Raw genomic sequence first — 72,089 nt, 5'->3', positions numbered from 1 at the left:
TCACTTTCGCCTGCTCCCTGCATTGTGTCTGATTTCCTACCTTGTAGTACCATTAATGGTTCCAAATAGTCCTATGCATAAAAATGTAAAAGTCATTATGTCGTAAATAATGACATCTCCCTCCATGGGAAAACTTTGTTGATAATTGAGGCATTGAGATCGGAGACGGGACTTGTCATCATTTTTGAGGTGTACGAGTTATTACTGTAGTTGGTATTTTCACGAGATTCCGGATCTGTTTGTTCTAAAATGGGACTTGTTCAATGTTTTTCTCCCTGTCGAAACCACTGTTGTCAAAATGGCTTCAGTGATGGAACTGTCAGACGAGTCCGAAGACGATTTACATTAATTTAGAAGGAAGAAAAGACGCCCCAAATTGTGGAAGAGGAATGTGATTAAACAAAAAGAGATCAAATGTTTGGAGCATACCAACTGGAAAGGAAACATTGTTCCTAGGAGGGATACAGGTATAGATTGCAGGTAAATAGCCATACAATGTTCATTGTTTGAATTCTATGTATTTAATGTAATATTCTGTACAGAGGCAAGTTGTGTAGAAACATTGTACTAAATATGAATATAAATTCCTTCCATGGACGGAAAGTTTCAATTTGTGTTTTAGTTGTAATACAGGAAATCGGTAAAAATATGTTATTCGCCGAGTATATAGGTTAATAATACACTAGTATCTGTTTACAGATGCTAACATAAATGGTTTGAGAAGTTCTCATTTGCTGGGAAGGAACTATTGTTGACAGGATTCAACAATATGCCCAACAAAGATGGACAGGATGGGTACTTGAGTGCTCACATTCTTCCCTTCATTCCAAAACCAAGGAGACGGCACCCAAATTCCATTACCTATCGTGGAAGGACAGCAAACTATTGTAATAAGGTAACTGGCACGACAACTATAATATTATTTTATTAACCTTTTCGTTCCCGGATTATGTACATCTTTGATCCACGTTTTGTAAAATCTTTAAGACAAATAGTTAAGGCATATATTTAATAGGGTTACAGTATTATGATTATGTAGATTTTTGTTTTATGATACTAATTCAGTTGTACCTGCAGGTTAAAGTTGGCTTCAAGGAAACTATAATATGCAAGAAAGCTTTTATTGTACTCCATGGCATAAAAAAACGCCAAGTGGAGAGACTGTGCCACTTAAGTCAAGGAAGAGTGACTTCGCCACATGATGGTCGTGGTAGACACCAAAACCAATATTCCGTTCTAGAAAATACCAGTGTCATGATAGCGGAATTCAATGAGTCGTTTACAGTAAGGTTAGCACATTATGGACATTGTGGCAGGAAGAAGATATACCCCTCAAGTTCTTTATCTGTGAAACCACGTGGGAAACGTGTTTTGAAAAATATGCCCCTGAAATGTACCTAATTTATAGGTCTCAAAGTAACGCTACTGACCGAGGATTGTTCAAACTACAGGTACGATACCGTTATTTTTATGATTATTTCAAGAATCATTACAACTATGGCTTTGTTCGTCCTTGAATGGATGTCTGTGGTGAATGTCAAAGGCTTACATGTACAATTGAAGAAGAGAACAACCCTGCTATAAAGATTGCAGCGCAAAATGAGTTCAAACTCCATAAGCTTTGGGTCTGGCAGTTCTATGATAACATGGCATGTTGTAAAAAACTTGTACAAGGGGAAGAGGTGGGAAAATCAGAAATGATCACATTCGATTTCATGCAGAATGTGCGTGTTCCACACGTACCAGTACCTAATTTGTTCTATATGTGGCAGCTGAGGGAATTTGTATTTGGTATTCATAGATTTTCTGATAAGATTTATATGTCTGATGAAGTAACCGCTAAGGAGGATCCTAATGCAGTGGTTTCTCTCCTTATGAATTTCATAACTATACATGTGGCCTCTAGTGTGGAAACGCTGTATGCATTTTCAGATGCCAGAACAGAACAGGAATTGCACAATGGTTCAATTTTGGTACACTTTAGTTCATAGTGGTAGATTTTCCAACGTTTTCCACATGTTCCCAACCTGTGAGCATTAGTACAATGCCTGTGATAGGGACTTTACAAGTGTAGAATTACAGAAAAGGAAACAGGACACAGTGTATACTCCCCACCAGCAGTTCACAGTACTACAGAAAGCAAGGAAACGCATGCATATTGAACTATGCACACAAGACGCATTTCTTGACTATCAGAAAGATCTAGATTCATTTTTTAAGAAGTCTGTAACTGTGAAAGGAGAAAAATGAGCTGTTAAACGTTACAAACTAATTGAGTACATTGACCAGTTAATATGTGTCTCTGGTTTACCCAGTAGCAGTGGAATTGTGAAATATGATTTTCGTCTGGTTAAGGCTGGGACAGTCCCTCGTTTACATAATATGCCGAGAGCATTCATAGATTTCATTCCACTGAAACCTGGGAAACTGAAGGATATTGCATGCATAATTGACATTATCCCTTTGCAGTTTCATGAGTATTTTGATAGCCTTCTAAAGCAATGCGACATTAATAAACTGACTGGTGGAGAGGACGCCAATGAATCTGGAATTGAAGTTTGGGACAGTGATCAAGAGTGACAAATTTATGAACAAATATCTCTGTCAATATAAGAAGGGTTGTTTAATAAGTAAAACATGTAGAATTAACTCTCCCATGTTACATGTGTATGATCATGTTGAAATGATTAAAAATAATGTTTTGCTTGTAGATGTGGTATTTTGTTTTGTTATACAATATTTCAGTACAATGACTGTTGTTTAAATCAAAATAGAATTAATATGTTTACCACTGTCACAAAGACTATACACCTTCGTTAAGTAATTATTCAGAAGTTTTCCTTTGGATTTTATTGTTGTTGAGAATAATAACCCTCCACATTCAAAACGTAAACTGTCACCTGTAGTCACTGGTACGATTTCAAGTAAAATCCCTCTTTCAGTGTTATTAACAAACCTTTTATTTTCATGTTGGCTGCTCGTGCTCACACAGCCAGCCTCTTCGTTTGTATCTTTAATTTTCATTTGTCTGCAAGTGCTGCCAACGGTAGGCTACTCGTAGACGCGAAGTACAACTGAACAAATGGTCACGGTTAATGATGCCAGCACTGCAGGAAGCAGCTGACGCTGCCTTCCCCTCGCCCCTCACCTCCCCAACCACTCCTAAACCTATCGTTCCCCACATACACTGCGCGATTCGTCGACAGGCAGTAGAGGGAGGACTGAAGTGAAGGGAGAATGAGTGACGTAGCGCCGATGTAGTGGGTGAGGTAGAGGGGAAGAGAGTGAGTGAACTAGAAAAAAGTGTGGAGTGTGCTATCTCTGAAGAGTCTGAAGTACCAGTTCATTGAAATTGAATGGTTAGTTCACACTTCACTGGAGTGAAGCGTTTATTTGAACGACTCATTCACGAGCTCCCCATCACTACTCTTGTGCCCAGTGGCAGTACTGTACACGACGTTCAAAGTCGTCACCAACCAAATCCTGGTGCAGAGAAATATGGTACTAGTGCAGTCGATGTTGATGTAGCATTCTCAACACCGACGTTTTTGAAATTCCCAATTCTCGCGTGATTTGTCTGCTACTGATGTGCGGATTAGCCGCGACAGCAGCTAAAACACCTACTTGGGTATCATCATTTGTTGCAGGTCGTGGTTGACGTTTCACATGTGGCTGAACACTTCCTGTTTCCTTAAATAACGTAACTATCCGGCGAGCGGTCCGGGCCCTTGGATGATGTCGTCCAGGATACCGAGCAGCATATATAGCACATGCCTGTTGGGCATTTTGATCACAATAGCCTTACATCAACACGATATCGACTCTTTCCGCAACTGGTAAACGGTTCACTTTAACATGTTTAATGTATCAGGAAGCAAATACCGTCCGCGCTGGTGGAATGTTACGTGATACGACGTACTTATACGTTTATGACTATTACATCGCTGTCCATCACAAAGCGAAAAATGTGGTCCAACTAAACATTCGTATTTCATTACGTACTACACGAATGTGTAACAAAAAATGAGGATTCCTATTTTTAAAAAAAACGCAGTTGATATCCGTTTGACCTATGGCAGCGCCATCTAGCAGGCCAACCATAGCGCCATCTGGTTTCCTCCTTCAAGCTAGACGAGTTTCCTTCTTTGTAGTTTTTTCGTTTGATGCTTATTTCGTGATATATTTGGCCCGGTCACTGTCAATGGACCACCCTGTATACAAATAGATACATATGCATAGCAGCATCATAGTAACACATTGATTCATTTTTCATGAAGACATACTTTACATGGAATATAAATTTAAATCATCGAATAATTAACTTTTCCTTCTTTTTTCTTTACATTACGCCTACAAATACAGAACAAAATGAAATAAATTTCTCTCTCTTTTGTTTTTAACATTACATATGCACATCCATATTTACTCATTGTTCTTCACATCACTTACACATAAACATATCAATACCACATCATCATTGCAACAACAAATCTGCAATAAAACACACAATCCCATAAAATTCTTTTTTACATTCTACTGATGTGATTCACAACAGTAATTTCTTATGTACTAGGGGAGTTTTGCAATACCCTGCATTATCTTTGATCTCTGTATAGTGATAGTATGGGTAATGCAGCTCTTTCCTCATCATGTTCAAACATAATGAAGCCTTTATTACGCTTTTCACCATTTCCTCTGCTTGAGTGAAGAGGCCATCTATTATGTATGAGTGTCATTTCTGAGCCTTGACATATGTTTACTACGGTCGTCCTCACACACACTTTGCTACAACAATCATCGCCCATGCCTTTCCTCAACTACTTAAAGCAATTTCTAAAACATTTGCAGTATGTGCACAAACAACATAAACATAATGGTATGTATTACAACTTCTATGTAAGACCAAAACGAATAATTATGCCAAGGTATTTCTGAGAAACTATGCCGCTCTTGGAAGGCTATCTCCTCTTCTATTTCTGTTATTTTATGATCTGCTACTTTAAGGTCATCTAAATGTTGTATGGTATTACGTATTCCAAAGGCATGTCTAACTGTAGCTCAGAAATGTTCCTCTTTTCCTTATTGGTAATACAGAAACAAATCTCCATATTTAAAGGTGGCACTATGTCCCCATTTGTTCACATTAATTATTATTTGTTCACACTGTGTGAACACATGAGCTCCAAACTCTTTACATTTTCCTTTAAAAGTTAGTTTTCCTGTACCTTTAACCAGCACATCTATTGGCTTGCGGTCATTACACATTGTTAAGCTTTCCTCTTTTGATGCAATGAATAGCATCAGGTCCTGACTCAATGGAGTCCAAATACTGTCATTTAGTTTCGCAAATTTCTTGACACAAACTTTGAGAACCTCACTTACGGGTTGCAGCATCCTTGCTTCATATGTTTCGCGATCATATGTAGACATTAAAACAAAATTCTGTTCTCAAATTTTGCGAACGCGATCTATCTCTTTACACAACAGTTCTTTGATACTCAGTTTTGCATAGTGCAACTTGGATTCATCAAGTAACAATCTTTTACTGGCTGTAAATACATAAATGAACCTCACAGGGTAGGGGTAATACTTTGTACAGATTAAACAGCTCGTTTTCTACTAATGGCACTTTCAATGCATACCTTAGTATATGGCCATATATAAATGCATCAACAACAATTATGCGTTATAACTGGCACCAACTCTGTTCCGTGAGAGCAACTGGGAACTTCTTGTTTTTAAAATCGTCCTGATGATATGTAGGTACCTCATTATCTGCACTGGATTATTTATATGAGGTTCCAGCATTCCTTTCTGAGCATTTGCTATGGCATCTCATATTCTCTTTCTAACTCAGTGTAAACTGATACTGTATTAACTGTATACCAATACTGTATTAATTGTTCATTAACAGTAGTGATCACAGATAAGTACTGTACTTGTTTTATCAGTGCTATTGACATGTTCATTCATGTACCTCTGAAATTTTTCCATGTTTTTTAACAATCATTTCCTCGTTACATACAAGGTCAGCTGCTGTACAACTGAAACTCGTCGAAGTTGCTTTTATTACCATTACTTACTCTTTCGTCAGCTTAAGCAATTGCCTCTGTTCATTTTCAATTAAATCAATCTTTGATTTGAAATAGTAGGCATACTGTTCATCTAATGTCCCAAACAATGTTTTCCTAATTTCACTAACAAAATTTAAGACTCCTCGTTTCTTATGTGCCTCATGTCTAGTTAATCGTCCAGTTACACCTTGCGATTTTGGTTCTTTTTGACATGCAATTTAAGGCTTTCTCTACAGTGGTACATTCTTGATCACTTATTCCCAAACTTGTTAACTTCTCTTTAATATCCGATCGATAAATGTGCCAGTCTCTCTGTCTCATCAGCTTTTGCCTGAAGTTCTTCCAGATTAATATAACTGACACTTTTCCATGTCACACTGTCGATTAGTATCCTGCCTTTACTGCCATAATATAAGCCCAGCGATGAAGGAAACGTCTGTATGGTGAAATCTTGAAACTGCCCAAGTGGACACACTTCGGAAATATGGTTCTCCAGGTGCAACACTACCGCCAGTTTCCTCATCTGAAATTCAAGAAAAAGTTCTGTTTCAGTGGAACTCCTTTAATGTATCGGCATGCACCGTTAAAAATTGTTTCACTTTACGTGAATGACCACATTTGATCCTTTGTCCTTACTACAGGTATGGGCCAGGCCACTGCGTGTTTGCCTTACGGCTTCTGCCCCTTTTAACACTTTCATCGTGCAATATGACTTGATCACCTATTTTAAAATCTTTCAGTTTCTGGTCTCTATCGTAGTATTCTTTGTTGTTCTCCTTACACAGCTCATTATATTCTTGGGCACATTGTTGCATCTGTCTCATTTTCTCTTTTAATTCGAATACATGGTCTTCATAATTATAAGTAACACCTGTGGGATCTCTCTGCAATATACCCGGTATGTTACATGCTCTGGCGAAAAATAACTCATGTGGTGTATAATTCGTAGCTCTATGTGGCGTGGTATCGTACACGAATACCACGAATGATAGCCATTTGTCCCAGTTTGATTGAGCCCTATTGATACATTGTCTCAAGAATTCTGTTATAGTTTGGTGTGATATTTTCAGTACTCTGTTCGATTGGGGATGGTAACAGGAGGTCTGTACCCCACTAATCCTTAACAATCTGCACACTCTTTTTATTGTATCACTCAAAAAATTGCTACCATTGTCACCGAGTATTACTGAGGGTATTCCAAGTCTCAGAATTATTCTTCCCATCAGGACACAAGCTATTGTATGTGTGTCCTGCTTTTATATTGGCTCTAAAACAATGAACTCTGTTAGAGCATCCTGGAATGTTAGTATGTATCTATTGTTTCTGTCTGTTATCGTCAGTGAACCGACGATAATCAACTGCATTTTAATCTTATTTTGCGTTATTTTGATTTTTTGACAGCAAGCATATTTGCGGATGTAGTCCTCAGTGTCTTATTTCATACCAGACCACGTTCGGTATTTCCTAATTCGATCGTAAGTTCTTACGACCCCTTGATGTACAACTGATGACCATAGATGTTAAGTCCCATAGTGCTCAGAGCCATTTGAACCTTGATGTACAGCTATAGGTGCGTCACGGAATTCCCGCAAAATTTCCGCCTTTTCTTCAGCAGTTATGTCCTGCTGTTCGTCATCCTCGACTACCGGCACTTCCTCGTATCCATTTGCTCGTCTTTCGGTATCAGCTGACTGTACTTCCCTCGTCCTTGACAATGCATCTACTAACAGCTGTTCTTGCCTTTTTTTGTATACAGTTTCAGAATCATATTCCTCCAGTTTCAATCTGAACTCCATCAAGAGTGAGGAAGGATCGCTAACGTTTCCGATCCACTGCAATGGTTTATGATCTGTACAGATGGTAAACTTATGACCAAAAACATATGGTCTAAAATGTTCGACAGCCCAAACTATGGCCAATAACTCTCTTACAATTATGCTGTAATTTCACTATTGTTCAAAGTTCTGGACGCATATGCTACTGGAAGGTCTTCATCTAACTCCCCTTGGCTAAGATCTGAGCCAATTGCGTCTTGACTTGAGTCCAAGGTGATTATAAACTTTTTTGAAAAATCTGGGTACTGTAATTTAAGGGGAGGGGGGGTTGAGTAGCTTCTGTTTTAGCATTTGGAACGCCTCTTTTTGTTTGGCGCCCCATTCATACTTAATATCCTTTTTTAACAACTCATGCAGTGGTCTTACCATTTTACTAAAATCGCTAAGGAAGCGTCTATAGTCCCCAGTTAATGCGAGGAAACTTGTTACTGCTTTGGCTGTGCTGGGCTGGGGATATTCCGCCATTGCTTATAGTCTGTTTGAGTCTGGTTTGAACCCATCTTTGGTTAAGACATGTTCCAAATGTGTGACCGCCTTCCTTAAAAATTCACATTTATCAACCTGCAACTTCAAGTTATGTTACCTTAAGCCCGGTTCACACGCAACGATCCGTCTGCGCAGACATCGGCGCAGATGTCTGTACATGCAAAAGATCGCTGCAAATGTGGTGTGTTCACATGACACAAACCTCAATCTACTACTCGCCCACCATCTGTTGGTGTAGAAAAGAAATGTCAGTGGCAAGCGACTACGCTCCCCATAAACATCAAAAATTTAATTAAGTTATTTTGAAATATAGAAATGGACGAAGTTCTGTTGTGGTCTGTGTTCGCAACTTGTGTTGCAAAAAAGCATTCAGACCGACCGCAGGAAACAGAGAAATCGGTCAAAATGGTGTAGACAGTGGCTGCTAAAGCGAAAGTAGTTTTCTCACGTAAATTACTGCAAGAGTTGCAGGGCGAACCTAACGACTGGTGAAATTATTTGCGGATGGATGTCGAAACTTATAATTATCTCTTAAAGCTTGTAATCCCTCACCTTATGAGAAAAAATACTTGTATGAGAAGGGCAATTTCTCCTCATGAACGGCTGGCGGTAACATTAAGATTCCTAGCAACAGGATGGAGCTACAAGGATTTGGAATTTACAACTGCAATATCGAAACAAGCGTTGAGTGAAATAATACCCAACACATGTTAAGCTATTTACGCTGTCTTGAAGGATGGGTTCTTTTTATAACAGTTGTTAATTTTCTATTATGTTTTCACACAAATATATTCATTTGAATAAACTGTTGATAAAAGTATGTGAAATATATTGTTTTACATTATCTCGTGTTCCATTTCCTCGCACATTGACACTCCAATTTCATCTTCAATAGTACTCCTGCTTCGTCTTGACGTTTCTTGATCACTAAGAACGCCAAGCACATCAAAATACCATAACGTTGGCTGGTATACTTGATCTACTCCTACACCAGATCTTCTAGATTTCTGAACTTTGGATAACTCTTTTCGGTAAACAGTTCGCAACCAATTTTGTTTTCTTATTACTGTTTCTCTGTTTGCCGAGGCGTCAACTGCCCGCAATTTTTCAATTAGAGCATTGTATGGTGCTGTCTTTTTGTCTCGGTCACTATATTCTTTACTTTTAACCTTCCACAAACATGGGTGGTTTTATATATTTCAATGAATTCACTTACAAACTCTCGAGAACACTGACGAGTATCAGCCATTGTAATACCCTGTGCGTACAAATCTTCGACCACAAATACAATAGACTGGCCCTGATGTCATTTTCGTGGCTCCAACATCTCTGGGCTGAAGCCACGTGAATGTTGGCAAAACATGGTTGTTTCGTGTTGCGCTTATAGCTGTATTCAGCGTTTTGTCAGGGGAAGTGGCATTACATTTCACGTGTGTTTCTATGATAGTGCAAATGCGTTTATTGAAATCTGCTGAAGTGACTTTTATATGTTTTTTTTTTACACTTGAAATAGAGTATCACGTAAATTAAAGTGTTGAAAGTGATGCCTGTAATGTCAAACTCTTATTACATTTTGGAAAGTATCTGTGATATTCGGTTACAGAAGTAAGTATAATTGTTTCTCGTTTCTACTCATAGGTTCCCTAAGGATGAAAACCGAAGACAGCTTTGGATACAGGCCCTGAAACGGAAAAACCTTAACCCATCTGCACATACGCGCCTTTGCTCGAAGCACTTCGTGGAGAAGTGTTTTGATAAGTTAGTTATTATTTATAATGTATATTTATAATTTATATTTACAGTGTCTGTCATTTTTAAACCTAGGCTCCAAAATTATTTTCTGAAACTTCAAAGTCTCACCTTTCATCTAAAATATCATTTTTTTTAGACTGATAGTTTAAACTTTTGTAAAAGTAGTGGGAACTGAACCTTTGAAGTGCACCTGAAATTGATACTCTAAAATGGACCTGCTCCTAAAGTCGACAATTTTGGCACCTATAGTTGACATAATTCCCTTATCCCACTTTCTTTTATAAGTGACTAGAGCTCAAAACGTGGCGAATTAAATGTTTAGAGTTTTGACACGAGCCCACTCTTACCGTTTAAAAGAATTTTAACAACATTTTACTTTAATTGATAGTTTATAGTAATTTCGTCTCGCTGCCCACCAGAGTGGCGTTAGATGTATTTGTTAGATTTTATAAATGGTACTGTGAACAAATCCAGGTCAAATGTAGTTCTGGCATAATTTTTTCGCAAATAAAAAAGTAATTTTTGTTGGAAGCGTTAGGCAGTCAATTGAGAAATGGGGGGAAAATACGATACAAACATAGGATGGCAGACCGCTGATTTGAAATCCCGCCACGTTTTACCAACAGTCACGTGGTTTATGTTGGAGGCACACCAGCCCTATAGCTTCTGCACAGCAAGGCCAGTCTACTAGTATCTATGGTCGAAGGCACAAATACAAACACTAGACTGAGCAAACAGCTGTTTCGCGCCAGATTTGCGGCGATCTCCTGTCCATGCGCTGCAACTTGTCTGCGCAGATGTGGTTTGAACCCACAGATTTGAGAGGTTTCGCTCAAACCTCTAACTCCAACTTCCAGGTTTGCACACACCTCAGGTTGGTGCAAATTTTCTGTCCACACGCAACGATCTGTCTGCGCAGATGTGATGTGCGCAGACAATTGCGCAGACAGATCGTTGCGTGTGGACGGGCCTTTAGCCTCTTGAAAGCTTTGCCCAATCGGGCCAAAAATTACTATGTCATCTAAATAAATAAACATCTTTCATCCTGTAAACCCATGAGAACCGAATTCATCTATTTTTGGAATGTGGAGGGTGCAGAACAGAGTTCCATTTGCATTCATTTGTGCATATAATGAGTGTATGGTGCGCTGAAAGCTGTAAGCTATAGGTCTTTTTCATCCAGTAACACCTGATAATATCCCTTAGCCAAATCAAGCGTTGAAAAATATTTTGCCTTATCCAGTCCACCTAAAATTTCATCTATACGTGGAAGTGGGAAGACTGTGTCGACAGTAATGTCATACAGTTTTCTGTAATCAGCTACCACCCTCTATTTCCTTATACCAAATGCACCTATCTTTTTGAGAATCATGAGTAATGGGGAATTATAGGCGCTTGCTGAAGGTACTATTACATCGTCCTCCAACATCTGATTTTTCTCCTGTTGTAACACCTCTTTCTGCGCTTCCGTTATCCTGTAAGGGCAAGAGGGAATTACTTGCCCCTCTAGTTCGGGAAACAGTTTTATTTGGTGCCGGATTGTATCTGCATATGTCAATTTATCCCCCGGCAAATGGATGATATCATCATAGGCAGAATACACTTCTATTATGGATTGTTTTTCTACGGTATTTAAATTATCTAACTGCAAGCTTTCTTTTAATAAACTGATACTCGACCTTTTTTCTCACTTGAGACCTTGTCTGCCTTGTGCACAATCTGATTCGGACATGGGCTAAGCGGCGTAACTTATTCAACCTCAGTGCGAGGCATCTCCATAGATACCTCCCCTTCTCGTGTATTTAACACGCTAATTAAACAAGAGTCTTTCTGTAGGCTCACCAGCGCCTCTGGTTGGTACACGCATTCCAGGAACTCTTGTTTCTTCATAATGCCTTCTCTAAGGGTAGTATCGTCAACCTTTATTCTCAAAATCCTTTCCTTGCGAGGACCCAACTTTATTTTAGCCACCTGGGTTGGCTTATGCTCTGTAGCGTTCTTTTCCCATCGGTAAGACGTCTGTCCACCAGTACCTTGTTTACTTCACCATTTCTTCAGTGTACTGTTGTTTAAGGGGCCCTCTGAACAGCTCAGGGATCCTTGAACTACATTGTATTCAAACCTTGCAGTTTCAAATTCTGTTCGTGGCTTTCTAAGACTCTGCCTCTGTGTACTTGTGCATTGCGCCTCTGTCTCCATACAGAATTTAACGGGCCTACCCCCGATCCACAGGGCTCCCTGGCGTAATCAATTACTACACCATGCTTCGAATGGAAGTATCTACCAATTAAACCGGCATAGGGAATATCCAGCACACTACTACCAGATGAAATTTACGTTTCACTCTTAATTTTCGATCCATTCCTAGATCTAAAACTGCTGTCCCACATGTACGTATGACTGGACTTGTGATACCTTTAATATTCATACTTCCTTCAGGTCTATGCCCAACCTGGCTTCGCAGATACTTCATACTGAACAAGCTAATTTGTGGTCCATTATATAGAAGCAATTTTAATGGACTTTCTGTACTCTATGGGTAATTCAGTTCTACGAACATATTTTTATTTTCACAATTGACTTTGAATACATTTTCCAGTTCATCATAAGGCGACTGTAATCTTATGTGTTCTTTTTGTTTCCCTGCTTCTCATTTTTCACCGAATTCCCTACATTCGAACCACACAACAAATTTTTATTGTTGCATTGTTAGATGAGGCCATGACTTACTTTTATCTGCTGATGCGTTGTGCAGAGGCTAAACGAGACAGCATCATTGCTGAAAGCGGAACACTGTGCTGAGGTGAGGTGAGCTGAGCTGAGCCGATCAGGACGTGACGTGCGACGCCCATGGAGTCACGTTGCCCTCAATTGTGCAGCTCAGGGCCGTTGCCGGCTGTCGTTGCCCTGGCGGTCCTCCCTTGATCGCACTCGCAGCTCCGTCTCGTTGTGCTTGGCCGTTTCCGCGACCCCCGCACTGTCGTGAAGTCGCATAGACAAGGCTGGATTGGCCGCATCTTCCCTCGTCAGGCATCGATCTCCGGACCTCAGTGTATTTCTTCTGCTCTTCAAGCTGCACCTGTTTTCACTACAGTGCAACTGCTGCTTCTCAAATGAGTCTCAAAGCCGTCAGCCAGGCATGACGTCGGGATGAGTATGTGGAAATCTCCCATCTATATCAAAAATCGTTAAGAAAATCATCCCACACCTGGCACCACAAATATTTACCTATGTGGTGTCCTGACACAGGATAGAGGGAAGACAGTGTGTCAAAGGTCAGTGTGCAACTTACGAGCGGTGAGGAGCAAATGCAGAAAGACATATTCCCAGTGAAGGTAGGATGATGACTTGGATCAGCGTCAAACACTACCACAGGGCATCTACATGAGATGCAGATTCTGGAACTCGACAGGACGCTTCCAGCAGGAGACTCATGAAATTCAAGGGTATTTGCGACCAGGCTATCTACTACACTGAAGGCTAATTATAAAAATCAGAAAAAGCCAAGGAGGCAACTGGTTGCACAACACAAGTCAGTGTCTGGAGCCATGGGGGCAGGTGCTAACAGAAGTGGCGAAGTACAGACTTAAGTACAGACTTAAGAGCAGCACTCCAAGTGAGAAAAACAGACATGTCGGGGCTTATCGAGGCTGGCCACGTGCGACACGGAGTCGGCGCCTCAGCGATCTGACTGAGAACTCCCTCTTAATTCAAAAACATGGGTTTTTAAAGAATTGTGGCGACGCACCATTTCTCCCTTCCTACAGACGACCCACTAATCCTTCGGCTCCCATCTATATCAAAAATCGTTACCGAAATCACCCCACACCTGACACTAGAGATATTTACCTATTAGCTATTGCCTATCTGGTGAGTCGTTCTGCATCTCCAGGCGCCTCTGGCCAACCACATTTAGATTCCTCCCCTATGTCTACTCGGTAGGTAGGGATGCTTCTTGATTTTACATTAACAGACTCCAAGTTTGGTATCAACAGCGTTCAGTTGAAAGCTAAACGTCACTGCCACTCCAATTGTGGCCAGCAACAACAGTGATTTACGTCACGTGGCCGCGCCCTCCGTTCTTCTGTGAGTGGGGGCTGCTGTAGTAGCACTCTAACCCGTGCAAACCCACTGATGTTGCAGTTCTCAACAGCAAGCATCAAGCTTGCTACCTCTGCTAAGACGTGCCTTTTCATGTCCATCTTCTACAGTGCCGCCATACAACAGCGTCTACGCGGTGGATGGAATTACAAGTTAATTCTCTGAGGTGAAACTTCTCTCCCCCGGCAGCTGCACAAAGCGTCTCCAATTTGCGCAGATCTAGTGTTACTATTTATCAGCTGTAACCTAAACACTTGCACTATCACCTGCTCTCAGCATTGTGTCTCTGATTTCCTACGTTGGAGTGCCTTTGATAGCTCCAAATAGCCCTAACCATAACAATGTACAAATCATTATGTCGTCAATATATGAGAACAGGTTTAACTAATTCTTTGTGACACTTCTTAACTAGGGCACTAGATATCTCATCCCAGCCAGCTGAGTGCTTGGTCTTTAACATGCTGATTAATCGACTCAATTCATGTTCACTTTTAGCTCTGAATTCAAAGTTTACAGCTAGGGGTGAACAAATGAAACATCTGACTATTTTGATCAACAGGTTGAGCTGGGATACCATGTGGTGTGACGAAATATTTATTGAAAATGTTGCGGATTGTTCTTGGATCTTCTCTTGATTTTCCCCCATGCAATGTGCTTATTTCTTCCATATTCACTTTTGATGGTGCTTTCCAGTATTGATTAATGAGCTTCCAAGATGCTTTACTCACATTGTCAGGTTTAATGACTGAATCAATGTGAACCGTTTTCCTGAAATCCGAAAGCTCTGTCTTAAACATTTTCATAGCTTTGCAATGCTTTTCCTTGAGTATGATGTCCTTTTTAGATGTTTAACATAAGAAGAGGTCATGAACATTCTGCGTGAGTTTAATCAGACTAGTGAATAGTTTCAGCTTTGGATTCTTTCTATGTATTAGGGTCCTTTTAACATCTTTAACTGGGTAACAATGGTTATAATGTCACAAAATTGTTTCATAGAATTCATCTCATTTATTATTTGAGCCTTGACTGAGTGAGGTGGCCCATTGCTTAGCACACTGGACTCGCATTTGGGAGGACGACAGCTCAAACCTGCATCCAGCCATCCTGATTTAGGTTTTCTGTGATTTTCCTAATTAGCTTCACACAAATGCCAGGATGGTTCCTTAGAAAGGTCATGGCCGACTTCCTTCCCCATCCATCCCAAATCCGATGGGGCTGACGAACTCACTGTTTGGCCCCCTCCCCGAATCTGCCAACCAACCAACTTTATAAGCACTGTTTCATTCCTCCTGGGCTAATTTATGTTTGAGGCGGTTTGTATTATTATCATTCAAGATTCTTTTCTGTTCAGTAACATTTGTTGCTTCTGCTGTGTTTATACCCATGCACTTGACAGACTATCACAGTGTCCAAGTAATGAAATTCTGTATCATACTGTTTAACACTATTTGTAGCATGTTTATGAGTTATGACACAATTTATCCTGCTGGAGGTGTAATCTGTCACTCTTGTATCAGTGCCTACTATGTTTACAAGGTTGCATGAATTCAATAGATCTGTTAGCTTCAAGTCAATCATGTTGTTGGAGTTTGCGTTAATATTGAGATCCCCGGGTATAGTAAGGTTATCTTAGGCTAAGGACTGAGCTGAGCCTATCAAAAAAAGTGTGACACATCTGCATTTGATGGGTGATAAATTCCTGTCACTTTGTATTTCATATAGTTACTACCCTCTTCCTTGAGTTCAAGACTAATTACTAGATTTCTTTTCCTGCTGTGCTTTCCAATGACCTACATTTTTGTAGTATTTAGTGTCTCTTGAACAAAAATAGCCACCTCAGCAGCTTTATATTACTGCCTACAGAAGCTGTTAACTAGAATGTGACTGTCAAATTTACGAAATTTTAATTTCTTATCATTAAGACATTTTCAGTAATCACAATGATATGGGGGCCATGTTCTGTTATAATGACTTATAAAAGGCCTAGTTTATTTATGAGGTACTAAATACTTATGTGTATCAGATTCAGGACTTGTTTCCGATCTGCTATGTTACTGAATCGCTCAAACCAACTTGCCTCTCATAAAAAATCATGTTTACAGTAATAAGCATATTAATATTTTTGTTCTACCATAGTTATTTGGGTGGTGTTTGAGACTGATGGCTGCTTTGTTCATTTACCTGGTGTGCTGGTTTGGGTCTTCTCTTTTTGTTCATGTGAAGACCGTGGGTATTGAGACATGACACATAAAACATGCTTATGTTCACTAATTTTACATTAGAGAACTTAGTGCAAATTCTTTTAAGCTTATTATTAATTCTGTCAATTTTCTTTTAGCACACAGCCACTCAGGTAAAGTGTTGCTCTTGCTATAGTTGTTTACAATAATATTCGAGCTGATTAGAAGAACAAATGTTGATGTTGTTGTGGTCTTCAGTTCTGAGACCGGTTTGATGCAGCTCTCCATGCTACTCTATCCTCTGCAAGCTTCTTCATTTCCAAGTAACTACTGCACCCTACATCCTTCTGAATATGCTTACTGTATTCATCTCTTGGTCTCATTATATGCTTTTATCCCCCAAGCTTTCCTCCAGTACTAAATTTGTGACACCCTGATGCCTCAGAATGTGTCCTATCAACCAATCCCTTCTCCTAATTATGTTGTCCCAGACATTTCTTTTCTCCCTAGTTCTATTCAGTGCCTCATCATTAGTTATGTAATCTACCCATGTAATATTCAGCATTCTTCTCTAGCACCACATTTCGAAAACATCTATTCTATGCTTGTCTAAACTATTTGTCATCCATGTTTCACTTCCATACATGGCTACACTCTATACAAATACATTCAGAAACGACTTCCTGACACTTAAATCTATACTCCATGTTAACAAATTTCTTTTCTTCAGAAACACTTTTCTTGCCGTTGCCAGTCTACATTTTACGTCCTCTCTACTTCAACCATAATCAGTTATTTTGCTCCCCAAATAGCAAAACTCCCCTACTACTCTAAGTGTCTCATTTCCTAATCTAATTCCCTCAGTATCACCTGATTTAATTAGACTACATTCCATAAGACTCGTTTTGCTTTTGTTGATGTTCATCTTATAGCCTCCTTTCAAGACACTGTCCATTTTAATGAGCTTCGCCATAATATCAGTTTTACAACTGAGTGAGAATCCAATACTAGGTCCTTAAATTTTTTGGACCTCACTTTAACTGTGGTTGACAACCGCATTGCATTTAATATTTCTCGGAAAAACACGTTTTCCGACAATATTATACCTGCAGACTCAGCCCATCCATACACCCATAAGATGGCCTATTTTCATTCTAATATTCATCGAGTTACAGCTATCCCTCTTGCACCAGATGCGGTAGAAACTGAACTGGTCACACTACAGAATATTGCTATAAATAATGGCTTTAGGACTCATTTGGTAAGACAGATGTATAACAAGAAAATAAATAAAAATAATATTACCTCTTCCACCCTAGGGGATGCGCTAGATAACAAACAGGTGGCAACCATTTCTATCCCTTACATAGGCAATATAAGTTACAAATTGGGGCGTTTACTCAGAGCCCATAATTTCAGAGTCGCCTATTCTGCTAATAACAGTTTACATAGGAATTTAATTCACTCCTTGCAGAGTAAGAGCGATAAACTGTCCCAATCAGGAGTATATAATATTACATGCGGCGATTGTCGAAAATTTTACATCGGGCAAACGGGGCAAGCTCTGGATCTCAGGTATAAAGAGCATATTCCTACTAGAAGCAGTGACCGTACTAAGGGCTCTACTTATGTGGAACACCTTGTGCGAACGGCTCATGCGCTGAGCCCTCAAGTTAATATCGAGTTACTTCATGCCGAGGTTAAGGGCTTAAAATTGGATATTTCGGAAGAAATGCAGATCTTTAAGCATCTGCAACATGTTAAAGACAATATCCTCAATGACCAACTCCTACTAAGAAATAGAAAATTTTTTGAAGGTTTCACGCCCGTACTTTGTTCTTCATACTTGTAAATCTGATGATCTGGGGATTATGACATGCGTGTGCTGCATAGGCAGTATCTATCTTACCCCTACTGATATACGCCTCTAAATCCTTACATTTGTTCTCTAGCCATCCCTGCTTAACTATTTTGTACTTCTTGCCCATCTTATTTTTGAGACATTGATATTCCTTTTTCCCTGCTTCATTTACTGCATTTTTATATTTTCTCCTTTCATCAATTAAATTCAGTATCTCTTCTGTTACCCAAGGATTTCTACTAGCCCTCGTCTTTTTACGTAATTGATCCTCTGCTGCCTTCACTATTTCATCTCTCAAAGCTATCCATTCTTCCTCTACTGTATTTATTTCCCCTGCTCTTGTCAATCGTTCCCTAATGCTCTCTCTGAAACTCTTTACAACCTCTGGCTCTTTCAGTTTATTCAAGTCCCATCTTCTTAAATTCCCATATTTTTGCAATTTCTTAAGTTTTAATCTACGGTCATAAACAAAAGATTGTGGTCAGAATCCACATCTGGCCCTGGAAATGTATTACAATTTAAAACCTGGTTCCTATATCAATGTGATAGCATTATATAATCTATCTGACACCTTCCAGTATCTCCAGGCCTCTTCCATAAATACAACCATTTTTCATGATTCTTAAACCACGTGTTAGCTTAGCTATGATCTGTGCAAAATTCTACCAGTTGGCTTCCTCGTTCATTCCTTACCCCCATTCTATGTTCACCTACTACTTTTCCTTCTCTTCCTTTTCCTACTATCGAATTCTGGTTCCCCATAACCATTAAATTTTCGTCTGCATTCACTATCTGAATAATTTTTTTTATCTCATCATATATTTCTTCAATCTCTTCGTCATCTGCGGAGGTAGTTGGCATATAAACTTGTCCTGCTGTGGTAGGCATAGGCTTTGTGTCTATCTTGGCTACAATAATGCATTCACTATGCTGTTCACAGTAGCTTCTCTGCATTCCTATTTTTTAATTCATTATCAAACCTACTCCTGTATTATCCCTAATTGATTCTGTTTGTATAATCCCTGCATTCACCAGACCAGCAACCTTGTTCCTCCTGCCACTGAACTTAACTAATTCTCACTATGTCTAAGTTTAACCTGTCCATTTCCCTTTTAAATTTTCTAATGTACCTGCCCGATTAAGGGACCTGACGTTCCACACTCTGATCCGTAGAACGCCAGTTTCGTTTCTCCTGATAATGATGTCCTCCTGAGTAGTCCCCGCCCGGAGATCTGAATGGGGGACTATTTTACCTCTGGAATATTTTACCCAAGAGGACGCCATCATCGTTTAACCATACAGTAACGCTGCATGCCCTCAGGAAAAATTACGGCTGTAGTTTCCCCTTGCTTTCAGCCATTCACAGCACCAGCACAGCAAGGCTGTTTTGATTAATTTTACAAGGTCACATCGGTCAATCATCCAGACTGTTGCCCCTGCAACTACTGAAAAGGCTGCTGCCCCTCTTCAGGAACCACACATTGGTCTGGCCTCTCAATTGATACCCCTCCATTGTGGTTGCACCTATCGTACGGCTATCTGTATTGTTGAGTCACGCAAGCCTCCCCACCAATGGCAAGGTTCATGGTTCATGGGGGGGGGGGAGGGGAGGAGAACAACTAGTCTTACATAATTCTTCAGCACTGTAAGTGAATTTTTGAGGGTATGTCGTTTTACAATCTTCCACTGTGACACCAGACAATACCATTCCTACGTTTTTCGCCATTTCCATCATTTGTTCTTTTCTTGCATGCTAAAGAAAAGTTAGTTATTTTACAGTAATAGTTTAATAACACTTTGTGCTCATGCTTACAACTTCACTGAACACTTGAAACAAATAAAAATGTAACAAAACATAACAACATGTAACATCTATGCAACTATCGAAAAACAAGCCTAAATATAGATAAAAGAAAAATTATTATTGCCTTACCATATTCCCCCTGGTACTCTGCAGTCAGTACTTCTACTGATTGTCTGTCCTACTCCATTCCTACAAAATATGTATGTTAGCAGTGAACAAAGATTCTTAATTCATGACAGACCTGAGCAAGTTTCTATGAATGTCTGTTTAATGCCAAATCACACTGGCTGTAACGGCACTATCATGTCATGACATCACATCGAGGTGTAGTCACACTGTCCATCACATTAGGGCATGTCAAGTCAATTCAAGTCATATGATATCAACTCGCATGGTTGTCTGTAATTGTTTTTCCACGATCTTGACAAGGTGATTCTGAAGTGTTTTATGTGCAAAGTACGCGTACCCTATCTGGTAGCTTATATACATGGATGCTAGAGTCCACATTTGTACGAAAATGACATGTATTGCATTCAAATGGTTTGCAGCTTCCAGGTTCTGCGTGTATGTTAGAGAAGAAAGACAGAAGTGCAAAACGATACAAAAAAGGGTGTGTGTCCGAAAAATGTCATTACATGGTACACAATGGGAATTTCACACACTATACAAGAATCTTAAGAAAGAAAAATAATCATTTCAACCTTTTTGATAGTCGAAGCATCATTTTTTTCATTTGTTACGTCAAATTGTATACAGAAACACTAAAACGAACACAGCATTACGAGGTGCAATCACATCCCATAAAAAATTGGTCTGTTTAAGGTTAGGCTTAGTTGCTAGTCCAGTGCAAATATTTATGCAATGGTCAGATGAAGGGTTTATTTCATTAGTGGTGATGGTCCATTTTTGTTCATTGTGATATACAGCGCCCTAAAGTTAAATGAACGTTCAAAAATCTGCAGTTAAGATACCAGAAATATCCAAGCATATGGCTTCTTCGTAGAGATGAACCTTTCTTTCTGTTTGTTTGGATAATTAATTGCAGAAGCATTATAGGCAGAAAAGTGGAGGTAATGGACTTGTACCACTATTGGAATAAGCCCTTCGTATCTTCCTCAATAACTTTCGCTTCAAGATTTATAGGTTTTCTTTAAGTTCTGTATTTGGTTTACAGTTCAAGATAGTGAAACCATGAAACCACATAAATATTGACCACTGATCCTTGTAAAACTGTTTCAAGCATAATCCTGAGAGCTACTTAATAGTAATTAAGCCCACGACAAACACATATTTAAACACACAAGTTGCAGAGTCTGAATGTTTCAGTCTGTTTCCTTATGAAACGCTACAAATGTCCTCTCGTCATGTAACTAATAACGTCATAAACAACTGTATTTTCTCCGTAATCAGATCTGACTTTTTAACTGGCCTCGCTTGTGAAAGAACACTCAATGGAAAAATATCCAATTCCTCATGGAGCATTTGCAGTTTGCCACGAAAGCAAAGCACAATACTAAAATAAAGATTAGGGAGAAGCAACAGCAAAAAATCCACTGCAGTATCATAAGCGAGTATGGCGGAAATAGGTTAACTTCCAATATTAGCAGACACTGACACCATCGAAACATACTCCGCGAGAAACCTTGACGTGATGTGATGTATCGGTCCCTTGGCTGTGTGAATGATGCCATTTGAAATGCATTGTGTAATCTTTTTACTCGACGTGATGTGAGTGTGACTTGACGGTCAGAGTGAACTGTTCCTTACCGTTAGAGTTCCGAGACGGTACGTTCCTAGAAGAGTCAACCCAACATATTACTTCCTCCGACCTACATCTCGCGAAAACAACATGAAGATAAAATTACGGAGATTCGAGTCTACTGGCAAACGCTAGTGACTGTGATGGTGAAGTTACAGTGATAGACAAAGTCCCCTCCGTCATACTCCACTAGATGGCTTGCGGAGTACAGATGTAGATGTAGAATTTTAAGATCAAGATACCATACTTAATTATTTTGAATGCGGAAGCAAACGTAATTAATAGTAATGAAAGAAAATTAGACGACTATAAAGAGAAACTTTTAAAACATTGCAGGCATAGCTGAAACAGATTCTAATATTTGAAAAGCTACATGAAATCTATATTTGTATAGCTTGTGAGCATATTTATTTATTATTGAAGCTCGATTTCCACTTTCCGAAATAAAAATCTGTCGTGAAGAGGCCGAAGATCCAAAGACGAAAGAGGATTAGGCTATATCTTTGGTGAATAATGTTTCTCGCATATGTTGGAATGTGGGATGTGGATTCAAATTCTGGAAAACAACCGTGACAGTCTCAAGAATCCAATCCTAATACGTTTTTGTAACGTATTTTAAGACCACACAAATATGGCCGAGGTTAATTTGTAGTGAGCGAAGCATTTGTCGACTTTCCTTGTATATAATTGGTTGGTGTCAAGATGCCGCTTCTGAAAGGTGATTTATCGAGACATCTTCAACGAAACAAATAAAAATTTATTTGTTGCATTTACGGGTAGCCATTTAGTAACAACAACTGCGTTTGAAAGACAAATTTGGATAATGATGAGTTAGGAAAATGACATTTCTCAGTTATTGACTTGTTCTTATAATCAGGCACGTAATTTTTGTTGCTAGGACATTGTTTTGTACAAAGCATGTGCAAAACTATTTAATAAACACTGTGGCGCGCCCACAGAATTTAATTGCTCGTTGGAGGGAGGGCGCCGTTAATTGTTGCGTTCTTCGCACACATTGTGAATATAGAATGAGTGCTAACGGTACAGTGTTGATTCTGTTAAACCTACATCGCTTCATCTTTTGGAAAGATAGAGTGAAATGCCTGAGCAAACTTGTGTTTTTAGTACACTTCATGGTAAATTGTGAATTCTTTCTCTGCATCGTATTGGTGTCGGCATCGTATACGTAGCAACATCTGTCAAATTTAGTTTATATAGGACAAGTCCAGTCCCTACAGTATATGGCACTCAAATTCGGATGTAAATGTATGAAAATAACTAGCGTAATGCCCCATAGCATATTATAGTGATCAAGAATGTATTAGATCATGACTGATTTGTATGTTGGTGATTTAAACAAAAAACGGCTTTATCAGTATATTATTTTTTATAGGTGATATGGAGGCCATTATTAAAGATGCCCTTAACACAATAACTTTCAAGGCTGCTGGAAAGGGCGGTGGTGGCTGTATAAACGAAGGCGAAGCATATTTTACAGATACTGGAACTGTTTTTGTTAAACAAAATAGGAAGTCTCAGGTCAGGTGCAGACTTTTTCTTCTTAAAGAGTATTCTTTACAGTGCATTTTATGGTATCTGGTGAAGGCTATGTAATCACATTCCAGTACATTTTCTAATGTATGTGATTGAGGCATTAGGCTACAGGAAGCACAAGGATCAAATACTATCCTTCTCTTTCTGCTTATGTAATCCCCTCTTAGCTGCTTTTTCTAATGACATGCTATTTGCACCTAAAGAGCACATATTAAGTCTCTCAAGTAACCATTTCTCTCTTATCTGGATTGACATAGATCAATGGTTGATTAACTTTTAGTTTAGGTTTTTGCAGTCTGTAACAAAACATTCAGTGAACAGCACTGATAAATATAGGAAATATTGTTCTTGAAGAAACAAGTTTGCTAAGTTCTCTAGTAATTCTTTTTATTACTATTAATGGTTTCGACAGATTTATGCTCTCATCACGACAGTACATAATCTTGAATGAAAATCATATCAAAATCAGTTATGGATGAGAATAATTTGACACAATGTCAACTGTATATAAGCTATTGGAAACACCATGTGACAGCTGAAAAGGTAAGTGTAAGGGGTATCAAATATAGGAACTGTCTATGAATATGAAATGTGACACATTATAGCAGTGTAAAAACTCTTTTGAGTGTAGATGATGAGAATTTGGAGTGGAAAGTGAGGGAGAATAAATTGGAAATAGGATTTTTTTCTGTAGATCTGAACTGATTCTGTGCCATATTAACTAGAATGGAATTAATGGCTGTGCCAATTAAAGAAAATAGAACTGAGTGGTTTCAGAGGCAGTGTTTCTTTTGATAAGCAAGAGAACTGACTGTAGGACATACTTCATAAAATATAAACATGATCTGTGACCATGTTATGAAGGCTGAGTATTGACAGAACTGAATCAGTGTCATGGAATCTGGATTTTATTATGTGCCAGGTAGCAATTATGGCCAATATAAATTATGACAAACTAAGGAGCCAGGTAGTAGTTGGAGATGACCGAATCATTTGTGTGTCAGTGCGGGTTGAATTATTGCCAAGCCAATCACAAGTAGCCTACAAGTTTATGTACTGTTTGGGTGTCATATTCTGATCAGTGTGTAACATTGATTCATATTATTGTAATTCTTGAAAGATGCTTTTTGGAAGTAAACATTGAAGAATATGGGTATCTTTCATGCATGTCAAAGAGGAAGTTTCTTGCTTGACTAATTACTCCCAAGAATTTTCAAAGACAACAGTAGTGTCTGTTCATTCAGACTAATCAATTTCCTTATTTTAGTTATTTAATAGCTTAAATGTTAACTGACAGGCAGACCTCAGAGAAAATGTGTGTCAGGTGCATTTGACTCAAGTTCTAGAAGGAAAAAGAAGGAAAAAAAAAAACTGGAAAAATATCTCATAAATGTAATGCAAGAGCTATTAATAGCCTCTTCTCTGCACGCTGTCAGAAAATGACATGCAAAATGTTCCGTGTCATGGAACTAACAGATACATTTGATGCCCTGAGAGCCATAAGGGCATAAAGCACACTGTCCTCTATTTTAAGACAGTAGCGTGTGGGTAAATCCACATGACGTGGTCCAGTGTTGGTTGCTTGACCATTTTTAAATATTTTAATTTTTTTATGTGTGATTGCCCTATATTTGAGAAGTTCAGAACAGTTTTTTTAAAATAAATTATCTTGGACCTTTACTGGATGGCGGCCATTTTTATTTGTAGGCGTGCGACGATTTTTCAGTCTGGAGACATTAGCGAAAATTTGAATAACTCTGCACTGAGTTAAGTTACAACATTGCGATTGACATGATTGTTTTTAGAAAAGTGTCCTCCACAACATTGTCTATTACACAAAATACCCTAAATTCACAAATAACCAGTCAAAATGACTTCCAAAGTTTGGTATCAAAATTTTCAAAAATCAACTTTTTAGGCCCAAAAAGTCTTGTTTTTCCCCCGTGTAGTTATATATCATACACTACTAGCCTCATATAGAGCAAGAACACTTACAAATGTTTCCTTAATTTTTTATGAATTTTTGAAATTTGAAAATTTTCATTTTTTCTAAAGTTTGGGGCTAGTTATGTCAGGTGGGACTGAATATAAAAATATGATTTTTGCACAGTTTGTACACCTATATGATAGCAACATAGGCCTACTGTAAAAATTTCAACATTGATATCTGACTGTGAACAAAGATATGAATTTTTGCAAATGAGGAAATAATTCACATTACTCTACAACTGATGTTATGGTTGTTGTGTATTTAAATGGTTTATTGTATCACTGTAAAAAAGTTAATAGTGATATATATTTAGTTAACACTATCACCCAATATTCATTTAGTTTATTTATTTTTAATAATGCAATATTAAACAATAGGAGCTTTTGCTTTTGTTCTATGGTTATAAAAAGGCCCATTTACGTTTAGGTTTATTGTCAACAAAGAGGTACATTATTGCTGGTTGTGGCATTGTTGTAGTCAGTCTGTTTTGAAACCTCTGTTAGAGTGGATGTACATACTTTGAGAGTGTAGAATGTGTTACGTACTTTGTTCTGTGTGTAATTTGTAATTAATTTTCAGAGATTAACTGGAATGCATGGATGAACAGTGCTCTGTTGGATATATAGCAAGTGAATTGTGTCACAAAACAGTTTACGGTTCAGTTTTAAAAAACTTGAAAAATGTCAATGACTTTGATGAAGTTAGACAAACTTTGTTTAAATTTAGAGTGAGTTCTTCTGTAACATCAGTGTGTGAGTCTCACGAAAAGAACTAATTTCTGAAGTACAACCATATTTTTGGAAGAAAGTGCTGTGATCCACATAAAAAGCCTATTACTAGAGGTTTGAGGGAAATAAAACTTGAACATTTGCCCTTGTTATGTGAGAGTGAAACAGCTTCCCAAGTGAAATGTAATGTGATTTCTGGAAATTCACTGTGCCCAAGTTGTTACTCAAAAATATTTGTTGTGAACCCAGGACCAGAATCATATAACCTTGTTAATGACATTTATATTCCTAATGAGGAAGCTGTAAGCATATTGTATTTGCTTGCTCTAAGTTAGATGTATCTCCTGCTTCAAAAATAATAAAATTAAGTAGCAGAAAAAGAAGAGCAGGTATTGAAAATAAGGTACAACAAATTTCAGACAAAACTAGAAAAGACGTGGAATCATGCATTAATAATACAGATACCAACATTATTTCTAAAGAAGAAGAAAACCTACCACCAGCATCATCTGACACTGAATATTTGGTTTAATAGATAGATTAGAAATTAAATGTTCAGTGATATCTAAAGATGAAAAAGTTGAAATTTTAAGTTTGCTCTCTGACTCACAGTCAAGAGAAAAAATAGTTCACGAATTCAAGGTTTCTCATTGTTTGGTTAAACTAACCCGAAAATTAGTGAAAGAGCAAGGCATTCTTCCAGTTTTAGGAAAGAAGAAAGGAGTAGTTTTTAAGTGGGGAAATGATTAAAAAGATTCAGCAGTTTTTTGAAGATAATGAAAACAGTAGAATGTGCCAAGGTTGCAAAGATAGCAAAAGAGTTGTTATAAATGGAGTTAAAGTAACAAAGCAGAAAGGACTAGTGCTGCCAAATTTAAATGAACTTCATGTAGCTTTCAAAAATTCTCATCCTGAATGGGGAATACAGAAGTGTCCGATTCCACCCGTCTGCTTTGACCCATGACATCACCAGTATGGCGGAAATGACCATTCTCAACGTCTCCACTATAATACCTATGACATCATTACATAAACGACAACAAACATGGAAATAGATATAAAACCAACACACATCTCTCTCGAAAAATATGATCAAACTAATGGGACCAGCGCGGGAAATGGGGAGGGGGGGGGGGGTTGGGTGGGGCCAAACTAAATACAAACACATACAGATACACACCACAATCCCAAACCACACAAAACGATGACATAAAAACACCACAAAATTACCAAGTTCCGCTACACTTACAGCATCGACCTACATAGGTCAACTGCAATTGTCGATACCACAAAATAAAAACCAACTACTCCAAAAATTATAATCACACCGTAACTATTGATACCACAAAACCAACACCTAAAACAACAAAAATTGGAATCGGACACTTCCCTTGACCTATATAGGTCAACAACAGCTTACAATACCAAAACACACATAGCTACGACAACAAATAGGAATTGGTCACTTCCCATGACCTATGCAGCTCAAATACAACTGATGATACCAAAAAAATTGAAATCGAGTACTTTTCCCTAAGATACATGAATCAACCACAAGTGCCGAAACCAAAACATCAATCACCAACACATGCAGTAAACAACACCAACCCAACAACACGTAAAAACCCCACCAAACATCATAACACGCAAACAATACACCCAAAAAAAAGTCCATGTACCATAAAAAAGTTCCGGCGCTACATGCTAACCCCCAACGCATATTCTGCTTGCATACGCCGCATTTCGCTATCTCCGTCACAAGCCCAAAAAGTTGCAGAAACTTAATGACGGACAATGTGTCATTCCCCATTTCAGCCCACAGGTGAGTGCTATTAAACTTATAAGTCATATCCATACCTAACAAAAGAAGCCACAAATTGAATTAAACGACTTACCATGTGACAAACAGCCAACCAATAACATCAGACGACACTGCAATAACATAAGCACAATGGAAACTTAATTGTTAACTCACTGTCCGTTTTTCTATAACAGTCACGACTGTTAAATGAACCCAGTACACCACCAGAGGACACCACCAATCACAAGACGACATCTACAAACACAACACACTCATAAACTAAATGCCGCGCCATCGTGACATCACACACACAACACCCATCACGGGTCAAAGCCAACAGGTGGGATCGGATGCCCTCCATTGACCCCCTGAATGCAAAATTGGAAGGTCAAAATTTTGTAAACGCTGCCCTAAGTGGTGTATTTTGGCTGGATCCTGAGGGACACACTCCATATGTATTTGTTTGTATCATCAAAATGTCAAACTGATGATTGCAGGTGCAAAACTCAGGGATCTTAACTACAAAGAGTTACTAGGTTTAATGGTCTGTGACACTAACAGTTATGACTGCATGGTGAATTTGTGTAATAAATGCCGCCCTGGTAAGGAAGCCATTATTGAATTGTTTCACGAATATGAGGAGGAAATGCCAGACAGTATTACCTTAAAACAGTGGGTCACAACTGACAGGGCAGTGGTTAAATCTCAGGAAAAGTACTTGGAATCTTTAATTGATAATTTACAAAAACCCAAAAGTCACCACTATGTTTCTAAAATTCAAAGTAAGTTTTTGAAGGACCAAAAAGCACAACTTCATGAAACTGAATGCATAGTGCTAGCTGATTTTGCAGAAGATTTTACATTTGTGATTCAGGATGCAATACAAGAGTACCACTGGGTCAATGACCAGACAACAGTGCATCCATTTATTCTCTACTTTAAAAATGAGAAAAGATGAAGTTTGCACATTTTCAATTTGCATTCTAAGCGACTACTTGGAGCACAACACTTTGGCTGTACATGTGTTTCAAAAGTATGTAGTAAATTACATAACAAATTTTTCCCAAGGTTGAGAAGCTTATATACTTTTCAGATGGAAGTGGTAGTCAGTATAAGAACAAAAAGATTTTTTTCAAATCTGTGCAACCACAAAGTAGACTTTGGGTTGGAGGCTGAATGGCACTTTTTTTTTTGCATCTTGCCCTGTTAAAAATGCATGTGATGGAGTAGGAGGTAGGACATGTATGTCTTTTTGCAAGGATAATATTAAAGGCATTACCTATTTTCTAATCAAGAAAGAAGAAGTGGTTCTGCATATGAAAACAACACTTCAAACCAGATTTGAAAACTGTATAGCAATAAAAGGAACAAGGCATTTCCACAAATTCCTGGGCATTGCAGAAAACTTAGTTCGATGCTATGTAAAATCAGAAGCCAAAATTTATGAGGATCATTGTGTCAGTAAAATAACATCTCTGTCTTTAACGTTGAATGACAGTGGCATGTGTGTATGATGGACAGTGGTGGCTTGCAGAGGTTGAAAGAATAAGTTTGGAAAACAACAATGTTTTTGTGTATTTTTATCACCCTGCTGGCCCAAGAACATCATTCAAGAAATCTACTAGTGACAAAGTTTGGATACCAATGAAGAATGTTTTAAGCAAACTTTCAGTGCTTGAACTTACCACAGCAACTGGGAGGTCTTATTTTATATCACAGAAGCTGTCTGAAGAAATAAGTGTTCTTAACATTCACCACCAGGTTTAGGAACAGTCACATCACAAAGGATGTTAATTGAAAATATTTATTTTAAGTATGTCAAAATAATATAAATGTTAATTTCAGTGATGTTTCCACTTTTTGTATATAATTCAGTACCTTACTTCAATAATAATTGATTATATCTTGTCAATATCAGACAAGAATAGGCAACAGCCAAAAGATCAGTTGTAGAGTAATGTGAATTACGTCCTCATTTTCAAAAATTCATATCTTTGTTCACAGTCAGATATCAATGTTGAAATTTTTACAGTATGTTGCTATCATATAGGTGTACAAACTGTGCAAAAATCATATTTTTATATTGAGTTCCACCTGAGATAACTAACCCCAAACTTTACAAAAAAAAATGAAAATTTTCAAATTTCGAAAATTCATAAAAAATTAAAGAAACATTTGTAAGTGTTCTTACTCTATATGAGGCTAGTAGTGTATGATATCTTACTATAGGAAAAAAATAGTCTCTCATAAATCACTTCACTAAAATGCTGATTTTTGAAAATTTGGATACCAAATTTTGGAGGTCATTTTGACTGGTTATTTTTGATTTTAGGGTATTTTGTGTAACCCAGTGCAGAGATATTCATATTTTTGCCAACGTCTCTAAACTGAAACATTGTTGCACTCTTACAAGCAAAATGGCTGCCATTCAATAAAGGTGAAAGATAAAATTATGTTAAAAACTGTTTTGAACTTCTCAATTATAGGGTAATCATATATCATATGTTAATCTTAAAAGTGAATCAATCAGCTTTATCAGTGCTGTATCTGTACCTGTTTATATGAACATTTATGAAAAACTGTCTCCCTGCTATGCACTTATGTAAGGGTCCAAAGCATATATTGTCATTCGTCTAGGAACTCTCACACTGACTACATTGATGTTCATTTTCTCATAAAAGCTGGAAGTCATTAAGGAATGTCCCACCATAATCTCATGTTACATGATTTCAACATTCCGGTGTGTGAAATGGGCACTGAGGATTCCATAACTGTAAAGAGTGTTACTGACCTCACTATTAAACCAAACATTGATGTTGTGATAACAATGTACATTTCAGTGATGGTGATGATGTTTTCAACAGATTGTTGGGAACCATTGTTTAAAAAAACAAATTTTTCGGTGTAGGTCACCATTTTCGTCAAGTCGTGAAGGAGACCACAATTTGTCATTTCCTCACAGTTTGCAGTTTCCAAATTTGTCTGTGGAAGACAAATATCAACCTTGAAACACAAAGACTTAACAAAACTACAAGGTTTCAAGCCTGAAGTGAACAGTCAGTTTTATCTGAACCTCCAGCCAGAAAATGTGCTTAATGAAAATGATGCTAATGAGGACCATGAAATGATGGGATATGTCATAATTGTGTGTGCATTTAGTACATGTTCTTTATGTTCTGATTCTAATTTCATATTAATTGCAAACTACCCAACAGTCTAGAAGATACTACTGCCACTAGCCTATACATGAAAATTTTGTGGATTAACATTAAAATACTCCTAAATGTTAAGTAAAATTTCACAACAAATTGGGTGCATTATTTTTTATAGAACATATAGGATGTTGAGACTTGGTTAATTTAAAAAAAATAAAAAAGTCAGACCTATGAGACTTGTAGTTTGCATACAAATTTGATTTTCACAAATATTTATTTTTCTCAAAACTTACATGAGGGTAAGTCAGTTATTATCCACAAAGTAGATATAAAATTTTGTTGCAGTCAAATAGGAAACTTACAAGAACATCATTTTTCAACATAGTCTCCTTGTGTTTCAACGCACTTGGTCCATGGTTATACAAGCTTCCTGATGCCCTCATAAAAGAAGGTTCTCGGTTGAGCTGCAAGTCAGGAATGCACCGCTTCTTTCACTGCTTCGTCCGAGGCAAATCAACAGCCCCTTAATGCCTGTTTAAGTGGACCAAACAAGTGATAGTCAGAAGGGGCAAGATTGGGACTATATGGAGGATGATCCAGTACTTCAAATTTGAGTTTCTGCAGCGTTTTAGCAGTGTAGGCAGCAGTATGTGGACGGGCATTGTCATGCAACAACACAACACCTTTTGACAGCAATCCTTGGTGTTTGCTTCGAATTGCAGTCTTTAACCTAACAGTAAGCATCTCATTGTAATATATACTGTTTGTTGTTGCGTCCCTTTCCCCATAATGTTCCAGTGCTGGACCTTGGGCGAATTGTTGGATCTTGAACTTTTTCTTGAATGTTACTCTGCCATTTACTCTCTGGCTCGTAATGATGGGTCCATGTTTTGTTACCAGTAATGATCCTGTTACCATAGTGATCCAAATGTTTTTTGCAGATGTCCAAGTGCATTTGTTTATGCAACTGTGTGAGTTGTTTTGGGACCCATCTTGCACAAACTTTATGAAGCCCAAGTCTGTTGTGGATGATTTCCTAGGCAGAACCATGACTAATTTGCAGACGATGTGCCACTTCGTCAATAGTTAATTATCTGTCTAAGAGAATCATTTCACGTGAATGCTCAATGGTTTGTTCATTTGTGGCGGTGAACGGTCATCCAGTTCCTTCATCGTGTGTAACGCATTGTGCGACCATTTCGGAATTTTTCAGTCCATTCGTAGACACTCCGTTGCGGCAAAACACTGTTCCTGTACTGTACCAAAAGTCTTCGATGAATTTCGGCCCCTGATACACCTTCCGACCACAAAAAAACAGATCCTGAACATTGCTCTTCTTTGGTGCAAATAGACAACAGAGCAGCCATGATTAACAGCATGGTAGTGATAATGGAACTAACCTAGCAGCTTGAAAATTGCAAAGATATAACAACAAATAAACAAAGCAAGTGTCATCAATGTAAAATGACAGTACTGCCAAAATAAACAAAAATATAACTAAATTGTGGATAATAATTGACTTACCCTCGTAATCACACTGTAACCAAAGTATGATCACCCAGTGATGTCACACGAAGAATGGAAATAAACTATGTATCAGAATCATAATTACTGGGAAGTCAGAGTATTTTGTGACAAGCATCAGAAAGAGGGCTCGGAGGCTTGTATCAGACATTACAGAAGCATTTCGTTACTGCACAATGAAGCTTGCTTGCCACTTAACAGGTTATGGTACATCTGAGTATAATTAAAGAAAGACAGTGTTTAGTATCTGTGTTCAATTACCTTATTGTGCAGAGAGCGAACTGTTTCATTTAGTTGACAAAATGTAATCTTGAATGAAAATCATATCCAAAGCAGTAGTGGATGAGAATCATTCTAAAATATTTGAAAGTTACTGTACTATGTTCCTTTGCTGCATTTGCTAGGAAATCACACATTGAGCAATATATAAACAATGCATAAGTCAATGAAATGGCCAACATTGTCTTTCTTCATTTGCTAATCTGTTGCTGTCAGTTATGACCCAAAGCAGAATGATTTCTGGGTCATGATTTAAAACTGGGTTTGAGATTAAATCGTATATGACAATATTTGATGGTTTCATTCCTCTGTTTGGTGATTTAAAAATTCTCTTTCAGATTCAAAGAATGTCACCACTGAAGAAATTGCATTTTGTTTTGGTGAATAAATGAGAGGGGTGTTTGTTCATTTATCAACACATTCAGTGTACTTTTAAAACTGGGACAGCTGCCTTATTTTAAGTTCGAACAGGAGCATCTTGTATTTAGGAAGTTTGGCAGCTGGTGAATTGCATCTAACTCAGAGAAGGCTCACTTTATAGATGCTTGATAGACTGAATGTGGCAGCTGAAAATCTATTAGCCCATCAGCAGTGCACTACGGGACAAATGTAGTGGTAGTATTTTGATGCAAGACGAACTATCTTTGTATCTCCTTTACTAATACTCATTGGACAAAAGTGAAGAGAGCAAGGAGAAGTGACAAAAGAATGGCATTTGCTTTATTTGCTCTAGTTGAATCCATTTCCAGTTGCATTTGTATGTGACATGACAGTAACCATAGTGGGTATGTGGGCTTGTGTCTTTGAGTAGAGCACTTTCAAAACAAAATCTGATGCTTATCCATAAAAAAAATTAAAAAGCATGCATTTAACCCACTATAGAATGACAACACGATAAAAAAATGTCACAAATAAGTGTTGTGTGGCAGATGAGATCCAGTTTCTTGATTCTAGTATTGAGACAACCAAAAATAAAGGAAAATGATTAGGCATCAGTTGCAATGAAATGGCTGGAAGATAATGGAAACGAATGTTAAATATGTGATTACAAAGCACTGAAGTGTATGACATAGCCATGAAATAAATTATAAAAGCCATTAAATAACTGAAGAAAGTATCTAGTTCTCTTGATACCTGTATGTTCTTGCAAGATTTTTAAATCTTTTGCTGCTTCCATAGGATCCCTTTGAATTATCTTTTGAAGTAAGTTGTTCCCATAAGTTTTATATCCTGACACTTGGATTATGGGTAGTAATAGATATGTACAAAATAGGAAATAAGTATTGGTAAATGATCTGTAAAATCAGATCTCTATTGTTCCATCAAGCAGTTTCAGAAACATTTCGATAAGTAATGTATGCTATTCGTACACAGTGTTTCAATAATGATTAATAAGAAAAGTTATCCTCTTAATATCCCAAGTGACCTCCCTAAGGCCTTTATGAAGATACAAAAGTTTCGTTAAGGAGACCATTGAAGTGTTACGGTACAAACGACACTTATCTGGCTAAGGCCTTAGCTTCATGATAGAAAAGATGACATCATATCAACAGGAGTAAGACAGCACATCAAATGAACAAATACCAGTTCTAAGTTGTTTATTTGCCCCTTTTATTTGTATTTTGCTTCCCCCACCAAACAATTGGCTTTTTGTTTTTCCATTTTTGATTGCAAACTCCAACACCCGTTTTCCAATATTTCCCGTTGCAGTAGGAATAAAACTGATGAACCACTTATTCATGAATTAGAGTTGTCAAACTCAGTTCACACAGTCTCCTTCTCTGACCACTGTGTTAGGTGCAGGGGTTGAACAAAAATATGGAAACACCAAAACCACAACACACTACTATTCCTAATACAGAGTAGGAAAAACATAGACATTCAAAACAGCTTCCCCTTGCCTTGGAATGGATAAATACAGGTCCTATATCATGCACTTATACCATTATACCTGCAAAATAATGGCAAGTTTAAGTAAGTGGATAGTGGTGATGCACCCTTCTCTCTGAAATAGAACCCAAAAGCTCAGTAATATTGAGATCTGTGGCTGAGGGAGATGTGACATTTGTCGTGCTCAGTGCTGGATGATGCAAGCTGTGTGAACATGGGCCCTGTTGTCTTTGAACACGGCATCACCATTGAGGAACAAACATTGTACCATGGGATGGGTCTGATCAATGAAAATGGTCACATATCCTTGGCAGTAATGTGTCCTTGCAGAGTATCCACAGGGCCCATGGACTTCCACAATTTGGCTGCCCAAATCGTCACTGGACCCTGTCGTATTTCACTCATGACAGTAAGCATTTTGCATCGTAGGTTTCAGATGGTGTATGCGAGATGTAAGCTTGGCCAGGTGTTGGCAACAGTGTGGAACAAGACTCATCCATCCAAATGACTTTCTTCCATTGCTCAATAGCCCTGGTTTTATAGATTTGGAACCACATATTTGTGTATGAGCATTTGCATCACTGGAGGGTCATTTTCTAATTCCAATGCACCCTGCAATTCCCAGTACATAGAGCTCCTTCCATATTGTTTTGAATTTGACAGGGTTCACATGTGCGACATTCAGTTCGGTGGTGATTTTTGCAGCTGTCATCCTCTTATTTTCTATCACAGTCTTCTTCAGTGAACATCTGTCATGATCACTCAGCACACACTTTCGTCCATGTTGGGACTTAGTGGAGGATGTTTTTCTGGTTTCCCTGGATGTGGAATAAATCTTCAATATAGTACCTCCTGAAGCAAACACTTTGGCTGCCTTGATTATGGAAGCACACACTGTATAAGCATTAATGATTTGCCAGTGTTTGAATTCACTTAGCTCTAACATGATGCAATCACGACTTCAAAGAGCACTGTACTGATGATGACTGTTACCCAATTCATCAGGAACTGTCAGAAATGTGAGAACATAAACTTTCATAAATATTACTTAGAGCAGCATATGGAAGCATCTGAAACAGAAAATGTATTTCAAAATATATCCTTTACAACAGTAAGTGCACACTGACTACCTGCAGATAATTTTAATCCGTTTACAAATCATCTTGAACCTCTGTAGCTCTATTTAACAGTAAAAATAAATAAATAAAAGGAATCATAAGTGCAGATGTTATGATACAGTTTCTCTTAAAAACTCTTCCCGTAAGAATTTATTGCAGTCAGTAACATTATCATTCAATTTTAACACCTTACTGTAAACTTCCCAGTTAGCTCAAAAACAGCCATTGATAATATCTTTGCAGAAAGAACTGACAAACAAAATTATATTGCAAAATTAAAAGTCATTGGCCTCCCAGACCATGACTTGCAATTCCTTATGTTAAATGTTAATCTTTCAGGAGGGCAGTCAGTAAACAAAAAATTGATTACTGCAGGAAACTCAGCAAAATCATGAATTCGAGTAACATATGCAGTGCTCAAGACATAAATGAAAAATACAAAACTTTTATCAACAAGATATTAACCTTATTTGAAAGCTGTTTAACCCCAAAAGTACACTAGATTAGACCACAAGAAAAGAGTATTGTACAAGTGTTTCAGAAGACGAAAAGAAAACTGAAAGAAACAGCCTTGATGTTAATCCTATACCTCATTATAAGACACAATGCAAAATATTGAAGACAGTAATACAGGCATCAAAGCAAATGCATTACAATGAAATTATAGTCACATTGGGTAACAAAATAAAGGCAGGAGGCATATCACAGACCTTGCCGAAGAGGAGTATCTAGCATGCATCGGGAATACAGATAGCGTACCATAGGTGCAACCACAGTGGAGGGGGACCTATGGGAAGGCCAGAGAAACATAGTTCCTGAGCAGGGACAGTTGCCTCTTCAGTAGTTGCAGGGGCAACAATCAGTGTGATTTTCTCATTTGGCCTTGTAACATCAGCCAACATGGCCTTTCTGTGCTGGTACTGCGAATGGCTGAAAGCAATGGGAACCTGCAGTTGTTACTTTTCCCAAAGACATGCAGCTCTTGGTATGGTAACTGATGATGACATCCTTGTGGGTAAATATTCCAGAGGTAAAATAGTCCCTCATCCGATCTTCAGGTGAAAACTACTCAGAAGGATGTCATCATCAGGAAAAACAAAACAGGCATTCTTTGGCCTGGCCCTTAACCTGGTAGGTAGATTAGAAAATTGGAAATGGATAAGCTGAAGTTAAATATAGTGGGAATTCGTGAAGTTCAATGGCAAGATGAAAAGGAATTCTGATCAGGTGAGTACAAAATCAAATAGAGGTAACACAGGAGTAGGTTCAGTGGTGAATAAGGAAGTAGGAATGCAGGTAAGCTACTGTGAGCATCATAGTGAATGCATTATCATAGTCAAGATAGACAGAAAGCCAACACCCACCACATTAGTAAAAGTTTATATGCCAACTAGCTCAGTAGATGATGGAGAAATTGAAAGAAAGTATGATGAGATAAAAGAAATTATTCAGATAGTCAAGGGAGAGGGAAATTTAATTGTGATGGGAGACTGGAATTTGACAGTAGGAAGAGGAATGAAAAAACATGGAGGGGGGGGGGGGGGGGAAGGAATAAAAGAGAAATCCACCTGGTAGTACTCTACACAGAACATAATGTAAATACTGCTAACACTTGCTTTAAGAATCTTGAAGAGGGTTGTATACATCGAAGAGACCTGGAGATACTGGAAAGTTTCAGATTGATTATATTATGGTAAGGCAGAGATTTCAGAACAAGATTTTAAAAGGTAAGACATTTCCAGCAGCAGATGTGGACACCGAGCATAATTTGTTTGTTATGAACTGTAGATAAAAACAAGAATTTACAAAAAGGTAAGAAATTGAGGAGTTGGGACACAGATAAGTTGAAAAAACTGGAAGCTGTTGAGAGTTCTAAAGGTATCATAGGCAACAATTGACTAATACTTTGGAAGAGAGTACAGTAAAAGACAAATGGATAGCTGTGAGGGGCAAAATAGTGAAGGCAACAGATTACCATATAGTTAAAAGACATGGCCTTTTAGGAATTCTTAAATATCTCAGAACATATTGAATTTAATTGGTGAAATGAGAAAATATAAAAAAAAAAATTCTGCAAGCAAAAGGGAAGATAAATATAATAAATGAGTGTGACAGAAAGTGCAAAATGGTTAAAAAGGAATGGCTAGAGGAAAAATGTAAGTCTATAGAAGCATGTATAACTAGAGGAAAGATAGATACTGCCTACAGGAAAATTAAATGTAGCTTTAAAGAAGCAGTTGAATGAATATCAAGAGCTCAGATGGAAAACCAGTACTAAGAAAAGAAGGTAAATGTGGAAAGAATGTGTAGAAGGCTATACAAGAGAAGTGTAGAAAGGGAAGAAGAGGTCGATGAAGGTGATGTGGGAGATACTCTCTGCAAGAAGAATTTGACAGGGCAGTGTGAGACGTAAGATGAGACAAGACCAGACCCTTTGGAAGAAGAATTTGACAGAGCAATGAGAGACGTAAGACAAGACACGGCCCTTGGAGTAGATGGTGTTATGTCGGAACTTTTGGTGTCCTTGGGGGAACCAGGCGTGTCTGCAACTATTCCACATGATATGCAAGATTTATGAGATGGGGGAAATACCTTCAGGCTTCAAGAAGAATGTAATAATTTCAATCCAACGCAATCATGTGCTAACAGGTGCAGAGATGACTGATTCATCATTTAAATAAGTCATGGTTGCAAAATATTGACAGGAGAATGGAAAAACTGGTAGAAGCCAACCTCAGGGAAGATCCATTTGGGTTCGGGGAAATGTTGGTCCACATGAGGCAATACTGACCTTATGACTTACCTTATACGGTAGATTAAACGTATACCTACATTTATAGCTTTTGTAGACACACAGAAAGCTTTTGACAATGTTGACTGTAGTACAGTTTTCGAATTTCTGAAGATAGCACAGGTCAAATACAGAGAGCGAAAGGTTACATACAGGTTGTACAGGATCCAGACAGCAGTTATAAAGAAGGGAGTGAGACAGGACTGTAGCCTGCCCCCAATGTTATTCAATCTGTACATTGAGTAAGCAGTAGAGCAGTCCAAAGAAAATTTTGGAGAAGGAACTACAGTTCCGGGAGGAGAAATCAAAATTTTGAGTTTTGCTGACAACATTGTAATCAGATAGAAAAAGTCTTGGAAGAGCAATTGAATGGAATGGACAGTGTCTTGAAAAGATGATATAAAATGAACATTGACAAAAGCAAAGCAAGAGTGATGGAATGTAGCCAAATTAAATCAGGCTATGCTGAGAGAATTAGATTAGGAAATGAGACACTGAAAGTAGTAATGTGTTTTTATATTTGGGTAGTAGAATAACTAATGTTGTCAAAGTAGAAAGGATATGAAATGTAATGTGGCAGTGGCAAGGAAAATGTTTCTAAAGATGAGAAATTTATTAACATCTAATTTAAATTTACCAACGAAAACAATCAATTATTGATAAAATTATTTCATTGGATAGATAAAGAAATCTACTCATCAAGTGGCAGCAGAACACATAAAAGACTGTTGTGATTGGCAAACTTTTGGAGCCAATGGCTCCTTCAGGCAGAAGGGTTGATGGGGGAGGCAGAAGGGTGAAGGAAAAGGACTGGAGAGGTCTAGGAAAACGGGTAGATTTTGGGAAAGTCACCCACAACCATGGGTCAGGGGAGACTTGCCGTATGGGACGAGAAGGAAAGACTGATTGTTGGGGACTGCATCGGATGAGATTTGAAAACCTGAGAGCTTAAATGTGGAAGACAGGGTAATATGCAAGACAGAGATTACTACCGAAAACATTATGCACGAGTTAATAAGCGAGAGAAGTTAAGCGTATTGTACGTTGGAGAGGGTAGTGAAAATTAGACGGGAAAGACAATGAAAGATGTAGAAAACTAAAACGGAGTGAAGCAAAGAATAGTTACAGTGAGGAAAAGCTGAAATGGAAGAAATTAATGTAAATTAAGGCCAGGTGGGTGGTGAGAACCAAGGACATGTTGTAGTGCTACTTCTCACCTGGAGAGTTGTGAGAAACTGGTGTCTGGGGGAAGGAATCCAGATGGCGCATATGGTGAATCAGGTGTCAAGGTCGTGAATCTCATGTTGTAGAGCATGTTCTGCAACAGGATATTGCGAGTTGCCAGTATATACCCTCTGCCCAAGCCCATTCATCCTTATTGATAATTTGTTGGTAGTCATGCCAATGTAGAAGGCTGATCAGTGTTTACACATTAGCGTGTATATGACGTGTTGTTTCACACGTGGCTCTCCTTTTGATAGTATATGTCTTGCCAGTTACAGGGCTATTATAGGTGGTGGTAGGTGGGTGCATAGGGCAAGTCTTGTAGCAGGGATAGTCACAGGGGTAGGAGCTATAGGGTAGGCAGATGGGTGCAGAAGGAGCATAAGGTCTGACATGAATACTGTGGAGATTGGGAGGGTGATAGAAAGCTATTCTAGGTGTGGTGGGCAAAATTTCAGACAGAATGGATATCATTTCAGGGCATGATTTTAGGAAATTGCTGTTTTGTGGAGGGATCAGTAGTACCGTGATTGGATGTGATGGCCTGGGAAATCTGCTTTTTATCCAGGCTGGTGGGGTAATCACGTACGGTGAAGGCTGAGGTGAGAATGGAGGTGTATTGTTGTACAGAGTCTGCAGCCTCAGATCCCAAGGCTGTATGGAAGGGATCATTTGACATGGAATGGATGGCAACTGTCAAAATGTAAGTACTGTTGTTTGTTGATAGGTTTAATCTGGACGGAAATGTGTAGCTGGCCTTCGGTGAGGATGAGATCAACATCAAGGAAAGTGCCATGGAATTCAGAATAGGACCATGTGAAATTTAATTGGGAGAAGGTATTCAGAGATTCCAGGAATTTTAGCAGGTCAGCCTCACCGTGGGGGGTCCATATGGTAAAGATGTCATCACTGTGTCTAAACCAAACCCTTCTTCCTTCCCCATCAACCCTTCTACCTGAAGAAGGAGCTGCCAGCTCCGAAAGCTTGCCAGTCACAACAGTCTTCTATGTAAGTATTCTGCCACCACTTGGTGAGTAGCTAATTTAAATTTAGATGTTAGGAAGACTTTCCTGGAGGTATTCGTGTGGAGCATAGCCTTATATGGAAGTGAAATGGATGATGAACAGTTCAGACAAGAAGAGCATAGATGCTTTTGAATTGCGGTGCTGCAGAAGAATGCTGAAGATTAGATGCATAGGTCACATTGCTAATGAGGAGATTCGGAACAGAAATAGAGAGAAAAGAAATTTTTATCACAACTTGACTAAAGGAAAAGTTAGGGACTCATTCTGAGATATCAAGGAATCGTCAATTTAATATTGGAGGGAAGTGTTTTGGAGTTAAAATTGCAGAGGGAGACCAAGGGAGAAGCAGAGTAAGCAGGTTCATATGGATGTGGGTTGCAGTAGTTATATGGAGATGCTGAGGCTTGCGTGGGATAGAGTAGTGTGGAGAGTTGCATGAAACCATTCCTCAGTCTGAAGCCCCAACAAAAACATGGAATATAATGATGGAGGGCCTGGTAGAAACAGAGGTGAAGAGGAGAAGATAGCATTAAAAGTAAATGATACATTGGCAACAGAGTAGCAATGTTACAAAACTTTTAAACAATCTTTTAATTACTATTACTGAAAAGATGGTGGTGTCAGTTTCAGTATATGCAGCCATGGATATACCTCAGACCAGCTATTATGAATAGCTATGGTAATGTGAATATGACTGACCCTCACTACACCAGTAAAAGAAATGTCCCCCATAAAATCTTTAAAGCTAAAAAGAGCTAGTGTCAGAGACAGCAAAGGACTTGGAAGAGCAGTTGAACGGAATGGGCAGTGTCTTGAAAGGAGGATATAAAATGAACACCAACAAAAGCAAAACAAGGATAATGGAATGTAGTCGAATTAAGTCGGGTGATGCTGAGGGAATTAGATTAGGAAATGAGACACTTAAAGTAGTAAGGGAGTATTGCTATTTGGGGAGCAAAATAACTGATGATGGTCGAAGTAGAGAAGATATAAAACGTAGACTGGCAATGGCAAGGAAAGTGTTTCTGAAGAAGAGAAATTTGTTAACATCGAGTATAGATTTAAGTGTCAGGAAGTCGTTTCTGTAAGTATTTGTAAGGAGTGTAGCCATGTATGGAAGTGAAACATGGACGATAAATAGTTTGGACAAGAAGAGAATAGAAGCTTTCGAAATGTGGTGCTACAGAAGAATGTTGAAGATTAGACGGGTAGATCACATAACTAAATAGGAGGTATTGAATAGAATTGGGGAGAAGAGGAGTTTGTGGCACAACTTGACAAGAGGAAGGGACTGGTTGGTAGGACATGTTCTGAGGCATCAAGGGATCACAAATTTAGCATTGGAGGGCAATGTGGAGGGTAAAAATTGTAGACGGAGGCCAAGAGATAAATACACGAAGCAGATTCAGAAGGATGTAGGTTGCTTAATTACTGGGAGATGAAGCTTGCACAGGATAGGGTAGCATGGAGAGCTGCATCAAACCAGTCTCAGGACTGAAGACTACAACAACAACAACATTAAGTTGTAAGTGTCACCTATAATTTATTACTGGAACATGTGCCAGTAGGTTGAAATACGTCTTAGTTAAACTCTTAAGAGAAGAGTAAAGAAATACTGCCAAATTTCCATTCAGTTTCATTTTTGCCACATTGCTCTAAAATTTTTAGAAAAGACATAACCATCTGTCTGCAAATAAAAAGACTGTCACAATATCAAATTTTGGCCAATGAGGCCTTTGTCGAAAATAGATTACACACACACACACACACACACACACACACACACACACACACACACAAAGGAAAAAAAAACCTTTGTCGAAAATAGATCACACACACACACAAAAAGGAAAAAAAAAAGAACTGCAGCCTCTGCCAGCTGAAGCCACACTGCGAGCTACAGCAGTGATGGCAGTGGCAACTGGGTGGGGGTAAGGAGGATGCGGGGGCAGGGAGGGGGAAGGATAGCAGGGTGGGCTGGGGGACATTGAGGTGTTGCTGGGGAGTGTGCAAGGACGAGGTGGAGAGATGATAGGGCACATAGGTGCAGTCGGGAGGCAGACAGAGGGCAGGGGAGAGGTGGGGGGGGGGGGGGGGTTGCGGAAAAGGAGAGAAGTACAAAGACTGGGTGCATTGGCGGAGTGGGGGCTGTGTATTGGACTGGGAACAGGGATGGGGCTGGACAGGTGAGAAAAATGACTAATGAAGGCAGATGCCAGGAGGGTTGGGAACGTAGGATATATTGCATTGTCACATTCCATCCTGGATTTTCCATTTTTTGACTTCTGCAAATAATAAATTATCGAAGTCAGTTTGATTTTTAAATTGTCCGATATTGAAGAGGCTATTTACATTTACTGCAAGAATGTACTTAATTTACTAGTCAGTAAATTACAAACAGCTGGTATATGCTACAATCTGTCAAAGGTGTTTGAGTGTAAATCACAGTATGCTCACAAGTAAATTATAATACTACAATGAAACAGGAAATGCTTGTAAATGGTTCAAATTGTATATCTCAAACAGGAAACAAGGGTTGTTAATAGGAAGGAGTCCTGTATTAAACCGTCGTTCATCACGCATCTGGGAATAACAATATGTGGGTCCCACAAGACCTTTATCTTTTCTTGTGTATGTTATTGAGAAGTCGTCAATAAACTTACCAGATACCAAGTCTATTTTGTTTGCAGATGATACAAACATTGCAGTAAATAACAATTCAAGTATAATTTTAGAAATGCCAGCTATTGAAATTGTCATGAACATTAATAAATGGTTCCTTGTCACTAAACTTTGGAAAGACATTGTTTGCAGTTCAGAGCTTGTAAGTGATTTCTATCCAGTATATGCCTAAAACATGATAAGCAGGTAGAAGAGATTAACACCGTTAAATTCTTGAGATTGCAACTTTATAATAAATGTTATTTGTAGGAGAAAAACGGAGAACACCTGAAGCATCTAAACAAATTGTTATGTGAATTTGGGTGCTAGGGTTTTGAAACTCTGTATTCTGCAGAACACAATATATTTATTTTTCTTTTACCCAAACATGTTATGGCACACAGGTATCAGAAGATGTTTGGGTAAGTAGGGAAAGAAATTAATTGTTTTGCAGAAAGCAGAGTTAAAAACTCAAATTTAAAATGTAAACATGGGAAAAAAATGTTAACAGGACCTTCCAATGCCAGCAAGATGATTATCTCAAAGCCATACCAATGTGGATGTTTTGTCAGGCATAGGTATTATGAAAGTAAAAAAGCTTCCACACTTCTCTTACTTTTGTTCCATAATGTCATGCATAATAATTTTTTAGATAATTCATCAAGTCAAGGTAAAGTTTCCTGAATCCAAAACTGTGTAACATAAATTGCTTGTGGTGCGAACACAATAACACCGTACAGAGGCCTTTTTAACTAACTACTGCTTCCAGTCACTTACTTTGGTCAAGAAAGCTGTCGATTATTCGGGAACATTCATTTTCAATAACTGTCCAGCAGCCACTTTATCAAATAAGTCGAGTGTTTAGTAAAATCTGACTGCATTCCTCAGCACAGTTATGCGATAAGTGTAAATAATTGTCATGCATTTGTTTTCTCTTTAATGTTGTGCGGATGCAATAGCTTAAGAATTACTGTATGCATGTGTATATTACACATTTACATGTTTTGTGAGAAATTTGGTATTACTTCATATATGAGAATAGTTTAAGATGTTTTTGACTTATTCCACATCTCTGGGGATCATTTCCATTGGGATCCATGGAAGTGGCTTCAGATAAGGTTTTTTTTTTTTTAAAAACTTGTGTTATGTCTTCTTATTCTCTGACATCTGCATTTTTAAGGTCTCTTTACTATGGCTCTATGGAACAGAAGTTTCTTTTGACAAGGGCAGGGGGAGAGGGGGGGGGGGGGAGCAGTTAGATACAGGGACCTGTCCAATATAAGGAAGAATATGAGAAAGAAAAGAGCCGAAGATGAAAGAAAAAGTATCCAACAGACTTGGATATCAAATGTAGTAAATCTGTTAACATTGTAGCAGCTTCAATAGAAATTATAGGAAGGAGAGATGGAGAAGAAGTACAAGTGGATTAGAAAAGAAAATGGCATATGAACAGAGTATTGTAAACCATGTGTAAGGAATAGATAGAAAAGAAGAAAGAGAGAGAGGTGGGGCCGTTAAAGGTTGGGGTGGGGGGAGGGGAGGGTTCTTAATAAGACAAAATGATAACTGATAACTTGGGGGGAAGGAACTTGTATGTGTATGTGGAAGAGGGGAATTAGAATAATGGAATCTGCATATAAGATCATGGTGGGCAGACAGTATGTGATTGAAAGCAAGTTCTCGTCTCAGGAGTTCTGGGGTACTGGTACTGGGTAGGAGGATCCAATTGGTCCCTGTGGTATATTGGCACTCAGTCCCCTTGACTTGTGTTGTAGTTTGTGTTCAGCTAATGGGTACTTGGTATTCTTGTGATGGGCTAGTCATTTGTTTTCTTTTATGATGTACATTCGAAAACAGCCTAAATTTTGAAGTAGTGCATCAGTTGGCAGAGGGAGAACACTGTGGCTACTGAGTGCAATAGTGGGAGCTGTAGAGAACAAACTGCCATTAGCCTCATTTCAATGTGACCCTTAGTTGTGCTACAGTGAGCATGTGCACAAGCTGTTTGTCAGATTAGTAACAAGGAAAATGCTTGAAGAATAATATGTGTGTATGAAATTTTACTACAAACAAATGTGCAGTTGTCACAGTGGGTGGACAAAAAGTCTCTCCTCATCCAAAAAAAGCACACAAGTCGGTAAGAGATCAAGGTGATACTGTTAGTGGTTTTTGATTGCAAAGGCATTGTCAATCAGGAATTTGTATCGCCTTGTCAGATGGCAAACAAGGAAGTCCAAATGGAAATTTTAGTGTGTTTGAAGGATTCTGTGCATAGAAAGAGGCTCGAATTGTGGAAAAACCAGATGTGAATGTTGCATCATGACAATGCACTGGTTCACGTGTTGCTCCTGATCCACAGCTATCTGACAGACCATCAGTTTTCCATTGTACCCTATCCACCCTGTTTTCCAGACCTATCCCAGCAGACTTTTCCTGTTTCTCAGATTAAGACCATGATGAAAGGACATCATTTCTAAACCATAGAGGAGATTCAGGACAAGCAACCTGCACTCCATCCTGAAAAGTGCAGTCCAGGAGGTTTTCCAAAAAAATGGATGAAATGTTTGAAATAGTGTATTGTGTGTGGCAGGGACTACTTTGAGGGGGACAGTGTTAAAATGTAGTTCAATGAGCAATAAACATGTGATAAGCAAAAGTTTGGTCTTTTTTTGAACACACCTTGCATAAGTTCCGCTAGTTTGTTGGTGGTTGCCCATATATGGAATACAGAAGTCAGCTGATAAACAGTGAGAAAGTTTTTGAGTTTATCTGCCTATAACTTTGTATATTTTGATAGATGTTGTGGTGAAGTATGTGGTGAGTTCATGGGAAAGGTTATCACAGCAGGAATGGTCGGTGTCGGAATACCAGTACAGCAGAGATGCCGAGTCACAACTCAGCATCTGCACTGTACTGGTATTATTTACTTATAGAGAACTACATTATTTTATTTTGTTTACATGTCTAGTTACATAGGACCAAATTGAGGAGCAAATCTCCCAGGTCATGTAAAGCCAGCAGTAGCTAGTATTCAGTGAGAATCTGAAATGTTTTATTTTGTCTTTTTGTGAGAATCATAGATAGTGAAAGAAAAAAAAGGCAGGCACATATAGGGTTTCCCTTCTAGGAGTTGTCGGGCATATTTTCTCTGGTGTTTCAGTAAATATTATCAATTTCGTTTTTGTAGTATGTAGCTGAAGTCAGCCCAAACCACATACTGTTCATTCACTAGAGCAGTCTGAAATTAGTCGTGTGTGATATTCATTTTATTGGTGAGAATTAACAGCAACATTAAAACATGATGAATAACCAGTACTCCAGCAGCATCTGGCCAATGCTGCTGCACAGTGGTAGCAGCCAACTTCTGGTTGTTCTTAATGTTTTACTGTCCATGTAAATACATAGCAATAAAACAAATATTGTACTAGACCAAATTGGGGCCACTCTATCAAAGGGGCACCTAAAATTACATCTTAAAATTAATTTTGTGTGTAACGGGAAAGAAACCAGCACTTTCTATCAACACTGGACGTCACTCTTACTATTTGGCTGCAGTTGCCATAACCTGGTGTATGCAGCATTGAAATAGTCAAGTACTTGGAGTAGCTGGATATAATGCACACAAGCATTTATAATTAGTTTAACCATCTAGAGTTTTGACTACTCATGCCAATTTTACATTTTCATGTGATCCAGACTTGAAAAACGCAAAATTGAGGAAAATGCAGAATCGAAAAAAAATTTTTAAAACCCCCCCAAAACAAGCAAAAATAAATTTAATTGGCGCATTTGATTAAAAATTGCAGTCCTCTCCAATACTTTGTATAAAATATGTCTACATGAAGGAAATTAAATGTACAAAGCAATGTTTGTACAATAATCTGTGGTGATAAATTTCATCACTTCTTAAAAAATCAGATGTGTAACAGCAAGTAAAAACTCATGAAAAAATTGAAATTGATATCTGGGTACAAGCCAGTCAAGCTATTTTCCGACACGCTACAACCACAAATTGTATGTTCAAAACACGTGTTTTTGAAAGATCATCTTTTGTGCTCATCCAGGAAAAAGCAAAAATTGATGAACACATTGAATTGAACCAAAACATCACAGCAGCTAGGTGGTAAACCATAAGCAAAAATGCAGATATATGCTTAATGACGATCTTTGTCACCATTAATGTTATTGTTTAATGCTTTTCTTGCGAGCCGCCACCCTTCATATGCTCACCACCATTAATGTGTTATTTTAGGCTTGAACAGAGAAATGGAGACGTGAAAAAAAAAGAAGAAGAAGAAGAAGAGTTTACTTCACCAGTTGATGTTACAAGCTTATTAGAAGTCAGCTCTGAATTTTTGTACGCTGTGTAAAATGTAAATCTGATAGAAAGCTTAGGTGCTATAGTTTTGCTTCATGCCCTCCATCACCGCTGCCATTCTTTACGATCTACAATGTGTGGTTTGTATGGTGCAAAGTATATATGTGAGTAGTGTATGTAGTTGTTGCAACTGTATCGTGTCAGATTTGAACATGAAAGTCGTTAAAATGTGCTATCGCAAAACTCTTGTTCTATTTCTGTGTGACATCCCTGTCGTACCACATCATCTGTACGAAAAGTATATATTTTCAGTACTTCAAAAAATGCTTTCACCCCTAACTGCATTCCCGTCACTGAAGGGCCACTCTCCTCTTACCGCATTTAGAGTAGGCAAGCTCAATTTATGTGTGTTATTGTGGTGTGGTGACTGCATTGGCTATTGGATGATTGAACAAGTCTCAAGCCAATAAGAGTTCACTACCCAGAAATGGGCGACATTTCCTCGATTATGACCGAGCATATTATTCGAGACTCAGTGTTTGAATTTAAAAGATTGATGATTGGTATTGTTGCTGAATACAGTACATCAGAAATACACACAAATAGATGAGACTGAGTTATACGTGGCATAGAAAAGTTGGTGGTTGAACCCCTTCATTACGTATTGGCCTGATCCGAAACATTTCATGTTGACTGTCGTGTTTTTCCATTACCACTGCAAACTAGCAGTAGTTGTATCGTAATTGTGTGGTGAAGCTAAATGTTGCAAGTTGTGTTGGCAGCACTTATTGTGGATTACGTCAACAAGGATTACGTCAACATTTCCTCTCTCATGACTCCCCTATCCACAATGACCTAAAATACTCCCTGAGCTCCACCATCATTTGTCGTGCAAACCATCTGTCTTTTGTTCCACTTATAACACATTCAGTCACATCAAATGTCAGTAGGAAGGAAACGGGATGAAGTCGAGTGAGACATTGAGTATGAACTTAGAATTGAGGTTAACCTTATGAGGAAGAAATGTAAAACCGGGGAATTTTTAGTATTGACCTTATGGGTTTTTCATAGGGGCTACAAATTTATGGTTTAGAATTGCAAGAAACTTAAAATCAGAGAATGTAAAATGATGTTCCTCTGTACTTTGTGGCCTTCAGCCTTAAGATTTGACTTGAAATGTCTATGAGGAGCATCCCTATTGTACATCCTTTGATTTAAGTTAGTTGTCAACTGAGGGGTAGAAATTTTTCTTACTTTGATTGTACATATTGGAGCATGCTTGTTGTAGAGGGCCATGAGCTTATCAATAAGTTCATGTATCTTGCCATCTGTTTTGGGCTTTCTAATTGTTTGGTGCCTTCGGACTGCTGAGCAATCCACTGTCATAGTGACACAGTGTATATGCAACCTGATTTGAGCTTTGAGGGCTGTGAGAAATAGAGCTAGAGCTGAAGTTTGACAGGTAGCTCTTTGTTGATCTTTATTGTTGCGATTACTCTACACAGATAGTCATTAAAATTGAAACACCCAGAAGGATAACGAATAACAAAATTTCATGTATTGTGGATATACTGTATAATTAGGAAAAACACATGATTGAACTTGTAGAGGATTTGGGAGTAAAGAGGGTGCAAAATTTAGTATCTGCCATCTCTGGCAGCAGCAATAAGTCTAACTGAGCTGGTCATTGCGCTGAACTGAGCTTTATAACAGTCACAAGTATGTCATTCCGTGCTGCTTCAGTTCTCTTCAGAGCTCATTAATTGTAACTGCTGTGCAATGGTGGCATGCCAGTCTCTCACAACCCATTGACTAAATGTTTCCATTGGGTGAAGATCTGAAGAATGTCCTGGCCAAGGTGACAGTCAGATATCCTCGTTCTGAGGTAAATCAGGACAGCATGAGCAACATGTTGTTTCGTTGAAGTATAAAATTAAGGAAATCTCGCAAATTTTACACAGCCACTGTCCTTAACATGCAACACATTTGTTCAAATTACTGGATATGCAAGACAGAGGTGATAGAGTTTTGTAGTCAGTGGCACTCCATACCATCATGGCAGGTGCTGCGTCCATGTGATGATGACAAATACAATCAGGCAGATTTTGTTCTCCTCAAAGACTCGATACACGGATATGTCCGTCATGATGCTTTATTCGGAACTGGGGCATATTTGAAAAGACGATGTGATGCCACTCTGCATCCAGTGTTGCTGGGTGCACAACTCTCTGCAAGCATTTTTTTGTTGCTGTGTCAAGGGAAGTCAAACAATGATTGCTGTGTTTACTTTCCTTGGTGCTCAAGACATCATTGCAGTGTCCATGTGGATACTTTTCTGGATGCAAACAAGCCCATTTCCTGACACAAGTTACATTGATGGCTGGACGGTCCTGTGTGGCCAAATGAACAATATGCTGATCCTCTTAGGCGCTATTCATGTGGGGCTGCTGAGAACGTGCATGGAGTTGAATATCTCTCTCCATTCAGGAGAGTGTCACATGACTGCGAAATTGATGGGTTCACCATCAATTTCGTGGTCATGTGAAACCAACCAATGCAAGTAACAGTATTGCAGAAGAGCTGATCACAGTCTTGATTAGCCATGAGACACCCTCTGTCGATTTCTGATACCTGCTGGTAAACATTTCTCCTTCTAACAAGACTTTATTACTAACAGCCAACATTCAAATGTGGTTTCTGAATGACAAATCGTTTGTGCTACCTTCGTTAAATGCAGAAAGTAGATGGCATTACTGCTACTACTTTTTGTGGTGGCATTGAAATCTATTCATTTGCATACTCAAATGTGTAGTACACTTTGTGTCAATTTGATGTCTGTTGAACTCCATTTTCAAGTTGTTGCAATTATAATCACCAACAATGCATTAATGAGTGTATCTGTGCTGTGTTTGGTGTGTGGCTTATAATGGAAGAATTTTCATGTTGCTGCAATGAAACCATCATGTTTATTGCAGGGGGAGTATGTTCATGTCCCGTATATGGTGATTATGGTGATGTGTTGCTATTGGCACTGAAGTGAATGTAGTTTCTACTGGAAGGGTATCATTTTGCTGGGTTTTGATGGCTAATATAAGACATCAGTTAAGAACTTGCAGCTCTACAGACTGATTTTGGTGAATGTGAATTATGCCTGTGTGTCTTGATTAGGGTTCAGTGGGCTTAAGACTTTATGTTTGAACTGTATTTATATAAATGCGGACTTCCACACACCATGCCTGTTTAGCCTACCAGTCCTAAGAAGCTTATCTCCCAAGAGATAGTCAGGTACAGAGGGCTTCAGACAGGAGGATTGTGTGAAAGTTAAGTTGTTAGAAAAAGGGCTTATTCTACTTCATTGAGAACCATTTGACTTAGGATCTGTGAAAGGAATGTATCTTTATGTGTAAGTATGTATTATGTAGTTTCGTTTAACTATGATTTGTAATACACCCTTGAGGGTCTCCACATTAAGGATCTTTTTGCCCGTCTCAGTTGCATTGATATAAAATTTGGCTGTTGTGGTTACCGGTTTTGGGCTAACACACCCATTCTCAAACCACACACCTTGCTATTAACCGTAATTATTCATACAGTATGGTGCCAAAATGCATGAACAGCTTCTGCACAACAAAGTATACAGTGGGCAACAACTACCATCATTGATCCTAGCCTATGTGTCTGTTGCAAGTCATAGGCTAAGATGAGTGAGGGTACTTGGTACCCACTGTATGCTTTGCTGTGCAGAAGCTGTTTGTGTCTTTTGCCACCATGTTCTTGTTGTCGTCTTCAATCCAAAGACTGGTTTGATGCAGTTCTCCATGCTGCTCTATCCTGTGCAAGCCTCTTCATCTATGAGTAACTACTGCAACCTACATCCTTCTGAATCTGCTGAGTGTATCCATCTCTTAGCCCCCTCTATGATTTTTACCCTCCACGCTTCCCTCCAGTATAAAATTGGCGATCCCTTGATGCCTCAGAATGTGTCCTACCAACCGATCCCTTCTTCTAATCAGGTTGTGCCATAAATTTCTCTTCTTCCCAATTCCGTTCAGTACCTCCTCATTAGTTACGTGATATACCCACCTAATATTCAATATTCTTCTGTAACATTATATTTCAAAAGCTTCTATTCTCTTCGTGTCACAACTGTTGATCATCCATGTTTCATTTCCATACATGGCTACACTCCATACAAATACTTTCAAGAAAGACTACCTGGCACTTAAATCTGTACACAATGTTAACAAATTTCTCTTCTTCGGAAATGCTTTCCTCATCATCACCAGTCTACATTTATTATCCTCTCTATTTCAACCATCATCAGTTATTATGCTGCCCAAGTAGCAAAACTCATCTACTACTTTAAGTGTCTCATTTCCTAATCTATTCCCTCAGCATCGCCTGATTTCATTCGACTACATTCCATTATCCTTGTTTTGCTTTTGGTGATGTTCATCTTTTATCCTTGTTTCAAGACACTGTCCATTCTGTTCAACTGTTCTTCCAAGTCCTGCTGTCTCTGACAGAATTACAATGTCATCGGCAAACATCCCTGGATTTTAATTCCTACCCAAAATTTTTCTTTTGTTTCCATTACTGCTTGCTCAATATACAGATTGAATAACATCGGGGATAGGCTACAACCCTGCCTCACTCCCTTCTCAACCATTGCTTCCATTTTATGCCCCTTGACTCATGTAATTGCCCTGTGGTTTCTGTACAAATTGTAAATAGCCTTTTGAACCCTGTATTTTACCCCTGCCATCTTCAGAATTTGAAAGAGAGTATTCCAGTCATCATTGTCCACAGCTTTCTCTAAGTCTACAAATGCTATAAATGTAAATTTGTCCAGCTTCTAACAAGGGAACCTTCCCATCGCACCCCCCTCAGATTTAGTTGTAAGTTGGCACAGTGGATAGGCCTTGAAAAACTGAACACAGATCAATCGAGAAAACAGGAAGAAGTTGTGTGGAACTACGAAAAAATAAGCAACGATTTCTACTAGCCCTCGTCTTTTTACCTACTTGATCCTCTGCTGTCTTCACTATTTCATCTCTCAAAGCTACCCATTCTTCTTCTGCTGTGTTCTTTTCCCTTGTTCTTGTCAATCGTTCCCTACTGCTCCCTCTGAAACTCTCTACAACCTGTAGTTCATTCAGTTTATCTAGGTACCATCTCCTTAAATTCATGCCTTTCTACAGTTTCTTCAATTTTAATCTACAGTTCATAACCAATAAATTGTGGTCAAAGTCCACATCTGCCCATAGAAATGTCTTACAATTTAAAACCTGGTTCCTAAATCTCAGTCTTGCCCTTATATAATCTATCTGAAACCTTCCTATGTCTCCAGGTATCTTCCATTTGTACAACCTTCTTTTATCAAACAATGGAAAATTGAGGATGGAATGTAACAATATTATGAGAAAGAAAGTTGCTGCTCACCACATAGCGGAGATGCTGAGTTGCAGATAGGCACAACAAAACAAAACAAATCTCCTGTGCCTTATTTTTCCAGTCTCGTACCACCTCCTGAAGTCCCATCATCTGGCCACAGAGGAGCATTTCCCTGGTAACTTAGTACCACCCAGGACTGGAGCAATTGAATTACATTCTCTGCCAGGGTTTCGATTACCTCTTGTCATGCCCTGAAATGAGAAATGTCCTGCCCACTATCCTTCCCATCCCTCCAACAGTGGTATTCCACTGTCCTCTGAACCTACACATATACATGTCCATCCTTACACAACCCCTGCTCCCAGTCCCTTACCTCATGGCTCATACCCCTGTAATATACCTTGATGCAAGACCTGTCCCGTACATCCTCCCACCACCACCTACTCCAGTCTGGTCAATAACATCACCTATCCCATCAAAGGCAGGGCTACCTGTGAAACCAGTCATGTGGTCTACAAGCTAAGCTGCAATCACTGTGCTGCATTCTCTGTAGGCATGACAACCAACAAGCTGTCTGTCAGTATGAATGGCCACAGACAAACTGTGGCAAAGAAACAAGTGGACCACCCTGTTGCTGAACATGTTACCAAACATGATATCCTCAGTTTCAATGACTGCTTCACAGCCTGTGCCATATGGATCCTTCCCACCAATACCAGCTTTTCTGAACTGGGCAGGTGGGAACTTTCCCTGGAATACATCCTACATTCCCGTAATCCTCCTGGCCTCAACCTTCGTTAGTCACGTCCTCACCCATCCAGCCTCTTCCCTGTTTCTGTTCCAGCACTACACAGCCACCATTCCATCACCAAACCCAGTCTTTTTATTTCTCTCCTTCTCCGCTACTCCGCCCCCCTCCACCCATCCACCCCAATGTCTCCCCTGCTTTCCGTCCAACCTGCAGCACTTCATTGTATGCCACCTCCACTATACTATCCCTCCCCCTCCCCGCCCTGGTCACTTCTTTACCCCCACCCAGTCACCACCCCCATCATGCACTGGTGCTGCTGCTCACAGAGTGGTTTCAGTTGCCTAAGACTGCAGTCGTGTGTGCGTGTGCGTGCGCGCGTATATGTGTCAATTGTTGACAAAGGCCAATGGCCGAAAGCATTAATTGTGGGGCCTATCCCCAGTCCATATTCACCTACCACTTTTCCTTTTTTTCCTTTTTCCACTATTCAATTAAAGTCCCTCATGACTATTAAATTTTCATCTCCATTAATGATTTAAATAATTTCTGTTACCTCATCACGTATTTCTTCAATCACTTCAGCATCTATGGAGCTAGCTGGCATATAAACTTGTACTACTGTGGTAGGCATGGAATTCGTGCCTATTCTGGCTACAATAATGCGCTCACTATCCTGCTCATAGTAGTGTATCTGCGTTCCTATTTTTTAATTCATTATCTAACCTACTCTTGTATTACCCCTATTTGATTTTGTATTTATGTAAAGCTGCGTGCCCTCAGAAAAAATTATGGCTGTAGTTTCCCCCTTCCTTTCACCCGTTCACACTACCAGCTCAGCAATGCTGTTTTGGTTGATGTTTCAAGGCCAGTTCAGTCAATCACTCAGACTGTTGCCCCTGCTGCAACTACTGAAAAGCTGCTGCCCCTCTTCAGGAGCCACACATTTGGCACCGTATTTATGAATAATTATGGTTAATAGCAAGTTGTGGGGTTTGAGAATGAGTATGTCAGCCTGAAACCAGTAATCAATGCAACTGAGATGGACAGGAAAAAAAAATCGAATTTTCTCACCTTTATGTAGTTATAAGGTTCAACAAACTCTCTCCTCCTGTCTGCCAAGTGGTGCAGATGAAAAATATTCATTATACTTTGCTGCTTATCAGAATATTTTCTATGTAATAACCATAGTCTCTCTCTGATTAAGAACATGTTGGCATTGTTTACGTACTCTATTAAAGCAGTAACTTTAAGTTTCACTTAATTGCTTAAGGCAAATGAGCTTGGTTCCTTTGAAATGGACATGGCCATTACCCTTCCACATCCCTCTACAGTCTGAGATTGTGCTCCATCACTAAGGATCTAATCATCAATGGGCTATTAAACCTAATCTTCTTTCCTCCATCTTAAAGCCGTATTTATTTCATAATTATGACATATTTTTCTACACTGTTGATTTTAAGTGAAAAAGCCTGTGCAAATTTCTTTTTTATTGGTGTTCTTCCTTTTTTCTGTGCAGGCGAGACTGATGTTTGATGGTGAATTAGAGAGCCTTAAAAATATAGCAGCAACTAATACAGTGCGTGTTCCGCAACCTATTGTGGTCTTAGACAATCCTCGTGGTGGATCTGTCTTAGTTTTAGAGTATGTTGACATGAAAACATTAAGCAAATTCTCAAAGCAGCTTGGACAACAACTGGCCAGATTGCATTTACATAACAGTGAACTAAAGACAAAGGCGTCACAAGGTTTTGTGGGACAGGAGGAAAATGTTTCTTATGTTGAAAAATTTGGATTTCATGTGACCACCTGCTGTGGCTACATTCCTTTAGAAAATGAATGGTGCGGTGACTGGCCAGTAAGTAAAATTTATGGTTAATATTAAATCCATATTTGTAAGTAATATAAATACCTTAGAGGGATCAGTATAAAAATTATTTGTCATCTACACAATAAAATAATAAAGTAATTTATGGATAAGAGATGTGCCACTTCGGTCAACAAAAAGAAGGAACTGTATTTGGACACTGCCTTACATACCATTTTCAGCTTACAAGGGGAGGCCGCCTATTGTGAAATTCAGATTCGATTCATACTGCGCATAATAAAAGCTCATGGCCAGAGGTGTAATGTGGCAAAGCACCAAGATGCACTTCTCAGCCGTTGTCGAGAAAATCGACAGTTAAAAGAAACCGTTGCGGTGAAATACTCTTTACGATTAATAATTCTATACAGCGTCGTGGCCCAGCGGTAAGCGCTCGGGTTCGTAATCCGAAGGTCGCCGGATCAAATCTCGCGCCATGCAATTTTTTTTATTAATATATATATTATTAATGAATTGCTTATGCATGTTGGTGAAGGCGGATCGGTCTCCAATTGTACTGCCTCCATTTTTCCGTTTTTTTTAACACGGTGTACCAAAGCTCTCCCATCCGCACTGATTTTCGACAATGTTATAAGTTGTGCTAGGGACCGCATCTACCTTCTTTCGAAGTTAGCAGGCAACTACGCTGTTATGCGGCGGCTCGTTTCGGCCCATTCAACATCTGTCATTCAAGTGTAACGAGTGAGTAACGGAGTTTATATTTCATACCTGCCACAGCAAATTTGTGTTCGTGGGGTCTCTATTCTAATTTGAACGTTTGACTTATGCTATACGTATTCGTTTCAGAATATCGTTTCTACGTCTTCCGTTAACTATACGTGGTTAACATTATGAAGACAGTTAATAACATTTGTGAAATACAACTTTGTTTGCGGAAAACATAACGATGTTCGAAGTCGCCAGTTTTCCACGACAAACGACTTTCAACAACTTATTATATGCATAATTGTTGCAACTGATTGCCGGCTGAGAAGTGCATCTTGGTGCTTTGCCACATTACACCTCTGGCCATGAGCTTTTATTATGCGCAGTATGAATCGAATCTGAATTTCACAATTGGCGGCCTCCCCTTGTTAGAGCAGCCTCTCTTACCAGCATCGACATTTTCTAAATAACTTTCATGGGTGCACGGGAGAGGGGGGGGGGGGGGCGCAAGAGCGGAGTCTCCTTCCCCACAGACCTTGTGAGGGGCATGCTTCTCCCTCTCTCTGCCCAGATACTTGGAAACAAACAGCCACTGTACTACTACCACAGCAGATCAGAAACCCAAGCATCCTACTTACCACTTCTCTCATTGGACCTGCCTCGCATTTCACTGCCACATCTGGTATTCTGGAATGGAAAACAATTGGTTATCCCATTGACCAGTAACTGCGCAATTTGGTCCTATAAACAAAGGTCATCATCACATTAGAGATGTTTCATATATGCAGACCGAACAAGATGGTACATTGGGTAGCAAACTGGTCCTACATTTTGGAGGACGACAGTTCAAATCCATGTCCGGCCACCAAAATTTGGGTTTTCTGTAATTTCTGTAAATTGCTACAGGCAAATGCCAGGAAGGCTCCTTTGAAAGGACACAGCTGGTTTCCTTCCCCATTGTTGAAATATTCTGAGTTTGGGCTCCATCTTTAATGACCTCGACGTCAACAGAATGTTAAACCCACCCTAATCTTACAATCTTCCTTCTTTCCTTCCTTGATATATGCAATGAAGAAATATATTTACAGGTCAAAGGGTGATATGTTAGATTTATGGGAAATGCATAGTATCTTTCTTGAGATAAGGAAATTAGTATTGTAGTAAGTTAAGGAAAATAAATTATCTACTGCAATGTTGTTGTGGAAATCATTGGAAAGACAAAGTTCAGCAATTGTACCTTAAGAGGATAAGATGGAGAGCGCAATGTTTGAAGGACATAGTTGGAGCAGAATCTGAACATAAATAACAGTCTGAGGGGGTAATGATGGGGGAAATTAAGGGTCATGATTAAATAGAATTTGAGAATCAGTCCCTAACTGTGAAGTAGATAGTAATGTTCTGTAAATCAATGTCTTGAACCTGATAGGTGATAGATGGCTCTTAGATTGTGATTGTTGCAACATATTAATAGACGGTTGCATGATAATTGATACCTAGACTCAAAAATCACTGGTAATGGTCTGTAACACACTACTGTCATGCTATCTTATGACAGATCCTCTGGAATAGGAGTGCACTCGAAAATGTTATTGGAAGCAGAAGGGGTGTAATCATTACCAGCCTTATTTAAAAGTACAATCTGGAGCTGGCTCTTGAACTGATAAAAGCTGGTCATCCACTGGAAACATACACTGATCAACCAGAACGTTATGACCACTGACCTAATCTCAATATAAGCCCGTCTAAGTGACAGCAGTATGGCCTGGCGATCAATGACTGCTAGTCAGACACACACAGGGTGCATATAGTATCAGTGAGCAAGCTGTCCATGTGTAGAATGGGGAAGGCTTGCAATCTATCTAGTTTGACTGACAGCAGATTGTTATGGCCTGGAGGCTTGGCTTGAGCATTTCGGAAACTGTACGACTTGTCGGATGTTTGAGGAGTGCTGTGGTGAGTGTCTTCAACATGTGGTGAAACCATGTCCAGACATGGAGTTGGGTGACCCCCCTCATTACAGATGTCGAATGTTGTAGGCTGGGCAGACTGGTTAAACAGGCGGTAAACTGTGGTATGCATATGCCAATGTTAACACCATGACACCGGCAACTTTGACTGAAATGGGCAAGTGCTTATTGGCACTGGATGTTGGTGCAGGGTCAGAGTGTTGCATGGTCTGATGAATCGCGATGCTTTCTTCACCCTGCCGATAGGAGGGTGTGAATCCGTCGTCTTCCAGGGGAACAGCTCCTTCGTACCTGTACTCTGGGATGGAGACAAGCTGGTGGCAGCTCCATTATGCTCTGAGGAACATCCACGTGGGCATCCATGAGTCCAGTGCAGCTCATGCAAGACACCATGACTGATTGCAGAACACACACACTCCTTCATGATGATCATGGTTCTCAATGGCAGTGACATTTTGCTGCAAGATAATTCATCATGTAACAAGGCCTGGAGTGTGATGGAGTGGTTTGAGAAACTCACCAGATCTGAACTGAACGAACACCTCTGGGATGTGATTGAATGCAGTGTCAGAACTCACTGCCCCCTCCCCGGAATTTACGGGAATTAGGTGACTTGTTTGTGCGTATGTGGTGCTATTTCCCTCCAGTCACCTATGAAGGCCTCATTGCTTCCATGCCACGACACATTGCTGCTGTTATCCATTCTAAAGGTGATCATAATGTTCCGGCTTATCAGTGTATTTGCTCAGCAATTTCACATGCCTAACTAGGGTGAATATGGCTGATTGAAGGATTGATCCCAATGAAATGGAATTAGTTGAACATACTCAGTCCAGTTGGGTACTTGTTGCTACTAGTGTCTAATGGTGTTCCGTGTTTAACTACCTTTTATGGAAGCTGAGGAGCATATAAACATGTTATGGTCTCGTTTTGTTGCAATATTTCAGTGAACTTCATAATCATCATCTTCACGTGATCCTCTACCTAAAGGTGGTGGGTATGAAACTCATTGAAACATTGTAGCAAGATGACACCACCACTTGGCTGATCACTCAAAAAGATTTTATCATGTGGTGACCTATTTCTTGGAACACAAAAGGATAAAGTGATATTGTCAGCTACAGTTGCTGCCTATGAAGACAGTGTCTGTAACTTTCTCATGGGTCTCCTACAGTTCTTCAAAGAGTGCCCCTGTTGACAGAAAACATGCACTTAGATATTACAGAAAATGTGCACTTAGATATTAATTGCAACAATTTCTTCTCAATGAAGAACAGTAAGCTGTACCTATCACAGTCCTATCCCTCAGTATATCTCCTTGATCATTGAGCAGTGAATGTTCTGGCTACATCCTGTGTGGGAGCAGTGTGTTTTTTCGAGAAGAAGAGTTTTCTTCAAGATACACTGATTAAAATGCAACAGATACACTTCTTTGATCCAAATAAAACCGACCATATGCAGACTGTGGCCATCTACACATTATATTTCACAGATAACTGCACACTGTCATAAACGAAACATTTCCTTTATGCTTTGTGTACATTATGTGATGGTGCTATAAATGTTTCTGTGGCCAACCTGTAGAGTCAAAACATTTTCTCCTGTTGCCCTCCTGTGCTTCATCTTAGTGACGAAATTCTCCTGTAGTCCGTACAATGAAAGAAGAACCCTGACACTTAAAAGTGGTCTTTGGATGGTTGCTTCACTTATCTACTGTGACCAGTTGTGCATGAGGTTTTGAATACCTCTCTGTGGCAACACCTCTTTTGTTGTCACAGGTCTGTAGGCTATTGTTTCCAGTCATGTAGCTTTGTTACCAGCAGTGACCATTTTTCACTTAACACTTGAAAACCTGCACGAGCACTGCGCAGGTATCACAGAAGTATAGGTTACTTTGTTAGTGTAGGTTTCAGCCAGTACTCCTTTCTTTTCACTGGACACTTTGTCTCACAAGACATGTATTTGCTCCTGATAATTTAATGATGTAGGTCACTTGTATTAATTGGTGGCTGATTCTGTGTCTTTAATTGGCTACAGTGGATGAGCTTGAGCGATTGGCCGACTAATGAGTCTACCAAATACACACTCAGTGGGTGGCCAGGCTAACTGGAGTGGGAATTGTTATTGGCAAGTTTATGGTAGGGAGTGCCTACTTACAAACAGTTTTATTCCTGTTGTCAGTGAGACTATTTGCAAATTGTTGACTGTTGCAATTCAAGTAATAATACAATTAAGAGATACTCCTGTCTTTGAAAAACTCATTTTAACCTTAGTGTACATATAATCTGAAAGTTGGCTTTCCCATTGAAATACCATGGACAGTTTTCCATTTGCTTTCTGTATATCCTAAAAACCTTAAATGTTTTAGAGTCTAAATTTCATAACATGTTTCATTTTAATTATTATGTGTAGGAAATAAACAGTTTTTTTACCCGCTGTCTTGCATGATGTTCTCTTGAATGTGTCATCAATTTTTCCTTCTCTGATTGGCACAGCATTTCACTAACACAACTTGTAATCATCAGGTGCTCCCTGAAGTACATGTTCAGTTAGTCAGTGACATACCTGAGAGGACACCATGCATTATCAGCATGGGAAAACTTGGTCTTGTACTTACTGTTAGTAGTAGTTGCAGTAGTTCTTAAAGATGTCTTATTACATGGTCTTATGTATAGCTGTAATTGTATTTCTGCAGTGATTAAAATAGTAATTCCATTGTTGCTGTATTTTTCAGACATTCTTTGCAAGAAATAGACTTGACCATCAAGTCAGGCTTGTTGAGAAAAATGTAAGTATGAGCCAAACATGTTGCTGTTTGCAGCATTTGAAAATCTGTATTTCTTTGGCAATCTTTACTAGATGTCATTATTAATTACTTGAAGAAAAAAGTCTTTTACTGTAAAGTTTGGGTCACCATCTCTTTTCTTGCTCTGGATTGGCCCAGATCAGTTGGGAAAAGTTGAACTGGTTTTATAGAGTTTCAGTAAGAGGGTAATCTCTGAAGCATAGCAACAATTTTATTTCTATAGTGGCACATAGTCTAAAATAATCGATATTTCTATAAATGATCAAAAAGGGAGGAACAGGGCTCAAAAACTTACCCAGCCATCCTGTCTTCGGTTATGGACAGTTTTCCTGAATCACTTCGGGCAAATGCTTGGGAAGCCAGAGGATATTCCCCACCTCATGCGACCACCTGTAATTGTGTTTCTACTTTGTATAAATTTACTAGATTTCATATCTGCAGCACACCACAACCAGTGCAAATTTCTATGCTTCATTCAGTAATTTCCAGTATCTCTTTGAGGTTTTGCGATTGTCCAGCATAACTGGCTGGATCACTTATTTCAAAGGTTGGAAGAAATCAATAGGACGACACCTAGTGTAGCATGGTGGTGCTCGAACCAACCTTGGAGTGAGGACTGCTTTGCTTTTTATATTCATACTCTGCAAATTGCTAAATGACAAAGAGAATATATTATACTGCAAAATTTCAGCACCAGGAAGAATTGCAAATAATGAAAATTTCCTTGTGTATATATAACATTCTAGGATGAATAAGTAAAATATTAACAGTTGCTGTCGGTGGTTGCTTACCAGTCGTATCCACATCCCATGACCAGATGTTTTCAATGGATGAGAGATCTTGAGAACATGCAACAGTTGGACATCCTCTGTACTGAGGCAAATCAAGATGGCATGGGCAACATTCAGTCTTGCATCACCTTGTTGAAAGGCAACATCTCAAGACCCCAAAAATGCTGCACAGCTACTGACCTCAATATTTCAGAAACAAATTAACAGCTACGTGAGCCAGAGGTGATCATGTTCTGCACTCAGTGGCATCCTGTATGATCACATCAGGTGCTGGGCCTGTATGACAATGACAAATGCAATCTTGCCGTGTTTATTCCCCTCAGAGCCTCCCTGCATGGATACATCTAGCATGAAGTTGTAAGCAGAACCACAACTTGTCAGAGAAACAAGGTGGTGGCACTCCTGTGTCCAGTGTTGTCATTGGCACAACTTTCTCTTCTGCTGTGTCAAGGGAACCTGCGCAATGGTCATCATTCTGACTGTCCATGGTACTACTTATCTAGCTGCAAACAAGCCCAGTTCCTGATGGAAAGTATGTGACATTGCTGTACAATGGTGCAGCGCCTAGTGAACAACATGTCTGTGCTTTTGGTCAGTAGTCTCATGGTGCTCCTGAGATTCTTCATGGAGTTGAGTATGGGCTTCTTGATCACATCAATTCTATTTTTGTATGACATTAGTGAGATCCTAACTGATATAAGCAGCAATATTGTGGAATGATAAACTGCAGTGTTCATAGGCCATGGTCCTTTCGCAGTCTAATGCTGGTGGACATTACTCTTTCGTATGTGAGGCATAACACAATCTTCTCACAAACAACCAACATTCAAATGCAATTTTTGAATGAGTAACCTGCTGCTTAAACGTTTTCTTAAGCGCAGAATGAAGATGGTGTTACTCTACCTACTCTCTGTGGTTGTGGTGAATTTCGGACCATTTGCATATCCAAGTTTCCTGCACATTTCATGCCAATTTGTCATTTGTTGTATTCTGTCTTCATGATGTTGCAGTTTTAATGGCCAGCGGTGAAATATAACTTATAACTTCCCATTAAATTCCCATATTCTCTACCAGATGGATGTCATGATCTATCTCTCTGTACTTGGGCTAAGAGTACTCTCTCCAATTTTCCTCTCTCCAATTCTCCTATTTTGAAATTTTCATTACCTGCACTCAGTCCATCCTGGCATGGATCACAGGCAACACTGCTGCTGTTAACTTGGGTTGGTTGATTTGGGGGGAGGGTACCAAACATCAAGGTCATTGGTCCCATGGGGTTAGGGAAGGATGGGGAAGGAAATCGGCTGTGCACTTTGAAAGAAACCATCCTGGCGTTTGTCTGAAGCAATTTAGGGAAATCACAGAAAACCTAAATCGGGATGGTTGGATGCGGGTTTGAACAGTCATTCTCCTGGATGCGAGTACAATGTGATAACCACTGCGCCACCTCACTTAGTTGTTAATTTTTACAGAGTTATTCACACTTAAAGAGGCATGTGGAACACTGTCAGCAATCTGTGATTGTTACTGTTGATGAAGAGGATAGAGATTGAGTGCAGATCCTAAATTTATGTCCCGCGTCCGGCCATCCTGATTTAGGTTTTCTGTGATTTCCGTAAATCACTCCAGGTAAATGCTGGGATGGTTCCTTTGAAAGGGCACAGCTGACTTCCTTCCCTAATCCGATGAGACCGATGACCTTGCTGTCTGGTCTCCTCACCCAAACAACCCCAACCTAAATTTATGTTGCTAACATACTGGGAATCTTTGAGAAGAAACTATTCCAAACCAAAACTTGTTAAAGTTTAGTCTTTGTTCTTGCTCATAATTCTCCAAAAGATTTTTTTCCCTACAGTTGCTTGCATATTTCGCACTTAGATAAGGTATAACAGTGACTTTTACAGTGATTTGGTTTCAAATGTCACAATATTTATATATAGTCTATGCAGCCACACACATTTCTGTCATCTGCAGTGTGGAGATCCTGAAGTACGAGAGTTGTGGTCAGAGCTCCAGCTGAAGATCCCGAAGTTTTTTGAAGGTTTGGATATTCAGCCAGCCTTACTGCATGGTGATCTATGGGGTGGCAATATAGCAGAAACTGCAACTGGTCCAGGTACAAAATAAAATGTAATAGGTAGTCTTCAATTATTAGAAATTCATTGCAATTAAAATTCACTTGTGGATTTTTTCCAGTTATATTTGATCCAGCGTCATTTTATGGACATCACGAGTTTGAACTAGGCATTGCTCGAATGTTTGGAGGATTCAGCCAAGCTTTTTATGATGCGTACTTTGATGTAATCCCTAAAGCACCTGGGTTTGAGACAAGGAATAAACTGTACCAACTGTTTAATTATCTGAATCACTGGTATGTGTTTGATATCTGTTACAATACATTGTGAAAACTGCAGCCACATGCCTAAAATCAATGCTCTGTACAATGTAAACATAATCATAGAAGACACATATTTACAATTACTAGTGGTTGTCACAAATCAGTGCATTGTAGTGTGTGTGTGTGTGTGTGTGTGTGTGTGTGTGTGTGTTTGCAGTGCTAATGATATGAACTAGAAAGTTGTTCGTGTAATTAACTCTCTTAAATAGGGAATCCAAAATAAACTGTTCATCATAATTTTTTAAACTGGTAGGAACTGGAATATATAAATAGTCAAAAAGAGTTAATATAATGTTAGGTACATTTTTTAAACAAGGTGAACGTAACATACAATAAACTCATAAAAACTCCAGAAAAGAACAGCATTTTTAAATAATGTTTCTGAAACCTACCTACAATGTAACAGATATATTGCAGCCAAGATCTGATAAGAAATATAACCTTCAAACAATCATCTGCACAACCCTCTTAAAAACTACTTAGTGTTAGTAAAGTCAGGAGGCAACTCATTTGGAAGCTATGTCCACTATTCTTTAAAACCACTTTTCATCTATTATAGGATCTGTCATTTATTTCTCCGTTCACTTCAGGCACTGATTTAAGTACGTGGAAAATGCCAATTTGTGCTATGTTATGGAGTTCATGTTAAACCGTAAGCCCTTTTATAACTGACTGTGTAAATCACTCTGCAGGTATGAGGAAGGCAATAGCATCACGTCAAGTAGAACCATGCCGAGAATAACACCATGATGTTCAAAAGAATGTACTGATTCAGGATTTAAGGGTTAATTGAAGGCGAAGATGCTCTGGAAAGCACTGGGAGTATCCAACATGTACTAAATATGATCGGGAACCTTTTGTGTGCAGGTTGCTCAGGTCTTTGGTTATCTTGCACCTTTAAGGATGCGCTGACCAGGTGGGTGTTCTCTATTAGGATGGGTATTGCAATATATTGACTACTCCCCTTTTCATTATTATGTAAATCAGTTAATACAGCAATCTAAGATACCACCCTCACAGATCTCCACATGCAATAGACCAATAAAGGAACACACAGAAAGCTCACCTTTGACCTTTGCCTTCATGTGAATCACTTTTGTTGATGTGTGAGGAATAGTAACTCGTCATTTACATTTATATTGTCAGTAGGTTTCAGAAACATTGTTTGATCTAAAATGCTGTACTTTTTGCTGCTTTAAAGAGTTTATTGCATGCATGTTATATTAACTTGTATTTTTAACAATTATTATAGAGAGAATTCCATGTTTAATATAAAATTAAAAAATCATGTATTTTGTGTGTAAGAATAAAAATAATTGAAAGAAAACATTTAGGGTTGAACACTGAAAGAATATTGAAACCTCACCACAGCTTTGAGGTATGTGTATGTTATTCAGAATTTGTCAGAAGTCACCACTGAGTGTCCAGAAAGCAAAATATGTGCACCAGAATTTTTTTAAAAGCAATCTGGTGTGAAAATGCTTGAATATGTGGTGGAAGACAGATTTCCTTGGAACTCACAAGAAGAGAGTGATAACTATATGTCACCAAGTAGTTTTATCCAATGGTAGAAATATCTTGAGAAATAAGAAGATATTTTAGCAATACCAAAATGTATTTTCAGCTTTTCCATCATGGGTTCTGATCAAGAAAATCTGATTGCACCTGTCTCTGCAGATATTGAGCATATTAGATACAGTATTTGATCAAAACTAATAATTTCTTTCACTGTGAAACATCGAACAAAGGAAAAAAAAAAAAAAAAAAAAAAGGAGAAACTACAGAAGCAAATTGCCAGTAGAAATCAAGTTTCAGATCTTGAAAATAAATTTAAAAAGTCAGATTACTTCTAAAACTCCACATTGGGATATCAAAATTTATTGAAAGTAAGATCAGAAAAGTATGAATTCCCAGAATTTCATTTGACAGCTCTCTAAGATACTTCCTAATTCAGTGGATGTTGATACTGTTCATGTATGAACTTGGAACTTGTAAATCATCCACAAACTTTCCACTCTCATCTCAATGTTAAAGTGCAGAGCTAATTTTAAGAAGTGATGTTGGAAGTTGGTTGAAAGATAAGTAATAAGATACATGAAAATGGAAAAAGAGGGTATTTGCAGTCCCTGCTTTTTACAGCAGCTGGAGGGATATTTAATGTATGTGTTCTTTATTTCTGTGTTGTGTGTGTTTACTAGAGTTAGAATAAGATTGAAAGCCATAAAGCTAGTTTGATTTTTCTTACCTTTAAATGTACCTGTGATCCATCTTCATACATCTGCAGGTGAAGGAGTGTACACCTGCAATTTTCCTTTTTATTTACATCCTGAAATGAAAATGGCTGGTATAGCAGGTTATGGCTTGACAAGATTGTTTTGCAGAAAGGGATGTGTCAGAGAGCTCCTTTGGATGTGGTACAAATAATCTAACTTATTGAAATGTAAAGCCTATACCAGAGGTACAGTATATCTGGCCTGTAAATTGATGAATAGAAATGTGGACTCTTCTAAGATTGAGAGGCTATTGGCCAGTTTACATGGCAGGAATACTACCTCTAATCTAATCTTCCAGTCACTCATTCATTGTATAAGAAGCTTAAGGGGCCAGGACAGCTTTGGAAAGCTCTCCTGATAATTGTGGTTGGTTTCATTTATTCTTTCTGATTAAAATAGCACATAATATTTTTGTATGGCCACTGTGGTTAGGTAGTTGCGTGGAGCAAGAGCCGTGGTGAAATTGATAAGTCTGTTTATGAAATTAATCAGTGTAAAAGTTGATTTATTTGTATGGGTATATGACTATGGCAGGAAGAGTTAACTCTACAAACAGTGGCAGTTGTCTTTAAAAGCAGACATGGATTAGGTTTACCATGTTTCAGAATATACAGATAACACTCATGTAAGTGGAGGTAACTAGGAGGAAGAAATAACAAATTTAACTCTAGGAAAATGTTTTGTATAAATGTAACAATTCATCCTCCTCGTGGACCGAAATAAAGTTGCTATGACTGTATATGGATAACGCCACTGGGCTCTGTCTAAATGACTCTCAGAAATGTATTGAGTCAACCTTCATTCATGTTGTGTGATCCAATTGCACATTTGCTCTGCAAAATTGAAGTAATTACTATTTAAAGTAAAATTAGTGGAAGCATGAAGTTGAAGGCTAAGATAGGCTATATGATCAGAATGCTATGGATATCCTTTGCTGTTCATTCTAAAGACTTACAATTTAACTGGCAGCTTGTAAAATATCCTTTTGTTATTATTATATGGCTTTATCGGGGAGGGGGGGGGGGGGCACTTCTACGTATTTCCATGCAGTAAAGATGCTGTACTGTGGCAATGGAAGTCTGTCTGAGCTCCAATTGTCATTTTTGCTGGTGGGTGTATTTCATCTAGTTATTTGCCTATTCCTTGTACTGTATTTGCAACCTCTTGCTATGATGTGGATCGAATTAGGTTTTGCAACTATATATCACATTCTCAGTGAAAAATATGGCAACATGCTGACCATTTATATGATTTCTTAAATTAGATTTCACCCCCAACCCTACTTGTCTGTGCATGTCCCATGTATCGTAATTGCAATCTCTAACTACAATATGGACCGAATCAGATTTTAGAGTTATAATCCACTTTGTCAGTGAAAAATATGGCAATATGCTGACCATTTGCATGAATTTTTAAATTACATTTCACCTACCCTACTGTCTCACCGCCCTCCCTTCCCATATGCATAAAATTATTTATAGTTAGCTACATGTTGTCAACCAAATGTGATTTCACTTTGAGTTTGAAGTTAATCTATTATCTACAAAATTTTCAACATAAAAAATTTTTATAGTTTAGTACATCATTCATCTCTGTGCCACATTTCATCTTCTATTACTATATATGAGAATGTTACTGTTTTTTTTTTTTTTTTAATTTTTATTTATTTTCAAACTACACTTGATTGTGTCAGACAAACTTAAAACAGTAGTGATTGTGCAATGATACTGTTTTCAGTATTCCCAGTTGTTAAGAGAGTGGTCTACAAGACATTTTAGAGTGGACACCACATGTTACCATCATTATGGGCTTCTTTACAGCGAACACTTTTTTCCTTGGTGATGATTCATGTGGTGCATTTGAAATCCTTATTCCTTATTGTGAAGATTGTGTGTCTCCCTGAGTTTCTTAATGCAACACTCTGCATCATTTTATTTACATTGTATGAAAACCAGTTACCAGCACAATCTCCAACACCATGACATTTGTTGTTTTCTAAGAGCTACTGTTAGAAAATGATTATTAAGTGTCAAACAATGGAAAATCCAGGATGGAATAACAACTATATGGAAAGAATAATAACTATTCATTGTGGAAAGGAGACATTGAGTCACAGACTGTCACAATGAAAAGGAATGCTAAATATATTCAACACTGTTATCTCCCAGTGCTGAAGCCCAACTGTGCTAGAAATAACAGTGACCAATGTGTCAGTTGTGTGTGAATGTGTTTTCTACATCTCATGGAGGACTTAATCCGATATAGGTATTTGCCTAGCATTCATTTTCATTTGCCTGTCAGAAACTCAACGCCTCCTCTATGAGGTGAGTAGCAATCTATCCTTTCCATATTGTCGATCGTTAAGTGTGTAGGCTACCTGATTACACTCATTTGTTATTGTAAAAATATAGTAATGTTTTCTTTGCTAACAAAGTCCTCTCATTTCACAACGGATTTCCTGGTTTGTCTTTTAACTATTGGCCATAAAGATTTAATTTTATTATTGACAATATAATGTAAATGGATAGATAAAAAATCTACTCACCAAGTGGGAGCAGGAAAACGCACACACGAAAAGGTTAACTTTTACAAGCTTTTGGAGGCAGTGGCTCCTTCTTCTGACAAAAGAGTAGAAGGGGATAGAAGTAGGGTGAAGAAAAAGGGCTGGAGAGGTTTAGGGAAAGGGGTACAGTTCAGAGAAGTCACCCAGAATCCTGGGTCAGGGGACACTTACCAGACAGAAAAAACAGGAAATATTGATTGTTGGGGACTGCACTGGATGAGATTTGAAATCCCAGGAGCTTAAAGGTGGAAGACAGGGGAATATATAAGACAGAAATTACTACTAAAACATTGTGCACGGATTAATAAGTGTGAAAAGCTAACTGTACTTGTATGTAACAGAGGTGGGAGGGGGTACGGAAAAAGATAGACAAGTCAGAAAATTCATCCTGACTAGTAACTGAGTTTTAGTCATGCTGATGTAAAAGGCCGACAGTGTTTACATAACAGCTGGTATATGACATGTTGTTTCACGGGTGCCTCTCCCTTTCATAGTATATGTTTTACCAGTTACAGGGCTGGAATATGGGTAGAAGGGTGCTAGGGCAAGTCTTGCTGTGGGGACAGTCATTAGGATAGGGAGATGGGTGCAGAAGGGGCATAGAGTCTGACAAGGATATTATGGAGATTGGGAGGGTGATGCAAAGCTATTGCAGGTGTGGTGGGCAAAATCTCAGACAGAATGGATCTCATTTCAGGACATGATTTTAGGAAGTCATGGCCTTGTCGAAGCAGCTGATTACATTCGAGACCAGGATAATACTTGGTGACAAGTGGCGTGATCTGAAGTTTTTCATTCAAGACCAGAATAATTAGCTACTCTGAAAAGGCCATGACTTGCAATCTGTCTGAGTTTTTGTCTGCCACACCTAGTATGGCCTGTTGTCGCCCTCCCAGTCTCCTCAGTGTCCTATGCTCCTTCTACACCCCTCTCCGTACCATATGGCTCCTACTCCAGTGACTGTCTCTGCTGCAAGATGTACCCTGTGCACCCTCCTGCTGCCACCTACTCCAGCCCTGTAACTGGCAAAACATTTACTATGAAAGGAAGAGGCACCCGTGAAATGACACATCATATACCAGCTGTTATGTAAACACTGTTCGGCCTTTTACATCGGCATGACTACCACTCAGTTAGTAGTCAGAATGAATGGGCATAGGCAGAGTGTGTATTCCGACAACACACAATATCCTGTTGCAGAGCATGCTCTACTACATGACAGTTGTGACCTCGGTGACTGTTTCACCATGCATGCCATCTGGATTCACCCATTTCTCAGAACTCTGGAGGTGGGAACTAATGCTGCAACATGGTTTGTTCCTCACCACCCATCTGGCCTTAATTTACGTTAATTCCTTCTGCCTCAGCATTTTTTCATGGTAATACCACCTTTCTTCACTTCATTTTAGTTTTCTATCTCTTTAATTTTCTGACTTGTCTATTTTTTTCCGTACCCCCTCCCACCTCTGTTACATACAAGTACAGTTAGCTTTTCACACTTATTAATTCGTGCGCAATGTTTTAGTAGTAATTTCTGTCTTATATATTCCCCTGTCTTTAATCTTTAAGCTCTTAGGATTTCAAATCTCATCCAGTGCAGTCCCCAACAATCAATCTTTCCGTCTTATTCTGTCCGGTAATTATACCCTGACCGAGGATTCTGGGCAGCTTTCCTGATCTGTACCCCTTTCCCTAAACCTCTCCAGTCCTTTTTTCGCCACTCTTCTATTCCCTTCATCTCTTCTGCCAGAAGAAGGAGACACTGGCTCTTTTTGTGTGGGCATTCTCCTGCTGCCGCTTGATGAGTAGATTTTTTATCCATCCATTTACGTTATATTGTCAATAATTGATTATTTTTGATGTTATAATTTTATTATTGATTATGCTAAGTTAAGTCTTAATTCTGTGGTTGTCATGACATTTCAAACAGTTTCCTTTATATTCCTTTTATAATCAAGGCTTTTTGGGTATCTTATTAGTGCCGTACTTTTAAATTTGGAATTTACATCTTGTCACACTATACATATCCCTCCAATCAGCTTTCTGGTAGGCTACCTTTATCTGGCACTTGGAACTGAAATGTCTTGCACTTTAAATAAAATAGGTACATAATTTTTTTGTTTAATAGAACTGGCAGCTTATTCTTTTTCTTTACATTAGCAAAGATGTGTCAGTGCACTGACCACATTTTTGTAAATCAGAGGAAACTAGCTGTTAATACATTGATACTTTTTATTGGTGACCAGAATATCAAAACCATGAAAAAGCTAATTCTTTTTTACTTTTTTTTACAGGAACCACTTTGGTGCAGGATACAGGAATCAGTCCTTATCAATAATGAAGGCTTTGTTAAAATAAAAGCAGCACAAATTAGTAAATATGTTCCTGTAAAACACAAAACTGAATAAAGGGAATAGGTTTTTAAAATTGCTTTTATTTATTGCACAAAACATCTATGTTTTCAAAGTTATCCGCATCAGTTAATTACAGAAAAATAGTTAAAATACTTTGAAAATAAAGGTTAAAGAGATAGATCCACTTTTCTATTTTAGTGTACAAGGTGACCTAGTGGGGACAGATGCTTACCCCTTTCCCACACCCTATAATAGAATGTCTCCATAAACCAAACTCGCATCCTGGATCACCAAATTTTTGAAGCTTGAGGTTCAAGGATATTTTTCGATTCTGTGAAATTTTATAGCAGAATGA

At 38.7% G+C, this 72,089-nt stretch overlaps 1 protein-coding gene across 3 annotated transcripts; it reads left to right on the top strand.

Moving 5' to 3' along the window:
* The first annotated feature begins 22,352 nt into the window (after positions 1 to 22,352).
* LOC124799048 (ketosamine-3-kinase-like) lies at positions 22,353 to 71,807 on the top strand. Of its 3 annotated transcripts, none has more exons than XM_047262596.1 (7): positions 22,353 to 22,570; positions 23,246 to 23,391; positions 55,572 to 55,910; positions 61,284 to 61,337; positions 64,121 to 64,262; positions 64,343 to 64,517; positions 71,675 to 71,807. In XM_047262596.1, exons 1-7 carry the CDS (start codon positions 22,555 to 22,557, stop codon positions 71,736 to 71,738), a joined length of 936 nt encoding a protein of 311 aa, XP_047118552.1. In that variant the 5' UTR covers positions 22,353 to 22,554; the 3' UTR covers positions 71,739 to 71,807. The 3 variants fall into 3 exon arrangements, with proteins under 3 accessions (XP_047118552.1, XP_047118559.1, XP_047118545.1); XM_047262589.1 differs by lacking the exon at positions 22,353 to 22,570 and adding an exon at positions 22,836 to 22,988; XM_047262603.1 differs by lacking the exon at positions 23,246 to 23,391.
* The last annotated feature ends 282 nt before the right edge of the window (positions 71,808 to 72,089 follow it).

Source organism: Schistocerca piceifrons, chromosome 1, assembly GCF_021461385.2.
Source record: "Schistocerca piceifrons isolate TAMUIC-IGC-003096 chromosome 1, iqSchPice1.1, whole genome shotgun sequence".
In the NCBI taxonomy this organism is placed as follows: Eukaryota; Metazoa; Arthropoda; class Insecta; order Orthoptera; family Acrididae; genus Schistocerca; species Schistocerca piceifrons.
This window is presented reverse-complemented; position numbering and strand designations above follow the sequence as displayed.

Excerpts from the sequence above, each read along its gene's own strand:
- LOC124799048 (XM_047262589.1), top strand. The coding sequence starts at position 22,952 with ATGCCTGAGCAAACTTGTGTTTTTAGTACACTTCATG. Across the intron at positions 23,392-55,571 it reads AACAAAATAGGAAGTCTCAG|GCGAGACTGATGTTTGATGG; the intron begins GTCAGGTGCAGA and ends TTTTCTGTGCAG. Across the intron at positions 55,911-61,283 it reads AATGGTGCGGTGACTGGCCA|ACATTCTTTGCAAGAAATAG; the intron begins GTAAGTAAAATT and ends TGTATTTTTCAG.